The sequence below is a fragment of the Talpa occidentalis genome, unplaced genomic scaffold (genome assembly GCF_014898055.3).
Source record: "Talpa occidentalis isolate TD23 unplaced genomic scaffold, MPIMG_talOcc4v2.1 talOcc4.7, whole genome shotgun sequence".
NCBI lineage: Eukaryota > Metazoa > Chordata > Mammalia > Eulipotyphla > Talpidae > Talpa > Talpa occidentalis.
Window position 1 is genome coordinate 89,311,844 of NW_023605083.1, and position 71,153 is coordinate 89,382,996.

Genomic DNA, 71,153 nt, shown 5'->3' on the forward strand with positions numbered 1-71,153 from the left:
GTGTGTTGTGTGATGACATTTTTGCAAAAACAAATGATGGCTCCCCAAATAGATAAATAGGTAGATTAGCTATAGAGATAGATACAGGCATGTGGGTGTACAGATGCACACACACTTTTCTCTAGAGAGTGGTATGAATGGATCATTAGCTTGTTACCATTGGGTCTAAATCAGAGGGACAGGAAAGGGAGAAAAGGAGAGGAATGGGTGAAAGTAAAATAGAAAAAGACTAACAAAATGGGCAAATATTCATGATATAATGCTAAATGAAAAAGAAGAAAGCAAAAGTCTATGTATTGCATTTGCTCATGTACAGAACAAGTGGCTTAGCCTATGAAAAGGGACTAGAAAACAGCTCAGACAAATGAAGCTACTGATTTGATTAGGTGCACAGTGTTTATCTTGGGTTTTGGTTGTCAGTTGAACATTAATATTAACAGCTACCAACTCAGTCTCCTTCTGAGCACTCTTGGGGCCTGCAAAACTAGGATTGGGATCAACCCTGGCCAGGGTTCTGAGGGGCACGAGACCACAGCAGGCCTAGGACGCCTCCTCGATCAGAACCCAGTGCTGTCAGAGATCATCTCACTGCCCTTGGTACTGGGCCATTTAAAGGGAAAATTGAATTATAATCCTAACATCCTTTGTACATCTGGAAATTTGTCATAGTAATTAAATGCTAATAAGGCGAGGGAGATTAAATGGACAGTTTCCTTAAAGATTACACTCTACCACCCAAGGTCAGGTAGAAATTATAAGTAATGTAGTGGTGTAGTCAGATCACTCCGGCTGAATAAATGTCAGGACGAAAGCAAGGAGTCGTTCAGTTTTCTATATTTGAACATCTCATTAGAGGCTGTGTCATTCAAAGACGTATTGGGTGGGAGAAAGGTGACATTTAAGGTCTCACAAGAAAAGCCAAGCCCTTTATTATCTGATGGAGGTTAATTCAGCTATGGAACAGGGGAAGCCTGGGCGGAATGGGGAATAATGCGTTTTGCTCAGAGCTGGATTTAATGGGGAGCCCATGGAGAGAGTCATCCCAACAGGAGGTCTGGCCAGGGTTTCCCTGCCTTGGTGGCGTCAGGCTGAATGTGGGGACCAGAGCAGTTCTCATTTGAGCAAAGAAGAGATGACCACAGTTGAAAGGGAGGAAAATGAAGGAAACAAGTCCCAGCTCCTAAAAAGATAAAGACAGGAGCCAGCAAGCCTTTGGGTCTGGAAAACATCACTGAGGAAGCTGAAGGCTGTGATGTGACTCCATGCAGGGGAGAGGGCTGTTGGGAACAGACACAGGGTGGATGGCGAGGGACTCATTCAACTCTAGATGCTCTGTAAAAGCCCTTTCCAAGATATGGGCTGGATCTAATGATTTGTTTCTAACAAATGCAGTAAATAAAGGTGATTGGATTTACCTCCAAGATAGGTTACAGAGCACAGTGACTCCTATCTTGCTCATGCTTCTCCAGCTCTTTGAAATTTCCCTCCCTGATGAGACAAGCTAACCTGAGATACCCACATAGCAAGGAGCCACGGGCAGCCTCTGGCCAATGAGAAGCAAGAAACTAGGTCCTCAGTCCAAGAACCCACAAAGAACTAAATCATGCCCATGATGATGACTTCCAGTGAACCTTCTTATGAAACTACTTAATTGCTGCCTCATCAGAGTCCATGAGCTGGAAGACTCAGTTAAACTGTACCTGCATTCCTGATACACAGAAACTCTGAGTTAATGAACGTTTTAAATTGTGAATTTAATTTATGCCCAAGTTTGGGGTGACTTGCTGTGCAGTGATAGAAAATGAATACAGTGAGCTTTAGGCTCTATGATGCTATCGGGGTAGGGTTGGTGGTCCAGGCTGTCTAGTTAGTAGACCCTCCTTACTCCATCTCTGCATTTTTCACCCTTACCCCATCCCAAGGAGAGGGGGACTTCACTTGCCCTTAACCTGAGGAGTGGGGCTGAGAGAGAAATTATTGTCCTCTCCTGCCTGGCCACAGTACAAAGGAGGTCCAGGAGAGGAAATCTTCCATCCTTCCTCTCCTTGCCACTTATTCAAACACTCTCCCTCCTCTATTGTTCTCAGGAGAATAAAGTGGGGGGAGGTCTCTGTGTTATACCATGGGGGTTGAAATACAAAACAAAAAGGAGGTTTCCATGCAGAAGAAAAAAGATTTATCAGTTCTAGATAACGTCTAGAATAGAACCCAGTTCTCGTTACACATCAGTATGTCTGTTGCCTGTAGGTCACCTGAGGTCATTGAGGATTTGGGCTGTGTAAGGGCAGGTTAAGGAGGAGGCACTAACTCCATTCTCCTCACTCTGAATCAAACCCATGCAATAACATAGTCATGTCTGAAAAGAGAAGATCTGAACAAACTCTGAAAAACAGAAATGTGGGTGTTTCCCACCAAGAGTTGGAACTTGAGATCAGGAGGTGGCCTGATCCCAAAAGTTTAATGATAACAGAACTCCAAAAGAGACATGAAACTCAATATATGGAAAAACTCAATATAATAAAGCAATCAGTAAAGAATATTTACATACCTATTTTTAATATATGGGGATTTATGGGGGTGTATCAAACATGAAACAAATTAAGGTTGTTATAGAATAAGGAATAAAAGGCAGAAGAAATGTACACATTTGTGAAGAAATGTACACAGTGAAAAGCAAATGATAATTCTTGACAGTCAAAGTGAAGAATTTGAGGCTGCCTGGTGGCCTAGGGCTTAAGTCTCAGAGTTATTACCACAATGGCCTGAGGTTGATCCCTGACCAGGGAGCTACCCACATATGGTGCAGCAGACCTCTCCTGTCTTGCCTGCTGCTCCCCTCAGCAGTGTATTTCGGTAGACCCAGCTGTTCTGTTCCCCACCGTCTCTGGTGAATTCTCTCACCCCCACCCCTCTGGCCTACACCCCAGTTCTTCTATGCATAAATATATAAATCTTTTTTTTTTTAAAGTGAAGATATGGCGCACAGGTGAATCGGTAATGGGAATTTTGCAGGCACTACACCTGCGAGGAGAAACCATGCAGAGTACAAAAAGGAAGAATGATGTAAAATATATATACTAAAATTAAAAAAAAGTGAAGAATTTGCCCAGAACCCAGAACAATGGGAGTGAGACATTAAAATATGGAAAAAGTACTGACATGTCGAAACTAGACTTTTGAGTTCCAACATCAATATGAAGGAACGCCAGGATGAGGAATTACAGAAGGAAAGAGGTGGCAACATTCAAATCAATGATACTTTATAATATCCTAAAATTAAAGAATCCAAATAGTGAAAGGCAAGGCTGAATGGGATAAATTAAAGAGTAGAGATGTGGCCAATATGAATTGGCAATGTTCCTAATGATGCTGTTAATGTCAACACAGTGGATTGGGGACATTAGCCCTAAACTCATTATTATGACATGGATATAACCTGATGCCACTGGATGATTCTTCAAAACATCCACTGTATTCAGTGGACTCTATAGACCATAAAGAATGTACAGATTTCTGGACTTGTTCTTTACTGGCGTTATGATAGACAGACCCCAAGTGGTCCCCGATGCCTCCGCACCTCCTGGGGTTCATGCCTTTATGTAATGAACTTACTCTTGAATGCCTTACTCTTGAATGTGGATAGGGCCTGTGACTTTCTTCTAAGCAGTAGAATATGATAAAGGTGAAAGGATGGCCTTCCTGTGATAATGATAAGACTGTCTCACTCTCCAACCAGCCTGAAGAAACCAATGGCAGCACTGTGAATGGCCTAGGAGAGGCCGAAAAGAAACTGTGGATGAACTGGAGAACTGGGGACATCAGTCCTATAATCACAAGCAACGTGATTCTGCTCACAATATGAGTGAGTGTAGATGTGGACACTTCCCCAGTCGAGCTTCCAGATGAGAACAGGGCCTGGCTGCCAAACTCATTGCAGCCTAGAGAGATCCTGAAGCAGCAGAACCAGTGGAGCAGGGCCCAGACTCCTGAGCTACAGAAGCAGTGGGATGTACGTGTGTGTTATTTTTGACTGCTTGATTTGTGCAATTAGTTATGTAGCAATAGAAAGCTCACCCAGGTGATTCTGGTGAGGTATAATCTCACCTTTGGGCATGTCTCATGATATGCTTTTGATGGCTGAAGCCTGGGTAGGGAGGGATGCATCTGTGCCTAGCATCCCTGCTCTGCTCTTCCAGGCTTCCTCCCTGACTTCCAAGGGGGGACTGGACTACTGTCATCTGGATGTGGAAGCTCTAACTGTGGGGGCAGAGTTATCCATGTGAGTTAAGCTGAACTCATCACTGGCAATGCTCAGGATGGCCGGCAGGGCACCCGAGGGGCAGTTGTGCGTGTGCAGGTGTGAGCTCTCAGCTGCATGCACACATACTCACAGACATGTGCATACTTCTGGACTCAGGCCCACCAAAGATGCTTGGCTGTAATATTTTAGAGAAACGGGGCCTTTCTGCTGCCTGGGATGCTTGTGACTTATGAGGAAAACTCTGGGCTTCTATCTTATAGCAAGTTATGATTCATCTCTCTAACTCATCATGCCTTTGCAAAGGCCTGCTCCCTCTGAGCAGGTTTTCAAGTATTGGGGATGTTTGATAAATGGCCCTTGATATTGAACTCAGGTGCCCACCAAAAAGCATTCTGGCAAAGAATTAGCAGTGAAATTTATGGGGTCACTTCCAAATGAACTGAATGTGCACACTTGCCTCATTTCCAGCAATTCCTTAAAGAGTTATAGGGATGCAGTGTGGGGCAATCAGGTGGTTTAGTGGAAAGATCCCACGTGCTGACCCTAGCGCCTCCACTCATTCTCCCAGCATGACCTCGTTGGGAACCCATCCCCATTCCTACTCTCATTTTTCTCCTCTGTAAAATAAAGGGACTGAAATTTTGGCAACTCAGTCTCACTAGATTTCTCTTCCCCCCAAATGAAAATGATAGTGACTACCTCCCTGCAGCACATATGGGGTGATGTCTATGGAACCCTGTGACCTGTAAGAACACTGTTTACTGCCATTAATCCCCAATGGCCCCACCCAGAGCTGTGGATCTGTTGCTGCTGATGCCGGAAACGGAAAAGAACGTTTCAAGAACTGAAGACACCTTCGAAAGTTAACTCGTTTAGCTCATGCTCACCTGACAACATCGACTGCACTTTTTTCTACTTTTTGTTGAGATCAAGATCCTTCATGATATGCAAGTAATTATGCTTGTTATTTAGGGTGGATCTGCTCCTCTTTCCCATGGCAAGAATCCCAATTTCTGCAATGTTTTTGCACAGAAGTTCTCAGCGAGGGGCCCCAGATCTATCTGCCATAGCAAAAGCAAGCACTATGTACAAGTGTGCTCACCTCAGTTTCTGGGGATCCTTGGCTTTCTCCACACAGGCCATCATCCTGGTGCACTGCAAACTGGTCAGACAACCAAGGAGAGTTTGGAGACAGGGCCCGCATAAAACCCCTTGTGTCCCTCCACTTTCTAGCACACAGTAGGTTAAAGGGGGAAGCTCAGAGGAGGGGAACTCGCAGTGGCATCACCCCAGCTCACCTTCAATGGTGGGAATTCTGCTTCACCCCAAACTCGCATGTGCCACTTGGCAGAAGCAAAGCTGTGCGATTAACCACACCTGCGCCCTTGCAAGGCAGCTCACTGACTGTCAGCTGTTAGCCACACATGTCCCTTGAAGGGGGTCTCATTCCTGTCTGAGTAGCTTACAAAGCATTCCTCCCAGCGCCACATCCTAGTCTCCGTGAAAGGGGTTGTGATAAACAGAATCCGGCCATACTTGTAGTCATTACACAAATGACTGGCATCCCAGGCCTCTCATTTGTCAAGCAGAAAGAAAAAAAACAAAGTGGTTGTGAAGGATTAAATGGGACAATTGACAGTCCAGTCTGGGCAATCAAGAGGAATTATTTTCTGAGGATATATGTATGACCTCACTATGTACTAACTTAAAAATGCTACTGGTTCTGGCAGACTGAACACAATGTCCTATTAAGCATTTCACACCCAGCCCCATTCCTATAAAAATCAACTTCCCGATCCTACCAGCTTATATTGGTCTGAATTTTTTTGATCTTTATCTATACTAGACAGAGGCAGAGAATGTCAGAGCCCCAGGGCCTTTCAACCCCAGCTCTTTATACACTGCTCTGGGCTATAAGTAACAAAAACTCAACTCAACCCTCTTTGGGCAATAAAGGGAATTTATTGGCTCATGTAACAAAAGTGTCCAGAGGTAGAGCCAGTCGCAGGCAAAGCTTTGCCCTGGACCAAAGTCACAAGGACCTGGTATCTTCCTTTCTTTTCACACTCCCTTCAGTAGGGTTGGCTTCATGCTGAGAGTGGCCCCCCTGCATGTCCAAGACGGCCACCACCAGGACCCAGGACAACCTGCTTCCACTTTGACATGCAGCAGGCGGAATAAAGACATTCCCAGAAAGACTGTTGAAATTGCCTCCGGCTGCACTGCCTTGGCTCGCATCGCCACATCTGACCGGAGATGGAATGTGCTGTTGACTTAATCCAGATCGTGTGTTCACTCCTGGAAGTGTTAGAATCAGCTCTGCCACATCATGAAACCCCCAAACAAAAATCAAGGTCTGCTGGGAAAGGAAATGGGGGATTGCGCATTGGGGACACAATCAACAATATCTCTACCCCATCCCTCCTGGTGTGGATGAAAAGCTGAGACCAGAGAGAGCAAAGGCTTTGTTCAAGGTCGTAGTAGACCAGAGCTGGGACCATCATGAAGCCCTTCATCTGTAGCCCCTATTCTACTTCTACCTTGCTCAGGTGAACTCTTCCCATATTGAGTGGTAATGAGTGGGGGTTCAGAATAATTTCTCCCTAAATAGGAAGGGACCACTTTGGAGGCATCACATTCTAAGCGCCTCCAAGGAGTTCCAATCAAAAGAAAACAAGCCTATGCCCCATGAATTCTTGCAGCATAAGGCTCAAGTTCGGCTCTTCCATCTCCCATTTTGGGCCCCCAAGAACCAAATGACTCCTGTCACTTTTAAGGGAAAAATGCATTCTGGTGTGCAAACATTATTGCATATTCATGCACTCAAAATCTAATTTTAGCTGCAAGAGACTTCATAAGATGTTCACATCATTAAGCGGCTTTCTTCCCAGGGTTTGGAAGCCTGTCTATTCTTCTCTCTCATTTACACATCACTGAGATTATCATAGTGTGTTTTAGTTTCTTTAAATTATATATTTTGGTTTTTCCAAATTGATCCATAACGGGAGATGAAATCCATGAAAATTACATGTTCAAACACAGGTCTGTGTAACTCTGCAGCCTTGCTAGCAAAGTTGGAGTCTGTAGACAGTCAGGGTTTTACTGTTCTGTTTTGATTGGTTCCTGATGCATTGGCCATGCTTCTCCCCATCCACAGATTTACTCCCTGGATGCTTGGAACAGTATTCCCTTTAAGGAAAAGCTGACAGCTATAGATGAGACCTAGCTTGAGGAGGGACAAATGAGCTCTCCCCAAAGGACAGACAGACTCCCTCCTGTGCTTCTGAGATCCCCCACAGAGACAGGAGTCACCTGGGTGATGTCAGCCCCATGGCCTTTGCATCTCCTTGTTGGGTACCAGGTGTCTGACTATATGGACTAACTTGATGTACGAGTTAGGCAACTTGACCCTGTCACACTACTCACCAGCATGCCTGGCTAAGCTGCACAGGGAGCTGCAAGGCCAAGCTGCAAGGTGGCACTCCACCTGGGAGGAGAGGAGTTCTCCAGGTAACCGGCAGTAGGGAATGTCCCCACCCATCTACCAGGAGGAGCCAGCTGGTGGGTTGCCCTCCTGGTAGGAGGAGCCCAGGGGATGGTGCCCCAGCTTCAGTCCCAGTCAATTCTCCAGGCACGCCTCCGCTCTCCCCAGCCTATATGTTTCTGTGCCTTCTCCCCAAGGGCTGTCTGGGTGGTCAGAAGAGTGAGGACCAGAAATAGGGAGCCAGAATCCGGGAGGCCAGCCTCCCTATACCCCATCACTCGGTGCCATGAGCTCCTTTGAGACTACAGGTCTGCTCTGGGATGCCGGCATCCCCTGCACCCCCTTCCATGCGGCGTGGAAGCACCTCCTGGGTCTCAACTGCAGCTGCAGCTCAGGAGAAATGGCCTCATCAGGGCATTGACCCCGGAGCCTTGCTGCACCAATAAATGTTGACAAAGAACCTGGAGTATCTGGCTTGGAGCTGAGCCAAGCGATGCCATGGGAGCTGAGCCAAGCGATGCCATGGGAGCTGAGCCAAGCAATGTCCGAGACAGCGGTGATGGTAGTTTGGGCTTGGGGGAAACTTAGGAAGGACGTGGAGGTCTCCAGGGCCACAGATGCTCAAGTCCATTCATTGTGAGAACCGAAGGCTGAGGAGGCATCTCTCTGGGGTAGGACATCCCCGCCGGCCTTCAAGCCCTGTCTGCCCTCACAGGGGTGGTGCTCAGCTCCCCATTGCTGGCCAGGGAGCAAGGGTCAGGGAACCCCTTGCTGAGTTTTCCCAACTCTCACCTTGTTTTCTCCTTTTGAAGCAGCTTGGCAGGAGCCAAGGACCCAGCAGGGTCACCCAGACCTACAGCAACTGCAGAAGGGCCCAGAGGCGTCCAAGTCCTGCCCCACCACCCTCCTCCCACTTGAAGGTCATGGGACAACTGAGTGCTTGGCCGCCTCCCTACATCTTGGTCACCCTGGGCTGTGCTCCCAGAGCCACCTCCATGTCCAGATCAGAGCCCCTGGTCTTGTTTCACTCTGAGCCTAAGACAGGTAGTGAAGGTAGACCTAAGAAGGTCATTGGGACCAGCATCTCTGTAACCTCCCAGGCTGACGAATCACTAAGTGACCGTATGGACAGGGACAGCATTCCCTTGTGTGTCCTGGCCCACCCATGCCCCTGCTCCCGCTGCAGACTCAGAGACACACGCCCCATTTACCTGTTCTGCAACACCACCTCAGGGCTTCCCAAGCTCTGAGCTTTTGCACATGTTGTTCTCTCTGCCTCAGTTGTCATCACCTCCCCCTCCACCTCGCACCAGAATCCTCCCTGGCTTTGCTGTAATTCCTGTAACTTCTCAATTTCCCCTGGCCCAGGGGCGACCCCCTGTGAATTCACCCAGCACTGGGGCAACCCCTAGACTGTGAGCTGGGGGTGGGAGAGTGGGGAGTGGGGGGGTCTTCCCTATCTGTCTTGTCCTCACAGCCTGCACACAGCAGGCAGGACATCTGTGAGGGCCCTTCTCCTTTAGCTGAGGAAATGGGTGAAGAGTAGTGAAGATGTCAGTCTCGCGGAAATAGAGCAGGGTGTGGTAAAGACGCTGGTGACAGGAAGTGACAAGGGGACACAGAGGCAGGGCATCGGGCAAAAGCCCAGGCCACAGTCTCTCTTTCAAGGGTCACATTAATGGGCCATGCAGTCCCCCGTCCTCATGACCCCAGAGCAGAACCCATGGAGAACAGGGACCTGTTGAGATGGGTGGTGTAAGGAGCCACAGCAACCCCCAAACCCCCTTCCTCCTGGGACCTCCACACCGTCCCCAGGCCAGCCCACGCCTTCTGGCATATGTACCCCTCACATCTCAGGCATCCCTGGTGGCCTACCCCATCGCTGTCCTCTGTCCCACACACCCTGGTTTGGGGCATGTTGTGAAGCCCCAGCTTTCCTGGGGACAGAAGAAGCCAGGCAAGGAAGCCCCACTCCAAGAAGCGCTCATGTTAGAAGGGGTGACAGGGGGTTCACAGAACTGTGGCAGGTCCTGGGGTTGGTGTGTTTAAGTGGGGGCACATTACCCTCAGTGCCGCTGGTCTATCAGCAAAGAAGTGGGCCAGGGCTGCAGTTAGTGGTGCCTGGTGGTCACACCACACACATTTATGAGGTGTCAGACACTCGGCTGGGCTACAGGGCCCAGCAGCAGTGGTCCATGGTCCCACCCCATGCTGACGTCCTCGCCCCTCACAGCACCAACACCCGCCCAGCCCATCCTCTGTAGTCAAGGACCTGATGAGCAAGTGGCAGCGGGCTGCAGGCAGGAGAGGAGGCCCCCGTGAGCCCGGGGTGCACGTGTGCCTGTGTGTGCCAGCCGCAGCGGCGCCCACCCGGCATCTGCGTGCCTGCTTCCACGTGAAATGCCTTTGCCAGCCTGGGAGCGCCTGGTACACCCTGCGCAGTGACTCAGGTGTGTCGATACGGGCACTGTGAGTGTGGAGTCTCTGTGAGAGCTCGCAGTTGTCTGTCCTACAACACTGTGTCCGCCTGGGTGGACTGACGGCTCGTGTCCGGGTCTCCCTGAAAGTGAGGGAAGCAGCTTCCCAGCAGCCTCCCTGTTGTCCAGCCCAGGTGTGGCCTCCAGCTTGGCCTGAGTGTGGGCGCAGCCTGGTGGGGTGCCCTGCTCTCAGTGGGAGGGCAGAGGGCCAGGCCTATCATCTGGGCACATACTCCCTAGGCAGCCCGGCCCAGTTGTGGTCACGCAGGGCCTTGTCTACTGTCCGGATGTAGCCATTGATCAAGTCCTTCATCTCTGGGGTAAAGGGCTCGGGGTCGTGCGGGTGCCGGCCACGCCGCCGGAAGCTGCCCTCCTTGTTGTTCTCCACACACAGCAGCCGCTCCTCGCTCACCGACACGTTGAGGAAGGCGGCCATCTCCCGCAGCGTGGGCACCAGGCTGCGCCGCAGCTCCTCATAGTGCACCACCAGCAGCCGCTTCCCGTACTTGAGCCAGTCCAGCACGTGTGAGGACCACCAGGACGCGTAGCTGTTGACGAAGTCCGGCCACTCTGGAGTGGGGAGAGCAGCACAGTGTTAGGGCCTGCTGGTGCAAGAAAGGGGAGTCCCGGGAGCTTCTACGACCCACTCACAGGGCCAGCTGTCCGATCCCAGGGGCAGAGGGACCTTCCTGGTGACCCAGTGCAAGCAAAGGGTTCATATCTGGTTGTGCTCCCAGGCGGGAAACGTGGCCTGCCCTCCCCCAGCGGTTTCTTTGGAAACCCAGTGAGTCAAGACAAACATGCACCAGGAATGGGTCATCTCTTTTGTGCACAATATTTCCTTCACCTTTGGGGTAGCACCTAGATGGGCAGGGCTGGGTGGGCCCACAAGCCTCAGGTCCACATGATTCAATGGTGTCAAAGACCAAGGAAACCAAGGCAGAAGTCTCTGTCCAGGTGTCCTGGCCACTGTGCACACTGAGGGTGGGTGCTGGCTAAGCAGTGTTGGGGGCAGATCCTGGGATGCTGGGCAGCCCCAGTCTCCTGCACTGGCTCCTATAAAGCTCGGTGAATGTGGTGCGGCCGATGCTCATGGTGTCTGGTGTTTCTGATGGCCAGTGAGTCACGGCTGGGCAGTGTGGTGGGTGACGAAGCTGAGGACACAGGCAACTACAAATGTTTGCAGGCTTCTCTACTCTATGAGACTTGTGGCAAATTTAATAACTGGGTTTTTGCTGAGGGGCAGGCTGCACATATCAAGAGTAATCCCATCAAAAATGACTCCCATGATTGGGCTATAGAGATATCTCAAATGTGCAGGGAGGGTTCACTTTCTGAAATCAACACAACGACCCTAGGAGATAGGGACCACCCAGGAACCTTGTTCTTAAGATGAGAAACCGAGGCTCAGAAGACAAGGCATGCAGACTGCCCAGGGTCGCTGGGCAAGAAGGGAAGGGCCAGAGCTCAGCCTGCCTGAGTCCTGTAGGGATGTCAGCGAAGGGTGCAGGTGTGTCTCTAGGGTCTAGTCTAGAGGGTGATGGGGACAGGAAAGATCCCCATCATCCTTAGCAGACCCAGAGACATGCAGGGAGAGAAGCACAAGTCTTTATGGTCTCTGGTCCCAAGTGGCATCATGCCATCCACCCTGCTGGACAGTTTTCTGAGTTAATTTTATATCATTCATTATCCAGACTTATAGCTCTTCAATTCATTGTCCAAAGCCTAAACCGGGTGCCTTACGGGCAGAGACTGTGACCCCTTTAACCTGGACCTACTATGTGCTTGGCACATAGTGGGACTCCAGTAAGTACATGTCACCAGACTGACTCCATAAATAGAGCTGCAGTGGGGAACAAGCCAATGTGACCCAGAATAGAAATTCAGGCATTATAGATGAAAAATATTCACATGTTGAGGTCTTAACCCACAATGTGTTGTATTTGGAGATGTAGTCCTAGGGGGTAGAGGGGCATGAGGTCATGAGGTTAGGAGGTTGAGGTCCTTATAATGGGGGAAGGGCCCTTGAAAGAAGAGACACGAAAGCTCACTTCTGCTCTCTCCATGCACCTGCCCCCAGGAAAGGCCAGATGAGGACAATGTGAGATGGCAGCAGTCTGCAAGCCAGAAGAGTGCCCACCAGAACCAAACTGGCTGGCACCTTAATCTCGACTATCCAGTCCAGAGATATGAGAAATATGTTTCTGTTGTTATTTCACAGGTTGGCATTTTGTTATTGCTGCCCCAGCTGACTAGTGCATTGGGTTTGAGTCCTGGCTCGGCTACCCACCACCTCGGCAGCCGGGACAAGTCACACAGTCAAGCTCTTGGGTTCATCAGGAAAGCAGGGCTGCTGTGGTTCCCTACTGGATGCTGTTAAGAGTCAGTGAGAGGCAGCTTAGGGTGGGCCTGATGAGCTCTGACACGGACTGATCTCATCGGGTGATCTCATGTGTGATCTCATTGATCCCGACTCCCTTGAGGTTTATAAAGGAGTCTGGTCCTGGAGGCAGAGGAGGTGCAAAACTAGGGCTTTCTGCATTCAGAGCCAGTGATCTTCCTCCAGCCCCTCCTAGGTAGGAGCAGGGGTAGGAAAGAGGGGCAGATTACCTCACCCTAAATGGGGGTAGAAAGGATTTGTGGCAACATGCTGGGAATCCCACCTAAACCCCCATGGCTTGAGGACATGTGCAGCGGGAGGGGATTAGGAAGAGGCAGAGTGGAGCCCAGCAGTAAGGCCCTGGGAAGGTGGGGCAGCGCCACGAGGGGGCGCTGGTCCTACATCCTAATGGATGTCCTGCCCACAGGAACGGGGCCCCTTGTGTTCACCTTTACTCTTCCAGTTGCGGTCAGCTGCGTAGCCCAGGTGTCCGGCACACTTTCTGTTGAACTCGGCCACCAGGGATCTGTAGGGGTTCCGGATCAGCAGGATGGCGGAGTCAAACATCTCAATCTCCTTCCTGCCACTCTCATGGGTCTTCACACAGATGGTGCGGCGGCTCCGCCAGTGGTCCTTCTCGCCCTTAAACCCTGGGGAGGAGACAGGGGTCTTGAGGCGGCAGACAGGGCTGAATGTGGAAGTGTATCTCTGGGTGAAAATGGGACTGGGGGCGTAAGACAGGCCCAAGGATGGCACAGTATGGGGTGCCAGGAAGGCCTAGGGAGGGCGATGGGTGTGGCCATCACATGACTCACTCCTACCCCAGAGAAAGAGCAGGAGGTATCCAGGACGGCTGGTGTCTCCATGAGAAAGGAGGAGAGTCACCACCTCCAGACTCCAAAAATCAGGAGGTAAAGGGTCTTACCAGGCCCAGTCTCTGGACACTCCATATACAAGTGTGTGGGTGTTTTCACGGTGATTTCACACAAGCATTGCAAATAACCCTGTAAGTTAACCATGTTGATTGCCGGATGGGGAAACTGAAGCTGAGAGTGGGTATGGGACTTATTTAAGATCACACAGCAACACAGCAACCAAGCCAGGACTTTCTCATGACTTTTTGCATCCCTATGAGGCTCTGGCTTCTACCCACCTCCCTGCAGTGAGGGAGGGATCCCCACCTCCAGCACAACTGTAAATAAGCAGCTATAGCCCTACCCTCTAACTTATGCCATAGTCCTAACAGCCCCCGGGTCTTGCATCTATGGAAACCCACCCATCCACACAGTCACACACTTCTCAACAGACATCATTGTATGCTCATTCTGTGTTGGGCTTTATATTGGGAAAGAAGGGGTGAGACAGACAGACCCCCATTTTAAACTTATACTCTAGTAGTGGACTGCCCTAATATAATACAGAACTAAGAGATTTATGGGAACAAAGAAGAAGGGGACCAAGCACGAGCACAGAGTGGGATGTCAGAAAAAGACGTCACCTGAACCTAGTCTCTGTCCACTCCCCATGTTGCCAACGCCGTCCAGCTCTGGGGACACATTGCCTACAAGCTCACAAGTTTATCATGCGCTCTTGGAAGCAAAAATGATTCCCACCACCCACCCCCATTCATGATGGCTGGGAATGATTTATATCTACAGCAAGCTGCGGGGGGATTCTTTGATGCCTGGAAAATGCAAGTCTCTTTTGAATCTGGAAGTCTGGGTTTACCCACTGAAACTCAACGTGTTTCAAACTCTTCTCTGCCATGGGCCAAAAGTCTGCTTTGATTAATTTTGTCACACAGCTGGGAATTCCAGGAGAGGAAGAGTCAAGCCACTGCTGAGTCAACTTGAGATCTGGTCTTTGACAAGCTGGAGGCCCAGGGTACCTTTCATACTATCCCAGGCAAGTTCAATAGCAGCCACTTTTCTGCGTAACCTGGGCCATATTTGCCCATGGCAGGTTTGGCATTTCAGCATGGCGGCTGCCTTGTGGATTTTGCACATGCGTGTCACTGATCTGAGGCCAGTGGCTACATCTAACCAGCCCTAGAAGGCTCCAAGCTGCCCTGGGTGAGGCAGTGTCACCCCTTATACCCACCTCGACATATATAGTTGCCTGAAAATGGCCTTTAAGAGGGACAAGGTTGGTAACCACAGCCTGGCCTCAGTGGGTACAAGGCTGGAGTGGACAGGACCACTTCACCTGGAGGTGCCCATGGCACTCTGGCCTCCCAGGGACCATGGACTGGGTTATGCGGGCAAGCCTGGCTTTTTTCCAACTGGGCCAAGGTTGCTGTGGGTGATTCCAGAACCCACTGCCAAGCTCAGAAAGTCCCTAATTCCCCTAAGACATTATTGATAGTATCATCTTCTTCTAAAAGAGACTTTAGTTAAGAAATCCAGAGAAAATGCTATAATACTTGACAAGGGAGAAACGCATTTTGCCAAATTTAGATTCCCACTTGACTTGTCTGAGGTTCTTCATTCTTAAACATCACCCAGACTCGAGTCATTTAAGTTCATTTACTTGGCATAATGAAGCTTCTTATTTCTACAAGGGAAAGATTAGAAATCATAAAATTCTTGAAGAGTTTTGTACCTATTTAAAAAAAATAACATTTTTATAAGATTAAGGCAGTCTCACCTAATTATTATGGTCTCAAGAAATTCAAGTAAAGTTTGTGGAGAGGGATTCCAAACTGCTAGGCTCTCTCTTTAAAGCAGGCAATATTGGGCCTCCCTGGTGGCACAGGGGTTAAAGTCTCAGTGCTATCAAGCTGTCACCAGTCACTGCAACATGAGTTCGATCCCCAGCCAAGGAGCTAACCCACATGCTGCAGCAGACCTCTATCTAGCCCGCTGCTCCCCTCAGCAGTGTATTTCAGTAGATCTGCCTGTTCTGCTCCCCACTCTGTCTCTGGTGAATCCTCTCACCCCCCACACCTCTGGTCTATACCCCAGCTCTTGTATGCATAAAGAAATAAATCTTTTTTAAAAAGGCACTATTTCATGAATGGTGTGCTTGGGGTTGGTGGCATTGGCACCAACAGGTACTTGTTAGAAATGTCCGTTCCCAGGCCAGTCCCTTTGACAAGCCCTCTCGGTGATTCCTGGTGCACACCTTGAGGTGCACTGCTCCAGGCTGGCAGCCCCAGCCTCACTCACCTTTGTTGTAGAGCGTCCCGTCAAAATAGTAGCTCCCGGTATAGAAGCCAGTGGCGTGCTCAATGAGGTGGCGTGCCCAGGTGTTCCCGGCTCCAGGGAAGCTTGACAATGCCACAAACACTTTGGATTTGGTGGGCAGAAACCTCCTGTCTATGCACCGAGTATCTGAAAGTTCAGAATTCGTCTCAGGATTACTCATTCTGACTTTGATTCCTGGACCACCACTGGAATCCCCTCCATGGGAACTGCTGATCCCAGATGCCCACTTAATAGATGGGGAAACTGAGGCCCAAAGAAGGAAAGGGATTTGCCACCTGTCACTTGGCGCAGTTCTATGGCTGAAGCCCTGCTGCCGAGGAGGCTTCCCACACCAGCCTGAGAGTGGGGTTGGGATTGACATTTCGCTGACCCTAGGCCCCACTTTGTCTCCATGGCCTCAGTGGAACCCCAACTTCCAGCACAGCACAGAGAACTCCAGATTCTGCAGGGGAGGGGACTGGAGGCTGGAGCTGGGCTGACCCAAGCCACGGCAAGTCTCCAGGGCTGGGCTAATGCCAGCCACGTAACCTCTTCATGCCGCATCTTGTCTCTCCAGGGCTGCTGCAAGGGGTGCTGCTGGGCAGGGTCATGGCAGCGCTAGATAAAGGTGGCAATGTTCCTCTGCTTCTGCTATTCCCGTCACTGCTTCCTAGGATCAGCTGGGGCAGATGCTCATACAAAGAAGAGGGTGGGGCCTGGGCATAGTCTAGGAGCCTTACTGGTCCCCAAGTCCTGGACTGGCTTAGGGCTTCCGCGCCTCCCAAGTCCACCACCTTGCCAAAATAGCCCTCTGGACCCTGCCTCTCTGCTCTCTCCCTCTTCCTCCAACCAGATCGAACCCCATACCTGGCAGTGGAGGCAGGGAGAAGACCGTACACCCCACCACCACTAGGTGAGCTCACCTTGCACGGGCGTCTGGTAGACCTCACAGTACTCCGCCAGCCTCTGAGCTTCCGGCTCCTGGCTGCACAGCGAGCCGTCCACAGCATCTTGCAGGTTGAACTGGGGAGTGGGGTAAGCACAGTAGCACTCCCAGCCCCTGAGGACAGCCAAGGGGAACTCCTGCCAGGGAGGGAGAGGAAAAGAAGTATCTCAGGCAGGTGCGAGGGCCATGCCTCCCACAGCCCAGGTACCAGATGCAAACTTGGACTCAAGAAGGTGACGTCATCCTCCCATCTCTGGGCTCTGTGCCCAAACTCAGGGAACACCAGGGGACATGGCATCCCAGGGGTTGGTGACAAGTCGACAGTCAGTCACGGCAGTGTGAGCAGTGCTCTGAAAGGGTGAGCCAAGCAGAGAAGGGAGGAAGCAGGGCCTAGGTTTTGCAGGGACATCAGGAGGGGGTCAGAGTGCCAGGAGGAACAGGCACTGTAGGCCGGGGATGTGCATCAGCAAACGTGCTCGTGGATCCGAGGGGGACAGAGCAGTCCACATGAGGCAGCTGGGGGTCAACGTGTTACATCTTTATCCAGCAGACCAAGGAGTCCTAACTGAGGCCTGGGGCCCCTGGCCAGCCATCTCCCTGCAAAGAGATCCAGCCAAACCCTTGTGCCAAACGTCTCACGGCAGGTTGGGGTGAGGGGCCAGAGATAGACCTCTCTGATATGGGAGGGGTGAGTAAGAGCAGACTCGGGTCCCAAAAGTGCTCCGTCTGACAGGGACTTCCTGTCCAGGTGGGGTGAGGGAAACACTCATAGCTCAGCAGTCTCTCATGTGATTTCTCACTCCCCTCAGGGGAGGCCCCACCTTACTCTGGAGAGGTCTGGGTCACCAGAGGGCCTGCATGCTACTCTGGGTTCTCCGGCTGGGTAAGCCTGGGCAAGACACTGAGCCACTCTGACTGACCACTGAACAAAGGTAATAAAATCCTCCTTGCATGTTTGGTCTGAGGACTGGATAGGACATGGCCAAATGGTCCAGCCCTGGGCCTGGCACACAGTAGGTGCTTTCACAGAAGAGCGGGCCTTCCCAACTTCCTTACCCATGGACACCAAACATCAGTACAGGATGCTCAATGAGCCCTCCACCTACCTTACCCACACATGCTTCTTGAGCACCTACTATGTACAGGCATTAGACAGGACATTTAGCCCCACCTCACCTCTGTCCCTCCCTGCATCTGCCAAACAGGAGATGCAAGGAGCTTAGAGAGAGGAGGAGTCGTCTCCTCTGGAGAGTGTTGAGGGAGGGAGGTGGTAGGTTCAGAGAACTTCTCATAGCTCAGAGAAATGTGCCCAAACCTCTACATTTTCTGCCCATAGCAAAATCTCATAAATAAGCAAATAAACAAAAGACAATAAATAGAGCTGCTTGATCATGGTTTGGCCAAGCCAAGGTTCTGAGCACTCAGAACAGAGGTTAGATCAGGGCCCAGTGGCCCAGCCATGGAGGGGATGCAGACCTGTGGGGGTGCCACGGAGGGAGCGGAGGGACAGTGCTGAACACTGCTGGGATAGGGCTCCCTGGCAGCACAGGCTGGGCCCCTCCCACCCAGCAGCCCCTCGGAGCCCCTTCCATTTCCTGTGTCCTCCTTCAAGGCTTAGAGGCCTCTTTACCTCTGCCAGGAATTTCTCCAGGGCCCATGCCCACTGCCCTCCCAGGGCTGAGCTCACACAGGACAGGATGAGGATGCTTTCATGATGTTCATACTGCACACCCCTATAAACACCTACCCACCCCCCTACACACTCCTACATACATCCCTATACACCCCCCCACTCCTAACATGTCCCCCACATCCTTACACAAGGCCCTACACACACTCCCACATGGACCCCATGCCCCTATACATCCCCCCCACACTCCTACATACATCCCTACATACCCCTACATATACCCAGACATACCTAACACATCCCTGTACATACACCCCAATATGCACACACACACATACCCCTCCACACACACCATCCCACTGCATTCTTGGCTTCAACATCTCAGAACTCCCTTCTGAATTGAAACTCTCTTAAACAGTCTATGGAACCATAAGCAAGTCACTTCCCCTTCTGGAACCTCAGTGCCTCCCTCTGTAACATGGACACGCCCTATGAGTCGGCCTGCCTAGAGGAGTCAGGGTATCTCGTTCGAGTTCTCTTGCTGGCCTCCCTCAGTCTACCCTGAGGGGCGGTGAGGCTAGAACATCTGGCCCCTCTGCCTTTCCTGGGAGAGGCCTGACTTGAGAATCTCTCCAAGGAGAGATTTGGGGAGGCAGCTGCTCTGGGAGTCCCTGGGTTTCATGTCCAGAGAGACTGGGAGGAAGCACCATGTAGGAGAGGAAGCACCATGTAGGAGATAAAGCACCAGCTTGATTATCCAGAAGATCTGGACTCAAATCCCAGTGCAGATCCTCGATATTGGTGAGAACTCGCCAAGTAACTGCCCGCTCTGAGCCTCGACTTCCTTATGTGGGACACGGAGGCAAAACCCACCTCATGGAGCATCAGAACAAAGGGAGAAAGAGAATGCAAGAAAAGGCCCAGCCTGGTGCCTGAACACAGCAGGGACTCCTCTCTTTTCTCATCTCTTAAGACCTTTAATTGCAACAGAGGCTGACATGCAGAGTTTGTACCTGAGACATTATTTCCTAAACTTCCTCACCTTGGCTATTCTCACAGGCCCCAGAAGCTCAGGGTCAAGCAAAGGGCTGAAGCCCTTCCCCCTAATTAGTGCTTGTGACGCCTTAGTCTTGATCAGTCACAGAAAGAAAAGAACTGCTCTGAAGACCCAGTGGCCACAATGAGGCCCTGGCCTTGGAAGCACCTACACCCACAGCTGCCTGTCAGAGCTGCAGTGACATCCAGCACTGGCCACTACCCACCCTCCACCAGGTGCAGAGCCCAGGCCACTGGACGTGGGAGTGAGGGGATGGGGGGGGGGGCAACCAGCTCATCAACATCCAGCCACCCAGGGTCCCCATGTCGTTTCTCAATAGCAAGCAAAATCTGCGTCCTGACCCTTGATCAGGACACTGCCAGCTTTCTGGAAGCAAGTTCTCCTGCTGACGTGAGTTAGTGAAAAGACATCACGAGAATTGCAACCTCCGGCCTCTACCAAGGCCATCCATTCTCTGCCAAAGGCCCTCATCCTAGATCCACACCTATATCACAGCAGGCAGTGGAGATAAGCAGACTGCATCCACAGCGGGAGCACCAGGCCAAAGCCATCTGTTGGTGTCCACACCACTGTGATGGACTGAGCCGTGTCCCCTCAGATCCATATGCCCCAACCCTCATACCTCAGAATGTGTCTGTATGTGGACACAGGGTCTTCAAAGAAGTAAGTTAAAATGGGGCCACCAGGGTGGGCTCTAATCTAACATGACTGGTGTCCTTATAAGAAGATACTAGGACACAGAGACACACAGAGCAAGGAAGGGCCACCATGGAGAAGGTCGGTGTCTGCAAAGACACGGAGAGGCCTCAGAAGAAGCCAACCCTTCTGACACCTTGCTCTCCAGATCTGTGAGAAAACGAATCTCTGCTGTTTAAGACCCCCCAGTCTGTGGTACTTTGTTATGTATAGGTCATATATACCTGTGCAGCCTGGGTAAACTAATACATCAGCTTTCTTACTGGTTTTTGGCCACTGTAGTCACATTTCTACCTCAGGACCTTTGCACATGTTGCTCCCCCTGCTTGGAATGCTCTTCCCTCAGACACCCTCACTCACTTTCCTCAAGTTATCTCCTCCATGAGGCCTGCCCATTTCAGGTTACAACATCACTCTCACCTTCACCAATACACTCTATTCCCTTACTGCGCTTTCTAATTTTGTTTGACTGAGGTAATACTCATTGCCATGAAATGTTCAGACCCTAGTACTACACTCAGTGGGTTGAGATGAATGCGGAAGAGAACACACAACATTTCTCTCACATCAGAAATTAGTCCTTTCCCCGGCTTCCCTCTTGCTCTCCAAACAAAAGATATTGTCATTTCTCTTACCACAGATTAGTTTATTATTCTAGAATGACCTATAAAGAGAATCATTCAGCATATATTTTTTGTCCTGGATCTCTTTCATTCAAGAAAATATTTGTTAAATCCATCCCTGTTGTTTCACATGTACACAGGCTGTTCCTTTCTATGGCTGCATAGTAGTTCATGAGTGAATTGGCAGATTTACTGTCTTTATGGATATCGGGGCTATTTCGGCTTTTTAGCTATGACAAACAAGCAAAGCTGCTGTGAAATTCTTGTACAAATAGATAAATATTTTCACTTCTTGTGGACAAATACCTAAGGTTCCCCCTTCATTTTACTCCACTGCACTTACCACCATTCAGCATACTATCTATTTTAATTATTTACCTGGTTTATTGTCTGCCTCTTTCCATGAGAATTTATAAGCAGAGATCTGGGGTGCTTTACTGCATTCCCAGTACCTAAAACAGTATCTAGAATGTGGTGGATGCTTAAGGAATATTTGATGGAAGAACCAGTGAACAAATGAATGACTGAATAAACATTCTTTCCAGATTCCAATTCCCCCAAAAGTCAATGGAATGACTTGGGTATGAGTCATCTGTGGGTCACATGAGTCATCTGGGCATCTACATCTAAGCAACCCTACCTGACATCAGGAACCCCAGGGAGTCAGCTCTCCTGGGAATCCTGTTGAGAGGAAAAAATTTCACCAATGTGATAATTCTGCTAAGGGCGGCTGGCTCCGCATGCCTCCTGCTGTGACAGCGCCACAGACTTTGATGGCTCACAATCCTGTATCCCAGGGCTGGGGATGGGCTGCCCCCGCCAAGTGACAATGCGAACCTTTCTGCTGCCTTGAGTGGATTAAACTGTCAAGTTTCTGGGTGTTTGCAGAGCAACAGGAGAGCTGCAGACAGTAATGTGGTTTTATTTACAATGTAACCGCTTCAGCGACATCACTGGCTTCTGAAAACACAGAACAATTTTCAGCCCCTTGGGGATTTCTAGGACATGATTTCCATAAAAATTAAATATTGATGAATCTTATCTCTCTGCCAACTTACTCGTTTCCCCCCACCCCCATTCCAAGCTAGAAAGAGAGAGAGAGAGAGAAAGAGAGAGAGAAAAGAGCAGAGAAATCAAGTCAGAATAAACAAGTGAGAACACAGCTTCAGGACTATTGCAATCGCTGATGAGGGCTTAAAAACAGAGCGGCTCAGCCTGTGTCCAGAGCAGGATGGAAACACGTCCTCATCCTAACACTTCGCTGGTGGCAGCTCAGATCTGGGGTGGGTGGGCACTCATCCTAGAGCCAAGTGATGGATCAGCAAAGGCTGGGCTTTCTGGTGAATGGGGAGCCACAAGCAAAAGCTTAGTGGTGACCAAGTGGGCAGGGAGTGGACATTCTAATGGACAAGGAGTGAGACCTCAGGAAAGACCTGTCTGAAAAACCAGCCTATCTTGGGCACATCACCTCTATCTTTGTTCCGCCTCAAGCAACTTTCTCGGGATCTCCAGGATTACCCAGAATTACAGAGACTTCATAGATGAGAACTTCATTGTTGGGAAGGGAAACTGAGGCTTGGAGGCAGGATGTAAGCAGCCCACGGTCCCAGGCCATCATGGTGAGTGGGAACAGAAGTCGGCTTTCTGGACTTCCGCTGCGGGATGAGCCACATGCCACACTCTACTCTTTGGAACCTAACTCACGAATGTAATGGATTTTCCATGAAATCCGACAACCTGCATGGAGGTTAGCTGTGACCAGTCTCTTGCCTCCAGGGCAGTTCCCTTCACTCTGGAGACAGATCTGTACATTCAAGACACAAAAAGGAAGGAAGGTACTCTCTGAGGTGGCTGCGGGGGTGGGGGATGCAGGAAATGACTTTGTTTGGGGGCAGATGTCAGATGGAATGAAAACCCATTTGCTGAGACTGTAGCTGAGAGCGTGTGCCTGTGCTCTCATGCCCCTGGAGTCTGAGCACAGAACAGAGGCTGTGTGGCTTGGAGAGGCAGCTCCAGGGAGCTGGAACCAGGAATCCCTAGCTTTGAATCCTATTTGTGTGATTGCCAACAAGCTTCGGGGCATCTTTGAGTCTTGGTTTTATCATCTAATAAAAGGGGTCTGGCTAAATTATTAAGGGCTCTGGAGCTAGGCAGGTGTGTGTTTACATTTATGTGGATTGAGTCTTGATTTCCCCTTTAGTAAGAGGATTTGTGGGTGGAATGAAATACTGGTGAGGTGCCTTTTGAAGAGCAGGCATGAGGCATCTTGCTTGGTTTGAGCCAGAGAGACTAAGTGCATACACATAACAGGGGCCCTTTGGGCCTTCCCTCGGTGCCTGCTTTACTCCACAGACACACTGACTCACCAGACCCCTTCCACGTGCCCAGCCTCAAAGGTGCTGCCTCTAGATTGTTTGAGGCAAATGTCAGCCTGTCTCCAGGGTCCTTATAAATGCCCCCCAAGGTAATGGCTCTCTGCAGTCCAGAGGCCCCAGATAGCAGACCCTCTTACCCCACTCTATCAATACCTCCTCCATCAAAGCCAAACATCCAAGGGAAAGAAGAGTCTGAGAAATGCCACATGGCTCAGAACCACCAAGCCCTTGGGACCCCAAGGTGCCTTGGTTTCTGCCCACATAGGAGTGGGCCAAGCTTTATCTTAGACAGATTCCCAAACATCCCACCCCCTACTCACAGCAAAGGAACCAGGGGGAGCGGCATAATAATGACCATCATAACCATCATCTGGAATGTTGGATACTCAGGGAGTCACGCAAATCATAAAACCCTTTCATGTCCAGAGTCATTGAATCCCCCTCACAGTCCGGTGAGCCATGATGCCTCCCCTGATCCCACATGAGAAAGCAACACAGCAGGGACATCTGTCCACATCACTTGGACCCTAAAATCGTCTCTCAACCATCTCCAGAATGATGGGACTAGGTGACTCTCTTCCAGAAATGTACCAAAAGTCTCAAACGTGCACCTATTAAATGCACATATTCTTTGTGCTGGCTAGTCCCCATATGACAACATAGCCCAAGGAAATAATTATGAGCACTTTTAAGGGTTTACCTGCAAAGATATTCGTGGCAGTATTGTTTAAAATACTGCCTAAATGGGAAAAACCAGCCTAAATGTCCAGCCATAGAGGATGGATAGCTTGGCAAAAGATAAGTTCAAGTCATTTTAAATGAGAACGGGGTATAAATGGAAAGAAAGCTTCAATCTTTTAATATTTAAAAAAAATTCATGTATTGTGTGCAGATTTATATTATATTATATTATATTATATTATATTATATTATATTATTATATTGCATATAATAGACCAAAAGGATACAAAATGTCAGTTGTTTTCACTGAAGTGCTTAAGTTACAGATGAATTTTAATTTTATTTTTGCATTTCTAAATTTTCTAAAATAGATATACATTGTCTTTGTAACCCCCTCCCTTCAAAAAACATATGTTCCTTAAAGACACACACACAGCTCTTGGCAGGCTTGACACAGAATTTTTATAAGAGACTCAAAGTTGCTGTATCAGTCACCCACTAGAATAACTGTACAGCATTCTGGCAAAGGGAAAAATTCTCACTATCTAGATAGTAAGTCACAAAACCAGACTCTTGTCAGTGTGATCCGTGTCAAAGATGTGAACCTGCATGCACTGTGATGGCAAAGAGTCCACCAGGATGAACTGCAGCTGCTGGAATCCAAGTGGATTTAGCCGGGGGAGACACCTAGCAGAGAAAGCCAACGGCCCCCACACAAACAAACGCCTTCCCGTTTCACAAGGGGCTCGGTTAGCATCACGGTTCAATGGCCAAAGAAAAAGCCTTGCAGGAGGGTAAAGGGCAAGAAGAAACGGGAATACCTCTTCATGCTCTCAGTAGGACTGCTAGCAGCTCCAAGGATTACAAGACAGAGGAACTGGAGAAGCATCAGTTAGTAACCCATTTGCATATGGTGCGAGAGAGATTTCACCAGGAGCCTCTCGGCCAGGAAGCACACTCCCACTTAGGGTCTATCACTGTGCATGGATGTCAGGCTTCAGAGTTAATTACCCCACACCAAACTGGGAGCAACGCAAATACCTCAGCTCCCCCTCTGTTCATTCTCACCTTCCCTCCAAATGAAGGAGGTGATAGCATCTTGAGACCTGAGAATGAGCAGTTTTTCTTCCATCTCCAATACCATTGCAGAAAATTAGACAGATCATTTTACTGTGTTTAAAAACACATTACATTGGTCAAGTCCCACTTGCTGGCAGACAGTCAGTTCATTAAGATGCTATTGCCCCAAATGTTCTTTTTCTGTCAAACTATATTTCTGAATTTCCCCAAATCTATTGTCACTAACTAGCAAAAACAGTAGAGAGATTTTTATCTGGGGCCACAAATAAATGTCAGAGTGTGCTCAAAACTGGGGCACCACAAGTTAGGTTCCCCCTCCTTCCCTGCTTCCAAGCCTCACCTCTCAAGTCTGCAGCTCCTGCCTCACCACCCAGGCAGCCCTAATTAGGCCGCACCCCGCCCCCCCACCCTAGGTTTAGCTCTGCCCCATTTAACACACTGTTGTGATGCTGTCTCGTCATAAAGATCTTAGAAAACATCAATGACTGTATCATAGGCCACTGCAAGTCCCTGGCATAAGTAACCTGCTCACGTCACAGGACACTCGGGCTTGTGTTTCAGCCAAACTGCAGCCCTGCAGCCTCAGTGCCACAGCCTTTCCAGAGTGGACACGTGTGGCATCTCAGAGAGGAAAGTACAGCCATCCCCCGATTCATCTCTTACCCACACTCAACGCTCAGGAGGCAGAGACAAAAACCACCTTGCACAGGTCCCTGAACAACATGGCCTGGGTCAGCTGAAGTTCCATTTGATCTGGTGTCTGAGGTGGACATCAGATCTGGAGGCAGAATTCACTTCATTCTCACCAAAGAGCAGGAAAAGTTCACCAGTATCCAGACCTGTGGGGCGTGTGAGCCAGGCCTGGGCATTGCCAAGTCAACACACTGAAGCGAGCCCTTAGGGCACGGGTTCTCCGTGGGCCTGCTTCTATCCTGGAGGGGCAGCTGGCCTGTTCTGCAACCATCTAGGTCTTCACACATCTGGGTATTAGGGACAGGCTAAGGATGCTGCTAAATATCCCACAGTGCACAGACAGGTCCTAAAGCAAAGAATCATCCCACCCGAAATGTCAGTCGTTGCCAGGTGGAGAAATCTTTCTCTCCAGGGAAGTCAGAATTCCAAGGAGGTCCCCAGCAGGAACTGCAGAGCTGACAGCTGATGGCGACAGAGGCGTGAGTCCAAGCCACACCGATATCCCCAGGGCAAGAGAGGGAGAGGGCACAGATAGCCTGGGGCACAGAGGTGCACTGTTGGGTGAAACGGGGGTTCCACTTGGATGCACGACATCTGGGGCATCATCTTTGCCCTACCTGGATTCCCTAACTCCACAGTCAAGTCACAGGTCAACTTCTGTTACAGCTTTGCCAAGGCATCTCTGAGGGCAACTGACTCCGAGAGGGATCCACAGAGAACACCCCACCCCCATGCAGAGCATCCTACCACAGCTATGAAGTGCCAGATCACCTCCCTGCCACACCATCAATGGCTCCTTCTTACCCACTGAGAAAGATCTGTACTTAGAGGTAGGCATTTGTAGAGCTGATGGGAAAACAGTTTTATCAGTTTTCTCACAATATCTCTGACTGTTTTTCACTGTGACCTTCCAGCACAGGTGACCTAATAGATAACATGTGGCCTAGAGATGTAGTCCTCATGTGCGGAGAGCAGTACCTGGTGGCGTACATAAGACACAAAACTATGAAGCTGTCCACAGCCACTGAAGCACGAGTTTGATCCCCGGTCAGGGAGCTACCCACATGGCACAGCAGACCTCTCCTGTCTCACCCGCTGCTCCCCTCAGCAGTGTACTTCAGTCAGTCTGCCTGTTCTGTTCCCTACTCTATTTCTGGTGAATCCTCTTACCCCCCATACCTCTGGCCTGTACCCCAGCTCTTGCATACATAAATAATCTTTAAAAAAAAATAATATGTAACCTTTATGTACAGTTTGCATGCATGATAAACTAGGTTTAACCTTGGCCCTGTGACAGCTTTGTTTATAAATCATATAAAAGCTAATAGGGATCCTCTGGAGGGTGCCATTTGTAGCGCACAGGGTCACTGCTGCAGCCGGGACCCGGGGTGCTGCCATTGCTGGACGCTGCTGCTGTTGCTCCCTGTGACTGTAATAAAGACTTGTTCCTGCTTCCCGAGTATGGGCTTCATGACCTGTTTTCTCATCTGCCGCCATCAAGAACCAGGCAAGCTTGTAGCTAAGGCCCGAGAGCATTCAGGGCCATGTGCAATGTGACCCCTTCCTAAGTGTCATATCATGCCACGCAGCCCTCCCCTGGGCAAGCTGAGCTGCTTTCCTACCACCCGGTGCCTGCTCAGCAGTTACCGCTTTCTGTAATGAATATGCTCCTCACCCCACACCTGCCAGCCGACAGTGCCCCATGCCCTCCAGCACCGATGTGCCCAAATGGCTATAATGCTTCTCCTTTTAAACCTCCCTCCAAGCCTCCTTCATCCCCATCAAGCTGACTGCTCTGTCACGAGTCAGAGTCACCTGGGCCCCAGGGCTCAGTTGTGAGCTGGACCTCATGAGTGGGGGCTGGGCGTCCCCCACAGCTGGCCCCTGCTGGCCACCGCCCCCCTCAATGTTGGTGTAGGTGTCTGGCCACATCCCACGACATATGTCTTGCTAAGACCCGCTTTCAACTTTAAAGCTGGAAATGATGACTCTGCTCCTCACAGCTGCAAAATTCTGGGAATCTAAACAATGGATTGGAGGAAACACCCACCCACCCAGCCCCATCCGACAATACAAGGGAGGCCGGATGAGAGACAATCTTTGCACACAGATGCTTGAGAGTGTCGAGGGCAGGGCTGTTTCTGGTGGCCCTGGGTGCCTTTTCAATGTCATCCTGACCTGGGCAACTCACAACAGCACAAGCCAGAGCTAAGCAGGCAGCGTCTCCTGAAACATGTGGCAAGAGGAGGCATATGGGCGTTAGGTGCAAAATGGCATGAGACACCAGGTAGTTTTTGGCACACGTTCCAGTGTGAAAGTGTAGTGACCCGTATTTGGGCCCCTTTATATGAAGAAGGTTGAAGACAGACACTGAAGACTTTCACATGTTTAAATTATCAGCCTATAACCACAAGGCTTAATTCTCTGGGCCCTGACCAGCTGCCCGAGAGGAGCTCCCTCCAGAATACCAGGGCATCTACCAAGGATGCTGGCTTGAGCCACCCTCCCCAAAAGAGGAGTCACAGGGTGCCTTGTTTTCATCCCACGCTTCACATCTCCTGCGGGGGTGTAACTTTCAGGTCACCTTGCCAAGGACAAGTTGACAACATTTACCAAAAAGAGAAAGACACACAGCTTCTGACCTAGGAATTTCATCTTGCAAATCCGCCAACACAAAGTGACCCCTGGAAGGATGATCATCCAAATGGTGTTGTTTGTAAAAGCAGAAGACTGGAAACAACCTAAATGCTTAACAGCAGGAACTGGTTAAATAAATTATAGGACAACGGAATGCAGTTCCTATGCCGATATGGAACAATCTGTCCAGGCAGGGCAGTCTGTGCACTCATCACTCTCTGTGGTGTCTGCAAAGGAGCAACTGCTTGAATATTCACAGAATTCACCGAACATTCACAGAATCTGACAGTGGACAGGGAAGTTGGAGCTATCCATTGCCCCCAAGGAAGGATACTGGGTAGGAGATACAGGGAGGAAAGAAAGACTTGCCCCTCTCCATTTGGAGTCTTTTTATTATAGTCCATGTGTGCATATTATCTCTTTAAAAAGAATTAAGCTGAGGACACACTGCCCACCTGGCCCGCCTCCTCCCTGCCCCACTCACCCATCCCCCCATGCCACAGCAACCAGCAGGATAAAAAGCACAGGGTGTGGTGTCAGGAGTTGGTTGTTAAAGCCAGTCACTTTGTGTCAGTGCTCTCACTTCTGGGAAGCTTCAGCATCAGAACACGGCCCCCTATGAAGCACTGGGAGGATCAAAGCAGATTGCCAGAGCAAAGACCCTTTGCAGAGTGCCCAGCACTGGGGGGGTGGCAGCCTGCCTGCAGCCTGTGCTGGGGGCCTCTGCAGGGGACTGCTCTGAACTGCATGGAAGAAGCCCCAAGTCACTTGTTTCCATGCCTGAGCAAGCAGGGCAGACAGCTGAGTGGTGTCCTGCTGTTCCCACAATGGGGAAAGAGAGGGGTCCTCAGGCCAGATGCCTGTGAATCACAAACTGTCTTCCTGGCAGGCTACATTGTGTCTTGTGAGCCCTGATACCCAACACGTGGTTGGTAGTGGCTTCGGAAATGCTGGTGATGCAAGAGAGTTGCTTCAAAGGTTGTGCTTGCACAAGAGGAAAGCACTCAGGAAAGGCTTTGTTCTCCACCTGCCTTTCCAGGGAGGCAGTGGGAGAGCAACTCTAGGGTAGGCGTGCGGCCCAGCACATCTGCTTTCACTGAAGCCAACCTATTGTGCCCTTCAAACCACCAGCAGGCTATGGAGCTGGAGTGAATTCAAATCCTGGCTCCCCACACACTGGCTGTGTCACCTCAAGCAGGATGCTCAAACCCTGCTTCAGATTCCTCACCTGCACAGTGCAGGTGATCACACCTATCCTGTTGGGTTATTCTGGGGATTAAGTGAGTTAACATGTGTAAAATGCTTGAAACAATACCCAACATAAAAGAAAAAGACCGATAAATGTTAGCTGCTATTGAGAATGAGTGTCGCTGTCATCGTCACCATCATCACTCTCTCTTCCAGCCTCATGCACTAAACTGCCAAGTACCACAGTCCCACCAAAGCTACTGGCCCCCAGCACATGTGGAGCAGCCCCAAGCCCCAGCACCTAGGGCCAGCTCGACAGCCAGAGTGTGCAGCCCAGCCTGGAGACCACCGGACTCCGACCCAGGATCTCAATACTCTGCACAGATAGCTGGGTCTTGCCAGCATCACTTAACACTCCCGAGTCTGCCTTTGGGGACTTGACCAACTTTTTCCAGAATGAAACAGGACACATGGACAGTGGCCCTTGGCGCCCAACACTGTTACACTCCACCCTCGGCCCAGGCTGATCCAAAGGAGAAGTCAGATGCATGGCCCAAGAGTCACAGCAAATCACAGAAAATCCACCAGCTCTCCCCAGATCCTGAGCCAGCATCTTCATGCTTCCATACCAAGTCAGGTGAACATCTGACACTTGTTTCAAGAGCTCACATTGGGAAAAGCATCATCTTCTCAGCTTTACAACCTCTGCTGACAATTCCCTACCTGGCCTCGGATGACTGGCCTTAGCAACTGGCTCCCTGTCGGCACCCATGGTGCAGTCTGCAGCATGGCCTGGGGCCCTCCAGGCCTTTCTCAGCCCCCACCTGGCTCCCAGAATGGACATCTGCAGCCTAGCATGGCCCCCACCCCTCTGGGAGACCGCCGCACATGTGGGCTGTTAAGAGAGGGTTGTGACATTGTAGTGGCCTTACCTTCTGGGAACAAAACCTGGAGCACACCTCCACTGTCACGTTGGCCTGTATCAGGGCATCGGGGAAGGTGTGCGTGGTGTTCTCTGGCAGCCTGAAGCACCCGCGGTATGTGACGGTCCTCCCTGCAGGGAAGGAAATGGGTTTCTGGTGAGAAATGGTGCCTAGGGCTGTTGGTGCTGGTCACAAGGGAAAATAATGGCTTCAGGTGCTAAAACAGGTGTAAATATACTCCAGAAGGGCTGATTTCAAATCAGAGAAGGCAAACTGCCTGGATGAGGTGCAATGGAGTCAGGTTCCTGAGGGTAAGCAGGCACCAGAGCCGTGGTCCCTGAGGGGACTGTCAGAGTTTCTGCTTGGCTGAAGCTCACTTTGGGGAAACTGTCCAGTCACCTAGCCATACAGCTTTCCTTCAACAAACCTGGAAGGGGTGTCCATGATGTGCCAGATTCTGCACTAGGTGACTCCATTCTGGAAAATTCTATATCCTCTCAGCTCATGCATTAAAAGTAGATTTGCAAGTCTGAAATCCTACCGTGTTCCTTCACTGTGCCATGGAGTTACACTGCTGCTTTGCTTTCTCTCTGATCTTGGACTCCCACCCAAATTCTAGGAATACTCAAGCCCATGTTACGAAGGAACCCTCCTGCCAAGTTTTCTCCAGACCTTCTGGTGGAAAAGTCCAGTTCCCTAATTGGATTCCTTGGTGCTGAACAAGCCTTCTGGAATGATCTAGCACCAACTGCTAGTATTTCTTCCAAATGCATCAGAGTTTCTTAGATCGCATCCCAACTCACATTCTGTGCTCCCTTCAACACCAGCTCTCCGGGGTTCAGCGTGTCCCCAGCTCTCCCTGCCTGCCACAGCCTTGCCCAGCAGCAGGAACCCTCTTGGCAGACAGACCGTGTCCTGGTGGCCTGAGCCAAGCCCTATGCAGCCTGTGACTCCCTCTGTAGCCTGGGCTTGTGGTGGATTCAACTGCTTCCTCCCCCACATGGCACCTGCTCCTAGTGTTGCTTTGAGGAGCATTGTGCACCCACATGCCAGCCCCTGATGGGGCTGCATCTCCAAACAACTACAGTTTTGCCCTACCTCTTGATATGCTGGATGGGGTCATGGTCCTCAGCCAGCTGCACTAGGGTGGACTGACCCTGGGGACACAGGCTCCCAGGGATGTGGCAAGGGAGGACAGGCAGGACACAGGAAGAGCTGGGTGACTGGCATCCTGGCAAGGGACCTGAAGGGAGGTACAAACCAGGGTTCCTTGGGGGAGGCTGCATCTGGGTCACCTCCATGCTATCTGCACACAGCCTTGATCCTGACACACAGCAGGCACCCAGTAAGTGTAGAGTGAATGAACAAACTGTACAGGATAGTTGAAGGTATAGACTGCAATAGGTTAGCAACAGGGAGCTGCTAGAGGTGGCAGCATCAGCCGGAGGGGGCTGTGTCAATGTGACCGATTTCTAGTGCCAGCTATTCCCCATGCTTATCCCTCAGTCACTAGGTGAGAGCCCAAGGGCTACTCAGGGCAGGACACCTCCAAAGTGAAGCCACAGATGAACTGTTCAGGACTGACCACTGATCCCAATGCAGGGGCATGTGCACTGGGCTTGTTCCTCTGTGTGCTCCCTGCTGGGGAGACACTGGGATTTAAGATGTGTGGTTACCTGGTCACCTCTTGACAGAGATGCTGTTAACTTATCCCCTGGAAAAAGAAGTGGCAGGCAAAGGTCAAGCATGGGCCTTCACAGTCTGCCTGGTGGGGGGAGGGGGTTATCACTGCCTTTTCGACATTAACCATGCCATCCATGCCATCAGACCCAGTTGGCTTGAGATCTGAGCCTGGCTTGAGTGGCTGAGCCATCTGTCCCTTGACCAATGGGCAAACTGAAGCAAAACAACAGTCTCCTAGAGCCAATGGCTGAGCAGGCAGGAGGGCTGGCAGGGAAGAGCCATTTATAGACTTCATCCAGGTAGGAGGCAAGCAAGGAGAGTGGGGATTACGCTGTTTGAACTCAGGAAATCCAAGATCCAAGAAGTTAGCACGGAGCAGTCTGTAAGGCCACTTGGATGACCAGGTGACAGGGCAGGACTATCTGTGTACCACAGCACAGAGGAGGTACCAATGAATATCTGTTAAGTTAATGGTCTTATTATTGAATCCACAAGCTAAAGAGCATGTTGGCAGGGTCTCTAACCCCCTCCCTCTTCCCCCACCCAAATCCCCTGGTTCCCATCCTCTCTGAAAACAAGAAGCGTATGAGCAGCCCTAATTAGCTGGGTTTGTCATTTGGAGCCACACACAGTGGTCAGGGTTGGCCTTTGCATTCACCTGTAGTTTCTCATTGGCTTCCATACTGCTTGGCGAAATGCGCCCATTACTAAAAGAGCTCTCCCAGAAACCCTTCTGTGGCCTTAGCCTCTGATCTGACACCTCTTCTCTGAGTTCTGCTCTAGTCTTAAATGAATGCATCAGCTCTCCTGGAGCCCTGAGGTAGGACCTTGGCTTGAAGGGGCTGTGCCTGAGTCAGGAGCCTGGGTGCCCAGTCTGCACCCTCATAGTGCACTGTCCTACCTTTGCCAGTGGTAGGGGCGGGCCTCCCAGGCTCTGACTTCTCAGCCTGCCTGCCCCCCCCCACCCCAGTCATGCAAGCGTGGCCTCCAACATGTGCAAATGTGCACAACTGTATTACTTTATAAAAGACTTTTTAATAATCAGATTAGCAGATGTAGGATTCATCATCTTGCAGTGAGGATAAGCCTGAGTTTCAAATGAAAGTAGTTGGCCCCCCTGGTGCTCATCTCTATTTGATAGTATTTTTGGTTGAAATTCTTGGGGGCTCAATCTCGCTCTCTGAGGCAGCAGCTTACTCTCCCCCATGGTTGCTTATTTCCTCCTGAGTTCTATAATTTTGAATTGCAAGCTCATCTTCAGGGAGAACCTGTTTATGGGAACTTTTTACACTTGGCTTGATGGCACAGCTCTCATGAGATCTTGATCTGCCTCTGCCATTACCTCCAGATGGCCCAGAGCCAGCTTATATGTTGGGGCTTTCAGGACCAGGCAGGCCATGTAAATTTGAACCTCAGAACTCATATAAATGCAAACCTGCCATTATAAATTCTTAGGTCACAAATCCTTAGGGAGATTTTTTTTTTTCACTTGAAACTCAGGTCAAAGCAGACAAGCTTTCTTTTCATCTCCCTGACCTGGTAGGTGGTATTTTCTTTTTTAATCTAAAATGTCATTGATTTATACTGCAGTGAAATTGAATGCCACTTTAGGTAGAGGTTTCAATGCAATTCCCCGAAAGACCCAAAGCCTCCTTTTCTGTCCTACTTGGACAGTGAAACCTAAGGCCTGTGGTCACCAGGACCAGCAACTTCCCTTCATGGAGACCTGAAGCTGTGCAGCATCTGTCCACGCTGTCACTGTGGTTCTGAGAGCCGGGTCTTCCTTATTGTCTTGCTAGTTCAGCTATACGTTTAAAACGTCGCTTATTCCATTTTACCAAGCATTTCTAGGTGTTTCATAGCCAGGAAATGTTCTGATTATTTGGTATGCCCCATTACAGGAAATGTAGGTCTGTCTCTGCACTTTACCAAATAGACTGGAGTCCAGAGAGGGGAAGCAAGGTGCCTGAGGTCACGCAGCACATCGCAGACATACCTAGGCCTAGGCCTCAGGCCTCCTGATCAGTTTTTTTTCTCCTGCAGGAGACCAGGAAGAGATGCCTCAGCCATGAACTCAAGCACCTCTGGCAGGCCCTAACCCTGCCACAAGCTTGTCCAGTGAAGGAGACAAGGAAAAGAAGACACAGGTTCTCTTCCATGCAGTTTGGGCGAGAAGCCGTGGGGAGAGGGCAGTTGGGGAGCAGGGAACAGACAGCTCCTGGAGAGGCTGGCACACTCACGCTGCCTGGAGCCCGGCTGCAGCTCCTCCACGCGGTACACAGAGAGCCGGCTCACTCCCCCACACAAGGAGCCCTTCTCCCCTTTGCACTCCTGGTTACACTCCTGTGGCCCGACGCTCATCACCGGGAGTCGGTTCCCGCAGTAGCACTCAGCACCGGCCTCCAAGCCAGCATAGAGGTAGGACCTGCGGGGAGAGCGGGGTCTGGGGTGAGTCCCCACCTTGGCCCAGAGTTAGGGCTGGGGTCCTACTAGTCCTGAGGTCTGGATCAAGGCAGGGCAGGTGGTTCTGGGCCAGGATGAGGGTCAGGATTGAAGCTGAGGTCAGTTGTGGGCAGAGGCAGGGGCCACAGCCATCAACACATAGCTGGCTTGGGGGGGTCAGGGCTAAGTCAGACTAAAGGGTCATCTGGCTACACTTAGGAAACAGTTTTTCCTCAGCGATGAACTAATTTAACCAGCCCCACCGGTCTCAGGTCGTCCTGCGCTTTATCCCCGAAGGTGCCATCCAGGGTAAAGATTACAGCCAACTGGCCGTCAAGCACCATCCATCCTGGGACTGCCTCTTGCCTTTATTTCCAGGGGAGTTGGCAGTCGGGGGCCCATACTTACCGCTCAGCACAGGCATCCAGGCAGTGGGACACGGTCATCTTTCTCAGGTCATAGAAAACAGTGGCCCTCAGAGTCCTCTCCCGGCCATCGTCACTGAAGCATCCGAGGTAGGTGCCTGCAGGGCGGGAAGCACAGTGGAGACTCAGAGGCACGGACAGAGAGGGAGGGACTCTAAGTGTGGGCCCACTCTGAGAAAAGGTCAAGGCCCCTATCAGAGGGCCCTGGGGCAGAGGCTACAGCCAAACCTTCCCTGCAGCGTTTCTGGATGCTTCACCTGCTCCCTTTCTGCCCTTTTCTTAGGTAGAGGCCCGCAGGCAGATGCACTGGCAGGGCAGTAGACTGGCAACTGCCCGAATACATGTTCTCCCACCACCCCCAAATCCCCAAGTCTGGTTGGCTGAATGGCCTCCCCTGCACCCCTCTCCTTTCCATTACACCCCTTCCCAGGCTTGAAGAGGCCTCTGCCTCCACAGATGTCCTGACTGTCACCTCCTTGTGACCCAAGGCAAGAAATTAGTTAAGGAAAGACTGACTGCTGCCAATGTAAAGATGATCCTGGACACAGACAGACCTATTTCAAGGAAAAATCTGCCATCCTAGAAGGGAGTAAGGGGTGTGTAAGCAGCATCTGTTGGAGTGTCACAAATGTCCTGTGTGGGAGGCAACAGGACAAGGGACTGCTGAGCTGTCACTTGTTGGGACCTCTCTGGCATATACCTGGCAGTGGACCCCAAGGACTCTAGGAAGCAGCAACAGTGCTGACTAACCATGAGCATGGCTGTGGGCATCTGTGACAGCCTTGCCCTGCCACTCCAAGGCAGGGCGGTGTCTCCCAGGGATGCACCTAGGAGTCTGAAGAACAATGCAAGCACAAAGCAAATATGTACGGGGAGTAAATGTCATGTGCACCAGATATTTGTGCACCAGATTTTGGGGGAATAGCATTGTGAGTTTGCAAACATGGCATCACAGGGTCCCAAGCCATGATGCACGCCCACCATAACTGTGGTGGGGCATCAGGACAAAGTGCTGCACACGTCTCCAAAAACCGCATCCGCGGCATCCTGCCTCTGGACTTTAGGTTGGCTCCGAGAAGGAATACACCAAGGCCTCTCAACAGTCTGAGGCCCCACATGCCTTGGGGCGAGGAGTAACATCCAGGTCTGCCCTTGTCTAAATCACTTCAACATTCTGCTCCTTGGTTTTCACATGTGTGAAATGGATAAATGCCCACCAGCCTCACCCCGCCCATGCTGATTTCTCCACCCACATTTGGACCTGTCCCTGCTCCCTCCCTCACATCCATCTTCTGCTTCCTATGTGTCCTTGACAGTTTATATCCCTGACCACACCAAGCCCCTACAACCTCTCCTTTCTCTAGGTTCTTTTGATTTTGTATCTAGAAAACTTGCCATCAGCCAAATCCTTGTCATTAACTTGTTAAAAGCCTTTATGCCTGTGTGCTATGTGCCCTGTCTCTGCAACACAACTTGAGGCCCTCTGAAGGCAGGGCCACCCCTTCACAAAGCTGTGACCCCCAGGGACTCACTGGGGTCACACACAATGTCGACATCAACACCTACTTGGCAATGGTGGTGACAGCTGTTAAACCCATACTGCTGTCTTCTAAGGGTCCTGAGGGGGAGCAGAGAGCCCAGATGCTGGGAGGGGTACAGCCCCACAGACCACACCAGGGTGCATTCTCAAGGCCCTCATTTAAGAAGGGAAAGCAGGGGGAGGAGACCAAGATGGCGGGAGCCAGGCCAGGTAGGGTCAAAGGACCTGGGGCTCTCAGGCTGGAGAACACCAGGGCTGCAGCGGGCCACCTTGTTGAATGTCTGCCTAAAGGTCTCCCCCTTCCAGGCAACGAACTGCTCAAGGTCACCTTCATGTTGGGGGTACCCATCAGCACACCCCTGACTGGACCCTGTTGTCCATCGGTGGGCACGTGCCACCCCCTCTACTGAGGACCCCTGCCCGGACCGCCGGGCTGCGAGCTTCCTTCTCTCTGAGTGGAAGGCTTAGGGCTGCGGACACCGGCTGGAGCGCTGCTGCAAGGCTTCCCCAGGTCCGCGAGAATAAATTGTTCTCCGTCTGCCTACTTAGTAAATGAAAACTAATATTTGAGAATTTTCTGATGTGTTGCTCAACAAAGAAGAAATTCTATTACAGTTTTCAATTAAACATCTAAAACACAAGCTCAGGGATTGTTAAACATTTATCAGTGTTGATGGGAAATTAACCGCAAGGCTCTAAAATTGCCTGGCTCAGGACCCTCGAAGGCTGAGACCGGCAGGTGTCATGTCTAGGGAGCAGCCTTCGGGAAGCAGCTGACTTAGATTCAAGTCCAGGCTCCACTACCACGTGGTCGTGGGACCTGCGGATGCAGCCTCACCTCCCCAAGCCTCAACTTCCCCATCTGCAAGGTGAAATTCAGAGGGCTGTCCTGGGGAGAATTCTAGGAGCTCACAGGTATAAAGTGTCCTATGCAAGTCAATAGTTGAGTGTTCAGTGGTGACAGCTTTTATGGTTAATGCATCATTATTACTAATAAACATATTTAGATTACCATACTCGCCCGAGACACAAATTCTTCATCATTAAAATAGCGATGGCAGCACTTACATCACAAGGCCGCTGGAAGATGGAATGAAGGGAAACAACAGATGTGCCTCCATGCAGGACAATGCTTGGCACATGATAGATGTCTCTGTAAGTAACAGCTATTATTATTCTGATGCCACAGCTAACCTGGGACCTCGTGTGACGATGGATCAGTAAATATTAGCTGGATAATTAACACATTAATAAAAGAGAGAAGGGAAAGGTCTCTAACAGTCAGCCTCTGGGTCTTTGGAAAACAAGGAGTGGCCAGTTACCAGCAGGCCGCTTGATGGAACTGACCAGCCGAAGGGAAGCACAGGCCTGGCTGGCCCCCACTCAGTTGGTGTAGCCAGGGCCGGAGATGCAGATGGCGCCCCCTCCGCTTGCAAGAAGGAGGTGAGCCCTTTATCCCCTAGATAACGAATGGCTTTTCTAACTCCCTGACAGAGGCGAGAATGTGCAGAAAAGAAAGGACTTCCGAGGGAGACACTGGGATGCTTTCTGAGGCGGATTTATTACTTTCAGCTGAAATGGAGGCCATGCATTATTGTCTGTGACTCGCATCTGTTCATTTGCACATCAAAATGGACATGCCGTGAGGCTATTAGCGATGGCTTTGGAGATATTGGAATGTCTTTGGAAATTACTATCAATAAAAAACAAACTGGCTATGGAGAAGTTACTATTTTTCCCCTAGTAAACTTACTGACATTTTATTCCATTATGGATGTTGTCCAAGGTATAATGAAATGCTCGGTGATTGATGGAGCCTCCTGCAGTTTCCACGGTTGCAGGATCCCCTTTCAGGAGGATGGCGGGCTGCCCGGGCCCGCAAAGAGACACCCTCTTTGTCTGCAGCCCTAGCAGCTGTCCCAGGGGTTGGCCTGCCAGCTACTCTCCTCCAGTGAGGCCCACCTGGATGGAAAGGGCCCAGGAGCCCCAGAGGTGAGGGGACTCATGGATTCTCAGGCCAGTGTCCCGCTTCCCTCTGTCCTCTGAGGAACTCCAGCCGTGTGACACCAGAGCTCGTCCCAGACTGGAAGATTTTCCTTAAATACTTGGGGAGATTCAAAACAGTGAATAATGCATGGGGACACCCAGGATGCCACCATTCAACACTGGATCCTGAAGCTCTGGCTGTGCAGGGCATTAACTCTTCACTTGCTGGGTGATGTGGAGTTTGGGCGGGTCCACGATGGAGGGCAGCCAGAGTGTAGAGGACTCAGGGCAGTTGCCTCGCCAACGTTTTAAACAACTGATACCCATGCTGGAGCACGATGGTTGACGTGTTTCCCGCTCACATCTTACTAGAGTTTTCAGCTCTCAGCGGTATGCTCTCCACCATTTCTTGCAGTCACCAGAGAGGACTTAAAGTGAAATGCTGGGAGCCACTGGGTCTCCTGCACATTACTCACGGGTATTACATCGAGCCTTGTCCCGAAGTCGGGTTCCAGAGAACGAGGTGCTGGTGTCTAAGGACCCAAAGCCTGGAGCAAGAGATTGCGCCAAGCCTGTCTTACTGAGTAATGAACATCAGGGGTGTATTGGTCCTGCCCCCAGACTGAGTTCCTTATACACACGTGACTGACACATAGATCCTCGATTCCACACACAGAGAGAGAAATAAAGGAAGGAATCACAACTAACTTGTGCAAGATCACAAGAGCCAACTTCTAGAGCTACTAAGATGGGAACCCGGGTGTGTTTCTCACACTTGTGCTCTTTCTGTGGATTCCTCTCAAGAAATCCATGCTGACTTTTGTCAGTCATTTATACTTCAGTCTACTGGAGTTGCACCAACATAATCTGCACAGAAAACCACCTTGTGGGGCCTCCCTGGTGGCACAGGGGTTAAAGTCTCAGCCCTATCAAGCTATCAAGTGGCCCTATCAGCCCCTACGGCAGGAGTTCGATCCCCAGGCAAGGGAGCTACCCACATGGTGTAGCAGACCTCTCCTGTCTCACCTGCTGCTCCCCTCAGCAGTGTATTTCAGTAGATCCGCCTGTTCGGCTCCGCACTCTGTCTCTGTGAGTCCTCTCATCCTCCCCGCCTGCACCTTTGGCCTACACCCAGGTTCTTGTATGCATAAATAAATAAAAATAAATCTTTAAAAGAAAACCACTTTGTGGCTGTGTTGGAGAGTTTACAGAAATCATACCCATGTGAACTGAGCAGCAGAATCAGCTCCTCATTTCCCTCCTACTTCTGACGCAGAAGCCTTGCTGAGGAACCCCACAGCAAGGGTGTGAACCTTGATTTCATGGAGACAAAAGTGGACAGTCTTCCAGCCCATTTTACCAGGCCTTTTGTGGCAGGGGCAGCTTGGGCTCCTTTCTCTGCCTGGAACCTTCTCGTCTTCCTAGGCCTGACACTCCTATCCCTCTTTGACCCAAGCCTGCAGAAGCTCTTACTTCTTCTCTGTCCATATCCTGCCACCGAGTGTACCAACCACACTTCTGACAGCAAAAGAGCAGTTTCACTGTGAGTTAAGGTACAGGACCAGACAAGATGGTAACAGGGATGCTGAGACAGTGACTGAGCTCACCCACCACCTCACAACAGCACGGCACTCTGGGGGCTCGTCTGCTCAGGCTCAGTACTGGGCCCTGCACAGATCTGTAAGACCCAGTAGAAAGCCCAGACCCAGCAATGTGGCTATGGCAGCTCTGGTCAGTACCCCATCATGCCCCCAGGGCCTTGCTTTGTGCAACATGAACCCCAAGATGTGTGTTCTACCCTTACTCTGAATCCAGCTCCCTTTATTGGCTGCCTTCTCTTTCCTTCTCAGGCTCCCACTCCCTACCAGTGTTCCTGGTATCTTCTTTTCAGCCTTGATTTCAGGGTTTGCTTCCAAAGAAGCAAAAACAAGAAATGGCCTGGGGAATTTAATTTCTCCATGCCTCAATTTCTTCACCTGTAAAACTAGGCTACAATAATAATAGTATTGTGAACAGTACATTCACAGTGTGCATAGTAAACTGTATGAGTTAGCTATTCTTGTGTAATAGTAATAGCTACCAGTTACTGGGCACTAAATAATACACTGGGCCCTCTAGTTTGGGGATTCTCAGCTCACACATGATTCAGGGTCACCTGGGGAGACTGTTGCTAGCAGATTGCTGGCCCCTGCCCCAAAGTTCAGGATCTGGTTCCAGTCTGAAAGAACCTGAGGCTCTGCATCTATGACTGGCCCCATGTGGTGCTGATGCTGCAGGTTGGGACCCCACTTCTAGAAGCCTTGCTCTACATCATCACATTTAATCTTCACTGCTACCCCGGGTTGGTATTTCTATCTCCCTTTCAGAGTGACCGAGAGAGGTAAAGTGACAAGTCCTAGGTCACCCAGTAAGTTTGTGGCTTGCTGTGTCCTGAGCTAAGATTCCAGGTGAGAACCCTTTGTGAACCCAAAGCCGAAGCTCCAGGAGAGCTGCTCACACACCTCGGCTTGAGCCCCGTCGGGTTCCAGCTGTTGAGTGAGCAAAATTCCAAAGGACTTTACATCCCAGCCCTTGCCAGTCTCCTGCAGAGCGGGAGGGACGTGCCAGAGGAGGGACACGCAGGGACGCCCTGGGTCTGCAGAGCCCACTTCTCAGGTGATGGGGAGGACCAGAGAAAGGGGACACCAATCCCAAGGCTGCGAGTCGGGCTCCTGGGAGCAGCTGTCAAACATGCTGAACACCTACCTCGGCTGCTGGCGGCTGTCCTGGGGGCCTCTGGGCCCAGGGCGGGCGGTCCCTGGGGATCACCGGTGAAGTGGTGGAACCAGTGGCGCCGCAGCTGACGCAGCTCCGAGTTGCGGCTCCGGAGCCAGCGGGGTCCAGACCGGGTCCGGGTCAGGGGGCTCCGCAGCATGTCCACGCCAAGCAGGAGCTCTGGGCTAACATGGGGGTTGTGCAGGGCTCTGCTGTCCAGAAGGCCCACCCCCAGCGCCATGGCGGCCACAGGTAAGGCCTGCAGGGGGCCGGGCGCCCGTGGGCCCTGCGGGAGGGCCACTCGGGCCCGCTGCAGCAGCAGCAGGCTGCCTGTCATCAAGTAGGCGGCCGTGAGGAAGAAGAGTAGGAACTGTGTTCTGCGGAGAAACTTCTGGAGTCGGAAGAAAGGTTTGGCCATGCCCCTGGGCAGCAGGGCTCCTGGCTGGAGCCCGGGGACGGCTCCTAGCACCCAGGTGGGAAGGAGGCCAGGGCCTCCAGAGGCATCATCTCCGCATCCTGGCTCCCGCTCTGGCCCGAGCTCTCCTGGGGTTACTGTTCCTGCCCCGACAGGTGCTCGACTGGCACCATCACTGATCACTCACGTGGCTGTAGCTTCTGTCCTGGTGGCACACACTTCACCATTCCTGAACAATACTGACCCTCATCTTCTGGATCAGAAATCTGCAGAGCAGAGAAAGAACACTTAGATGCAAGAGGAGGGGCTGCCACACCCGCCACTCCAGGGTCAAGAGCCCCACTCTCCTGGACTCTGTATCAAAGGGGCAGCTGTGTTCAGGACCACTTGACAGAAAACTGGGTTCAAATCCCAGCTCTGTCACTAGTTGCGTGACATCCATTGAGTCACTTAACCTGGCATGGGCCTCAGATGCTTCATCTATAAAATGCCCAAAATGGCAGCAATAGGTATGGGCTAAATGTTCTAAGCAATCTTTCATCTAATCCTCACACCAATCCAGTGAGGGAGACGCTGTAACATCCCCATTTTACAGATGAGCAAACCATGGCACAAGGAGGCAATGGCACGATCCCAGGTCACACAGCTAACAGAGGAGCTGAGGTTTGAAACTACTACATGGGCCAGCCTATAAGGAGAACACAGCATAATTGAGTGCTTCCAGCTCAGGGCATGAGTATACAGCAGGTGCTTAATACATGCACACAACCTGCTAGCTATGTTTTAGAAATTGCTTCAGTTGAGATTGGTGGGCTCTAACACAGGAGAGGGTCCTGGAGAGGGTCGGGCTGGCGGACAGGGCCTCAGGGAGCAGGCGAGCACCAGAGCCACGTACCTGCACAGAGGCCATGCACCTGGCGTGGGCAGGCAGGAGGGCTCTCTGTTCCCTCAGTCCTGCTCCCCCACTCCCAGGACTCATCTCTCCTGCTGGGCTTGGTTCTCATTGGCGGTGCCTCTGAAGTGTATTGTGAAGGATTGGCAGAGGTTTCTGCAGCTGCCGGGCGCAGGGCTGCTGTGTGAGTACTGCCCTTAGCACAAGGACAGGCTTGTCCCAGGAAGAAAGGCTCCTAGAAGCGTGACTAAGCCACTGCCCATAACTAATGTGCCCTGGGACCCCCGCCAGGCTGCACAGCCCCTCAATGGCTGCTCTGTGCACAGGGCCAGCCGGCTGGCCGGGTGTGAGAGGAAAGACAATGTTTGGGCTCTGGTGGCATGGCACTCTAGGGACAGAGATCCAAAGGGGCCCAGACCAGCCTGACCCTCTGATTCAAGACTAAGGGCTGCCAGGTTCTGAGGTTACCGGGGAGGTCAAGGTTCTGGGAATATGGGTCGGCAAGTGCTTGAGCCTGGGGTGGGGATGGCAGGCTGGTTAATCAGCAACGGAAGGTGGAATTAAACTGAGTCGGGAAGCTATTTCAGATGAGTCTCCAGAGCTTTTATCTTCGCTCTAAGCTGGTGCGTGCCAAGCCCACCCCAGCCAGCATCGCCAGATTTGAAAAACCACAGTGAAAATCCTAAGAAATCCTGACTGATCTCCCTGCTTCCAGCTTTGGCCCCTCCAATCCATCCTCTACGAGGCTGCCAGGGTGATCTCCCTAACACGCAAATCTGATCATGGCGCTCTCCTGCTTAAAACCCCTTTCAATAGCACCCCGTGGCTTTTGGGATAAGCTCCAAGCTCCTTAGCACGACATGCTAGGCCCCTTCAAGATCCAGCCCATCCAACCTCAGTCTTGCCAGGCTTCCCCAGCACACACGCACGCATCTATCTGCTTTGGTGCCTTTGCCCCACAGCCTTTTACATCTTTTCCTTCCTCTGTCTGGTGAATCCCTGCCTATCTGCAAGGCTCAGCCCAGGTGTTACCTCCTCCAAGAAGCTTTCCCTGACTACCACCCACACACACTGATATAGAGTCCTCTGACTTCCCACAGCCCATGTTGACCCTTGTCCCAGTACTTGGTGCAAGGATGATTTGTTCATCTACTTATCAATCATCCTCACAGGACTGTGACTGACTTAGCAATCATACCCTATTAATTTTCCTAGTTGCAGCCCCCAGCCCGACACCTCTGGGTGTATGCTCAGCCATCTTTGCTTCTGAATGTATTCTATGAATAAGAGGGCAAATTGATGGGTGAATCCTGGCATCAGAAACCTTCTCCTATGGGTCTTAGGGCAATGAAATCTCAAGTTCTATTTATCCAGACTTGTGGGAGCTTAGCCCAAAACTTGGAAGTAGAGCAATGCATGAGCACAAGGATGTAGTTTAACCAAGTTGAGGTCTTTTAGACACATGGAAATTGACAAGGTCTCCTGAAGCTTAGATGCTACCCTTTCTGAGTTGTACTTATGTGAAGGGGAATGATTCCAGATCTGCCCACAAAGGGCTTCTGTTTTCACAATTGGGATTCTATCTGTGAAAAATCCTCTACTACTAAAATTAAAGGGGAGCAGGAAGGACTTCTGCTATGGAGAGATAGGTTCTGATGAGACAGAGCAGAAAGGTGAGCAATGGATTGAAGAATTTTGAAGGCAAGATGTGTGTGAATCCCACACATTTTATACATGGGACTTGGAAAAAAGTTGCAAGTAGGGATGGATGGGATGCAGGGGGGTGGGGATCATCAGGGCTAAGCAACCAGGATTTGGTTTCTCACACCCCGGTTCCCCAAGACCTCCAAACTCTTCTCTGGAGCACCTCCTACCAAGGGGCCTCCCCAGGTCCCAGGAGGTGAGCACTGGGTGTGGAAGCAGGTGACAGCCCTTACCTCCAGGCCAGACTGCCAGGACCCAGGCCTCCTGTAAGACAGGCTGCCACGCCAAACATTTAACATCGCAAAGCTGATTCCCAGCCCAGAACACCTGTCATAGGCTGGATGATGGGTGGGGATGGAGGGGCCTGCTGGCCAAATTGTGCATATATTTTGTCAATTGTCCCCCAGCTTTCTACCATGCTCACCTCTCGAGGCTGGCAGCCACTCCTGGGCACAGATTGTACCTGACTTACAGCCGTACCTCCAGATCCCAGGTGCAGTCCATGGGGCAGTGACAGTAAATGTTTGTGTGACTGAATCTGACAGAGGCTGAGAGGTGGGCTGATCTCACAGTCAAACCATGAGGTCAGTTGGACAGAACTGGCCATCACCTGGGGGACATCGAGCCATTGCCTGTTTGCACAGGGCCTGGCATTCCTTCAGCTGTCCCCACCGGCAGCCTCAGTCAGGAGGCCCTTCAATATAGCAAGTCCACCTTGGGCAAAACACTGCACAGGGGCAAAGTCTCAGGGTCCTCGCCTGTTAAATGGGAAGCAATCAGCATTGCTGTGGGAATGAATCAGAGACTTAAACCTCTGTTACCTGCAGACTGTGGCAAGCACTGGTCATGGATGCAAAAGAGGCAAACAAGGAAATGTTAGAGGAGAGGCCTGTAGCAGCTGTGCCAAAGGGGAAGTCTCTCAAGCGGCTCCCTCACCTTCTCTTAGCCCCCACTCTCTAGGGAGGGCCTCACCTCCTTTCTAGTTTGAAGCTGATGGATGCTGAAATGGCTGCTAACAACTGCTTTAATTTGCAATGGCCCCGTTCATTAAGTACTTGCTGCATTAATGGGCTAGGTTGGGTTGTGTGCTTTACCAGTACCATCTCATTTACTCCACCCCATCCCAGAGGAGCAAGGTCTCTGAGGCTCGGCTGGTCAGAAAACTAGGGTCAGCATGCAGACCCAGGCCCGCCGCTCCAGAGCTCCCCTGGGGCCCACAAAGCTGCCTGTACCTCTCTTCCCGTACTAGTGCCAGTTCCATGGAGGGCAAGACTTATCCTTGAGAGGAGCTTGGTGCGCCTGTGTCAGCACCTACCTGAAACATGCCGGGCGGGAGCTCCCAGAATGTTGCTGCACAGGAGTGCCCAGGAGCCAGAGTTCCCCTCACTGCCATGGGGTAAGTTCTGGCCTCCTGGGGGCCCTTACCTCCTTGGTAAATACGGGTCACTTTCCCCAAGACTTGATGCCCACATGGCACCTCCCATTTTGGACAATGCAAAGTGCTTGTGGGGAGCAGGGGGATGATGAGGGCTCCATCCTTCCTGAGGTTTGGATTTTGTCATGAGGGCTGCCAGGGCTGAGCATGGAGCCTCAAGCTGGACAAAGGTGAACACCCGCCAAAGGTGTCCATGCCCAGCAGCCTTCTAGAGGCCAAAGCATCACTCCAGAACAGAGGAGTGTTTGGAGAGGGAAACCCTGAGCTCCCTCCCAGGAAGGAGAGGAAAAGGAGGACAGAGGGGCTACTAGGGCCTCAGGGAGGAATCAGGAGCCCAGCACAGGTGGGAACTCAGAAAACCTGAGCCTCAGTCTGTGACTCTGTTGCCATCTGGCCCCCCAGGCAGCAGCTGCTGATCCTGAACAGGGGGAGGGCTGGACAGATGGCACTTACCTCTCAGCTAGGCTGGGGGGCCAAGGGACTGAGCATGTGAGTGTGGCAGCAGCAGGAGAGGGGAGGGGAGAGGATGTCCTTGGGGCCTTAGGGTTGGAGAAAGAGTTCAAAGTGGCCCAGGCCTGACCAGTGGCCACTGGGATTCAGTCATCTGGTTCTGCTTCCCCACCAGCCCCACCCAGTTTAGAGAGGACAGGCAATGACAGATAAGGCGGAAATGACTGCAAACACCCCCGAAGCATCTCAGCTACTTGGTCATCACAGCCAGAGCTGTGACTCTTTTGGGATTCAAAGCTGTGCATTCTCAGTGGGGTAAGAACCCTGAAAACAAAGGAACAGGGGCCCAGCAGGTGGCTCTCAGACTAGAATGGGCACTCTTGATGCCAGCAGCGTAGAGCTCCAGTCTCAGTGACTGGCAGCTGGTGGTTCTCGGCCTGGGACCTCAATGATGAAGCGGCAAGGGATCTAATTCTGAATATCCCTTCCCTGTCTTTTCCTGCCCCTCCAACCCCCGCCTCTCCCCCATCAGGCTCAGCACCTGTCACCTGTCCTCTGGAACCTATCCCCTCCCTCCCAGCATGTTTAGAGAGGGATCTCACTGCCACCAAGAATGAATGATGTTGCAGCCTGCAATGGCTCTCCAGAACTCAGTAGCCAAGTTCAAGTGCCTCAGACTAGCTTTCAAAAGCCCTTGTTAGTACATCTCCCCACACCTTCCTTTCACTATTCCTTCTAGAATGCTAAGTCTCAAAGGGAGTGTTCCCAGGCCAGCATCAGATGCTTCATGTCCCCACACATGCTTTTCCACCATTTGCAGGGATGCCTGTGCCCCATCTTGTGGCACAGGCATGAAATGCTTGGAGGCCATCAAGGCTCAGCTTAAGCCACCTCTTCCATGAAGTCCTCCCAGTGCCGGGAGCAGAGTGGCTCTGTAGCACTAGGCGAGGAGGTTAGCTGCACTGTGACTTGTGTCTGGGTGATCCTGATGAGTCAGGGCTCCCTGCTACCCTGCCCCCCAGGAAAGCTGTGCTCACTGGTCACCCTCCAATGCCATGATGCCCTCATATCAGAAACCCATATCACAAGAGTCTGAAAGAGAGCAAAGGTCCCACTAAACACTGGGCCCCTGGGTGGGACAAGGTCTGGAAAATAGAAATTAGGTAGGGTCCCTACCTTTGAACTTCAGAACTTCAGAGAAAAATTTCCAAATTAGAAACATGGCTAAAATGCTATAAAATATAATAACAAAGTCAAAACTTCATTCAATGCAAATGAGTGGGGTGGGGAAATCCATCAAATCCACTGCTGAAATTCAGATAAATAAGAATAAATTTTTATGTACCACACACTATCATGTGTGCTGAATGAATGAGCAGATGAACAAACGAATGAGTGGTTTTCCCATAAACTAATGGGGGCAAGATCATTACCATCCCATTATACAGATGCAGAATGTGTTTCAGGGGAGGGACTATTAATTTGAAGGAAGACAGCTATTGTTAGACCAAACTCCAGCTTTCTGATTCCAAGTTTGTGATGTCAGCTATCAGATCACATGGCCTTCATTTTCAGCACCTTGGGTAGAGGTTGTTCCAGGCACCCAGCTAGATGCTGGGCTGCAAAGAAAGAGAGGACACCATCCCAGGGCCTGGTGTTTCCCTCTTGACTGTTCATCTGGAGTCCAACCTACTCTTTAAGCGGCCAGTCATGACTCTCGCGGGCATCCTCTGGCCACCTCTTTTATATAGAACCTTATTTTGTTCATTTGTTCACATGTTTCTGCTACTCAGTGGTAGATCCTTGAGGGTTGTCCAAATCCCTCTGAGTGATTTGAATAAATCTGGGCAAGTCTGGCTCTCTGCACGCTGTGCCTGCAGTCACTGGGGTGGGGGTTTCATGCCATGGGTGGGGGCGCAAGACCCCTTAGGTATTCCTGTTTCAGAATCCTCCTGGCTCGCTCATGCCAAGCCACCAGAAAGGGCTCACATCCTCAAGGGTTTCCAGCAGCAGAAAGAGAAGCAAGGTGGCGGGGAGAGGCTGTCACAAATACCCATAGGCACTGCATTTTATAGCTTACAAAATTAATCCAGCCTATTCTTCCATCTATTTCTCACATCTATACTGGGAGGCAGAGTTCCTCCCTAACCACATTCTCCAAAAGCTGCATATTTCCGATAATTTTGTAGATGAAATGTCAACATGGCGATTATTAAAGCCACAGTGAGGAGAGATTAGAAGAAGCAGTGTGGAAACAGGCCCGTGAGGCCTGGGGAGAAGGAAGTTAAAGGCCATGTTCACGCACTCACGCCCCACAGGAACAGGGCCTGTTTCCAGCCCAGCCTTGCCCTGCTGGTGGGTGTGATCACCTTACAGAAGAAAAAAGTCTAGACACTAAGCCACCCCAAAGTCCTTGGCCTTGACCTCAGCACAGCCCAGAAGGAGAGTAGGGAGAGCTGATCTTATCAAGGCTGAACTGGGTCTGGGCCAAATGGGAATGCAAGCTGGGAGTATCTACAAAAAGAAACATCCCTTCCCAAGAGGCTCTGCTCAGATTCTATTCTATGGGGCCCTGAGGCTCTCTGCTGCCTCTTCAGGCTGACTCTACATGAACCAGTTTGGACTCACTCCCCAGTGCTCAGTCTGCAGTGACCTGGCAGGAGACTCAGGCTTCAGCTGTGGACCAACTAGTGGACACAATCTACTTCTGCCTGGTTAGGCTGACAGGAAGGAAGGGACAGGAGTCTGGTCTTCTGCCTAATTCAGGTTTTCTTTATTTTCAGCTAGATACGCTGCAGGTCAGAGGACAGCACCCCACAGGGCTCTAACAGCCTCTAAAAAGAGGCATTCTTCCAGAGGAGCTGTGGAAATGGTGCTGATGTGAGGCCAGGGGGATGTAGCCACAGGTGGGGGCCAGAGGGCGTCTCCTGGGAAAGATGAGCTGCCAGGCTCTGCCCACCAGTCCCACTGCTGGCCAAGCTTCCTTTGTAGAACAACACACCTGCTCACAGACCAACACAGCTGCTCCTCTGCAGAGCTCCGGGGACCCAGGGGGCACCTTTTACAAGCCATGTGTGAGGGCCAAGCTAATGTTTGGGATTGGGGAAGAGGGCCCCCCTTGCCGCCCTCCAGAATTTGTAGCCATCAGGTAGGGGCTGCTGCAGACAGGGTGGGGAAACCAGCTTTCCCCTGCGCTAAGCACTTCACTCCCCACCAGTCCTCTCACATCTAGCTTGGTCACCTCGCAATTCAGAGGTTTGAAAAGAAAAGTCCTCCATCTCCTGATCCCAGCCGTGGTTTCCCAACTTGGGACAACCCAGCGCTCCAATAAAAGACATTACGCTGTTCCCGTGACAAGAGGATGAAGGCATCTAATATAGGAAAAGTACAGTGCCATCCCAAGTCTGTCCATCTTGGGAGCAGCCGGTCACCAGCGAATGTGGGCAGCAGCTGGATCCCAGGGTACACCGCGTTCCCCCTACTCAACAGAAGGACAGAGGTCCCCCTCTCCAGCCCTGCCTCCCCTTGAGCAAGTTAACATCTAGCAGGTGCTGAGGCTCAGGGGGAGAGGAAAAACAAAACCCAAAAAACAAACAAACAAACAAACAAAAAAAAAAAAAAAACAAGGCAAAGAGAGAGGCTACCCAGAGGCAGGGAGCCCCCAAGGCTTCTCAGTATAAAAGAAAAACGCAATTAGCAGCCTCCAGTCCTGAGTCTCCATCCACGTCCACATCTAGAAAATGCAAAGCTCGATTTGGGGTAATTTTCCGGAAAAATAAATACATTTCGTTTTTGCCTCTGTTCAAGTTCACTCAGAGACCGAGAAAACCCTTCGCTGACCGGAAGCCTGGCTTGGTAGCGGAACGAGAGGGAGCTGCTTCTGGGTAAACGTCTCCTCCTAAGAGAGGCAGTGCGCACCCCAAAATCCTTTCCTCGCCCTCTCCCCCGGGTCGCCACCGCGGCTCCCTCCCGGGAAAAGGACGGTCTCCTCGGATTCTAGAAAGGGGACGCGGCTTCCGAAACTGCCTTCCGCACCCCCGCGCCATCCCGATCATTTTGAAGCGCTCCCCTCCACGCGCACACGCTCGCGCTCCCCTTCCGCGGCAAATCCGCCCCAGTCCCACGAAAAGCGCCCCCCGTAAGCCCTCCCCGCAGCCGGAGTAAGTGCAGCCCCACCGCGCACCTGGCCGCATCTACACAAACTTGTTCGCCCGCGGCGAGGGAAATCCTGCGCGCGCCCGCGCGGGGGTCCTGCCTAGGGGACCCGGAGACAGGACTCACCGGCGATCGCGGCCGGCTGGGGCGCCCGCACCAGCAGCCACGCGCGCGCTCCCCGGGGCGCAGAGCCCGCAGCCCCGCAGTGCCCGGAGCCAGGCGCCCTCCGCGCCCGCACGCCCCCGGGTGACCCGCGGCCAGCGTCCCGACGCGCCCCGGGCACCCGGCGCAGCCGCCTGGCTCCCTGGGGCCGCGGACGTCCGGGCTGAGCCACGGCGGCGGAGCGAGCGAACGCGGAGCCGGGCGGCGGGCGCCGAGCGGGCGGCGGGCGGGCGGCGGGCGAGCGGGCACCCAGCTCTGCACATGCTCACTGGCGCGGCCCGGGGACAGCGGCCGGCCGCCGCCGGGTCCTAGCGGCGCCGGTGCGCGCCGCCCTGCTCCTGCCCGCAGCCCCGGGAGGGGTCGCGGCTGGAGGACAGGGGCCCACACCCAGTCCTGGCGCAGGAGATAAGCGCGCCGGGCCCTGCCGCACGCGCCACTGCCGAGCAGACATGCCGACACCCACTCTACACACATACACACACGCACACACTCTCACACACACACAAACCCAGCCTCACCCCAATGCACATTCTAGGCAAAGGCATTGGCACTCACCACTGACAGGCATATACACAAACACACTGGGCACTGCCACATCAGGCACAGACACACAGGGACAGGAGCACACACTCTGACATCAACACTTGGAACCACTGCTTCACAAACACGCTGACACCCATACTCTCTCCCCCTCACCCATGGCTCTGTTCCACTCAGAAACAACCTGGGACACTGTGGCATGCACACACGGGGCCACACAATTTGCAGCACAACACCGTCAGATACACTGGATCACTGTCCCATGCAAAGTAGGCAGTGACACTTAGGTCCTTGTGCGTGTGTGCGCGTGCGCGTACACACACACACACACACACACACACACACACACACACACACACACACTGAGACAGTCATACATGGACTCACTACTCCATGGACAAATACACTGACACCATTTCCCATGCCTCCATACTCAGGACTCCACCACCAGCAACTACACTGCCCCACACCTATACAGGGTGACAGACACACACCTTGATTTAGTCACCCACAGAAGATGTGCCGCACACTAGAATCCAGTACAGACAGACACACTTGCCTATAGAGTCACTCTGTCTGTTGACTCAGGTGCGCGCGCACACACACAGGCAGACAGGCTCTAATACAGACGCACAGGTATGCACACTGCTATCCACAGGATCCTTCTTATATAGGGCTACATCCAACCCTAAGGATTTTCCCTCCACACCCCGCTCCAGCTCCTCAGCAGCCCCCAAGACACAGAGTCACTCCTGCCCAGCCAGCTGCTCATGTTGGCCCTGTCCTCACCCAGGACTGGCTGCTAAGATGCTCCAGGAGACTGAGGACCAGCAGAGGCTGCAGGAGCAGGTGGTGGCGGTGGCGTGCCTCTAACCCTGTCTTCCTGAAAGGGAGTTTTATGCCTTCGACTCCCACTAGGGGCAGAGCTGATTGGCAAGGCTCAGAGGAGCTGGTTTTCAACAGGTGCAAGGCTAGCAGGGTGGGCATGGAAAAGATTAATCTAGGGACCAATCGGAATTCCACTTTTTGTAGGTTCACAGGAGAGAGGACTTGATTAAAGTTCAGACAGCTGGTCAAAGCAGGTGTCAGAATTAGGACAGTCTCTTGGGAGGAAGGTTGGGAGCTAGGAAGCCCTTGGGGGAAATGGATGAGAGACACTTCCTCTGGTTCCTGGACATTGCTAACTTGCAGAAAAGCCCCTATAGACATCCCTTACAGAATGTGGATATTTGCATTGCTATTATTATCAGAAATAACCCAGCGTACATGTTTACAGTGCATTTTGATGTTTAAAACCCTTTCCAGGACCAGCTATATAATTTATGGGGCCCAATGCAAAATGAAAATATGGGTCCCTTGTTTAAGAATTATTAAGAATATCAGGCCTTCCTGGTGGCCCAAGGGGTTAAGCACCGCACTATGAAGCAATCCGCAACCTCTGCAGCATGAGTTCGATCCCCGGCCAGCCAGGGAGCTACCCACATAGCTTAGCAGACCTCTCCTGTGTCCTCTGCTGCTCCCCTCAGCAGTGTATTTCAGTCAGTCTGCCTGCTCTGTTCCCCACTCTGTCTCTGGTGAATCCTCTCACCCTCAGCATCTCTAGCCTGTACCCCAGCTCTTGTATGCATAAATAAATAAATCATTAAAAAAAGAATTATTAAGAATATCAAGAGATGAGACAGCAGAATATTAAACCAACTGTGGCCCCCTGCAGAGGTCTCATCCTTGTGAAGCCAGTCCTGCCCTTCTCATGCCCATTGTCACACAACTCACAGTAAGGCTCAGGGTGCCTTCATGGGCCCGCTTCACAGATGGAGCTCCTGACACCCAAAGGTGGGTGAAGGTCAAGGTTCACAGCAAGTAGAGCCGAGGGGCACTTAAGCCCAGCTCCTCTGGGAGACCAGGCACTGCCCTGCACTGCCCCCTGGGAAGTGAGGCTGCCTTGAGCAGCAGCCACTTGGAACAGAGGACCCAACAGAAGTCCAAGTGGCAGCCCCCAGGGCAAGAGGTGATACAAAGAAAGAGGAGAAAAGGCTGCCAGTATCAGTGCCATTGTTGTGCCCAAGGCCACACCACACCTGTTTGCAAGGTCCACGGGTGTGCCATGACCTCTGTGTGGGAGACAGGGAAGGCATCTGCTCAACCAGGGGAGAGATGTTGAGAAGGGAGGTACATAAAGAAAGCTGGAAATAGTTGAGAAGGGCTTGGGGCCTGCAGCTTGGGCCACCTATAGGGTGTCAGAACAACCAGGCATATGTGGGAGTTGACCCTCCCTTCTTGCAATGGTCACTATAGGAAGGGATGAGGAGGCCCCTGGACTAGGCTTGACAACAGTCACCCTCAACCCCAATCGGACTGTCTGCCTCCCATTTCTTCTCTCGACATTGCTGAGACTGTTTGATAGGCATTTGCATTTCATCTTTCTTCAGATCCCAGAAACAGTTTGGGAGCTATCTTAATCTCCAGGGCGTCTGTGGTGGTCCCACAATAGTGCGACACATGTCCACTTACTGCTGAGCTGTGCCCTCCTTCTACCTCCTCTGCAAGCCTGGGGCTTCAGTCCCATCGCTCTGTCTTCAGCTCTTGACTCCATCTGCTTCTCTCTTTGTGTTTCCCAATGATTGGATCACAGTAACTCACATTGCCCCCTGATCTCTTGTTCATCTGCTGGCTTATCCTTCTATCCATCTATTCATCTATCCATCCATCCTTCCACCTATCCATCGGTCTGTGTACCCATCCATCCATCCACCCTTTTGTATATTCACTGAACAAGGCACCCATGGTGTGGGAGGTTTTCATGTTAAATACTGGAAACTCTTTGAAGAGAAGAACCAGGCTTCTCAAGAGTTTTCAGTGTGGAGAGCTGGACAAGGAAATAGATCCAAAGTGATAATGTACCACAAAGGGGGGGTGTTCTGCTTTATCAGTTAGGATACATGCAGCTTCAAGACACCATTACTTGGTTGAAATTGTTGCTCGATGAACAGTAATAAGGAGAGTGTTGGCTTTGGGAACAACTAGCTGTGTGGGCCACCCATGTGCATGGTGCATTGGAAACCATAGCATCATTTGGAAGAATTCAGATAAGACTTCCTAAAGGAGGTGACATTTCAGCTGACTCTTGAAGATGTGGGCATCACCTGGGTCATAGGAAGCAAGGGCCATTCCAGACAAGAGAGGCCTCCCACCTGTCCAAAGGCAAAGGCCTGGAAGCACACCATATGTTAGGGGAGTAGCCAGGAACTTGGTAGAGCTAGTGCCAGGTCAGGGTGGCTGGAGAGGGAACTGAACCGTGAGTTCTCATTCAGATCATTGACACCCAGGAATGGCAACTCTGAGCCTCCACAGAATGCTTCTCAAAGGCTTCACCCTCTGGAAACGGTCATTCAAGAGGTGACAAGTCATCAATCCCACATTTCTACAAAAGACAGCCTGAGTCATCATTGGCATCAGGATGACAAGCCCAGGCAGGGGGTCTATTCCCAGCACCACGGTCTCTCATACTTGGGCAAGTCATAATCTTACCGAGCCTCAATGTCTTCACCTGCAAGAGAAAACGCACCCATTATTGGGTGCTTGTGAGAATCAAATGAGATGCCCGTGGCATGCACAGCACACTGTTTGCCACAGAACAAGCACCCTGTGCATCTTAGTAAATACCGTATGAAGAGCTTTCTCCCAAGGCTTTGCCGCAAGCCAGAGATGCCACCTGTGCAATGCTCCTGCTCCTCAGGCTCCTGGTGACTTCTCGTTCTCCAAATGCCTCTCCCTGGGGACACCTGCCCTGACAACCCAGCTGAAGCACCCACCTCGCTGTCCAGTCTCCAGGTTGTATAAAACATATCACTGTGTGTATTTATTGTTTATCGTCTGTCTTCTCCTGAACCCTCAGGGACCCCACAGCTAGAATTTCAGCTTCCACTAAGTAGAGGGACTTTCTGTCTCCTTTAGAACTGTATCCTTTGTCTCTAGGTTAATTCTTGGCACATTGGCATGCCTGCTAAATATTTATTAAATAAATTATTGATTGATTTTTTTTAAGTGCAATGTGCAATGTATCTAGCATGACATGTTTTTAATGAACCCAAGTGGGTTCCCAGTGGTGGCTGTTTCTCCCCAAGAATTCAGACTGCTCCTCCTGATCAGCTCCCTGGCTGGTCCCTAGCTGTATCCAGACATCTTCCAATTGTCAGGGGGATCTACTGGCCAATGGGGAGACCAGTGGCTGCTCCCTGCATTCTGTCCCCACGCAGAGACCGGTGGCAGGCTGAGAAAGCCCCAGTCACACCCATACCTGGGGCACCTGCTTCTGAGTACCCTCTCTTTGTCCACATGGGCTTGGTGGCTGCTTTGCAAGTGCCTGCCCACAGGGTGACCTGGCCTGATGCCCCCAGAGTAGCTGTGTGGAGCACTGCACCATTAGGGGCAGCATCCTTCATTCAGGGATCAAGAGAACCTTTGGCAAGCTCTCAGAAGGAGGGGAATGCAGTTGCTCCCTCTGCCTTTGCATGTTTCTGTAGCGCTGTGAACTATTTGGGGCCCCTCGGTGCACTCAGACCTGAGACTGGGTTCAGCACTTTGTAGGGCTGCCTATTTACTTGCTCTCTCCTGTGAGTGCTGCAGCGACTTAAATATGCCTCTGTAAAGATGCCAGCGACACAGATGGTAATTGTACCCCCTGCTGAGCTGTGCCTGCAGACACCAAGAGGGGGTGGGGAGGGCAGGAGCTCTACCTGCCTGCCCAGGGAGAGCCCCTCTGAGGAGGGGTCTGTTCTGGGAGCAGGTAGACTTCCCAGGCATGGGTCAAAGACACCTCAAAGAGTTCAGAAATTCTGAGGCAATGGAGAGAGCATTGGGCTTAGAACCCAAAAGCTGGCCCCCCCACTTTTCTGGCAGACATGAATAGGCTGTGTGGCCTTGTGTACCCAGTGTTCTGGTTTGCCTTTCTGTCAAATGGGCAGGTTGTCTACTTGATATTGAAGGATTTTTTTTTTTCCTTAATGGAGGAAGGGGATAAAATGAGAGTGTTTCAGGGTCTGTTCTGCTTCTCTAATAGGAAAGATGACATTGCTTCTCCCGGATGTAGTTTTTTAATCTGCGAATTGAGAGCGCAAGGCACTAAGGCCCTCTGGGTTGCGGCTGAGCAGGCTACGCAGGCGTGCTACCCAGCCCGAGGGACCCCTGTCCTCCGACTTGCTGGAGCAGCACCGAGTCGCTAGGCCCTCCAGAATGTCCTGGGCTCCGCAGCCTGAGTCTGCCCTAAATGGAGTGGGCTTTATATTGATTCTGCCTGGAGGGTGCTCACACACTGAACAAGCGCCTCTCCTCTGCCCAGCAGGCTTCTGCCTCAATCCTTCCTTCCTGTGCCCCTACCCTGAAGGGCCTCCCCTGGAAGCTCCTCCATGTGACTCCCTCCCCCACCCACATGCCCAGGTCACCCTCTCCTGTCTCCATTCCACCCTCAAGCCTCCTCCCAGTCATCTCTTCACCTTCCGCATCTGCATCTCTTCCACCACACTGACTAGGTCCTTGAGGACTGGCCCCCACCCATACCACTCCCCTGAAGAAGCTCCCCTGGAGTAAGACACACCCCCCCCCAACAGCCAGGGGAGGGGCTGCTTCTCCACTCCCCACAGCACAGCCCTGGAGGCTGCCATCCCCTTGACTCACCCCCTCTCTCTGCTCTCTGGCTCACTCTCACTCTCCTGCTCACCCCTTAAACAAAGACATTCCCAGGAGTTCTGTCCTCAGGTCTCCCCTCTGCTTGTCCTTCTCTAAACCCCGCTTTTGCTCTGCGGAACTCTCTACCCTCAGTCCCCACGCTCTGCTGGGCATCTCCTGTGGAGGCGTCTTCTGCTGGTGAGCCCCACTGGCTCCCTACCCCGACATCACCTCCCTCCCTCTCTTAGGTGTCTCCTGCCCCTTATCTCCTCCCTTGGTGAATGGTACCACCACCCACCCACAGACAGAGCTAGAAATCTGGGGTCAGCCTCAGGAGTTCTGACTCTCTCACCCCACCCCACTGCATTGCTAACCTGCCTAGTGCGTATTCCTAAATCCTGATTGAATGGCTCTCCTCTGCTCCTCCGTCCTGGCCATGTGCTTTCTGCTCCAGACCCCCTGCCCCGGTTCCCCCCCCCAACCCTGCCCGAGCACCCGAACCCTGGTACTCTGACGTGATCTTTACTGGTCCGATGTTCCCAGACCCCACAGAGTGAGCTCAAGCTCCAGAGCCTGTGGCCCAAGCCCTTCATGGCCTTACCCTCCTCCTTCACCCCTCCTGGGGCTCCGAGTCAGCCTGGCTCATCTTATCTCTGGAGTTTGCCCACTCTGTTCCCTCTGCCTAGAACACCCCTCTCCTCACTATTTGTCATCAAAGGCTGGCATCTTCCAGGACCTGGGGCAAATTCTGCTTCCTGGAAGCCTTCCCAGCTTTCCTATCAGAATTTAATGTCCCCATCAGTGTTCCCACAGCCTCATTCTTGGGATAAAAGCCAGGATGAAGAAATAGGACCAACACAGGAGGAAAGGAGGGGTGTGTGTGTGTGTGTGTGTGTGTAATTTTTCGTAGCTTCACTGCCCCAGAAAGTATGTGTGTCACCCATCTGCCCCAGGTGAGCGTGGGAGGAGATGGTGCTATCACTTAGGAAGGACACAGAATTTGTTAGGCATGTGTTTACATGTGTTGCCTTATGTAGTCCTCACAACACTATATGGATTTTAGTCTCATTTTATGAGAGAAAACCAAGCTCAGAAGTGTTGAGTAACTAAGCCAAGATCACACCACTAGAAAGTGGGAAAGCTGGGGTTAGAGCTCAGGTCTGTTGACTTCCAAAGGTCACCCCAACCATGCCCACTTCTACCCTGGCCATGAACTCTCGCCTTGTCCCCCAGGTCCACCCACTCATCCATCCCCCCATCCTAGCACGCGGCAACTAGGGACAGCTGCTTCTCCTCTATCTAAAGAAACCTCTGGCTCCTTCTGCGAAGTCATCTCATGGCCCCATGCATGCACATGCTGGCCTTGCTCTCAGATTATGAGGGGATTCCATGAAAAGGAGGCCGCTGAGTCCTCATTATCAGAGGATGTGCCAGAGTCCAGGGGCTGGGGGTCCTGGAAGAGCGGCTGCTCTCGAAAGGTCCTGGAGCTGGGTGTGGGGGATCCTCTGGGGATAGGGAGAGAAAATGCTGCCAGAGAAGGCATCTCCAGCCCTGCTCTGTATCCACCCAGCATCGGAGCCCTGGAGCGCAGGTGTCCCGGGAGTGGAGACCTACAGAAGAGCCAAGGGCTAAGTTTCTTAGATGAAGTGCTCCTCTATGTTCTTCTAGTTCCTTCTGTTCCTTTCATATGTATTCCCCCAGGTAGAGGTGCTGAGAATGGGCAGAAATGCAGTGTGACAAGAATTCTCTGGTCTCTGGGAGCTCAGCAAAGCAGACTGACTCTGTCTTGGTTAATGGAAAGTTAATGGAGTGGCTAATGGACAGCCCTCCCCTTGTCTCCATGCCCACCCACCTGTGCTGCACACCTCACCTCCACGATGCTTATTTCTTTTCTGTGGGATGTGTTGTCACAATGTGCAGTTGTATGTTCCTGTCTGTACCCAGTGGGTTAATTAGTCTGCCTTGGATACTGTGAAACCCATAGGCAGGAGCCAGGCTAAAGTTCATTTACACTGTTTCTGCAGAGCCTAGGACAGCACCTGCCAAAGGGCAGGGACCATAGGTCCAGAGGTGTGCAGTGAAAGCTGCAGGCTTTCCCCACCCCTCTTGGACTGTGAGAGAGGCAGGCCGGCACTGGGTGTCTGGGAAGGTGGCAGACTGGAAGACTGTGTGTGAAAACTGAGAGCCGGCAGGGACTTGGGGACACAGGTGTCTGTATAATTCAGATAGGCCCCCCCAACCCTGTTTTCATCAGTTTGGGTGGCTCAGAAGAAAAGGAATACATTTTGGAGGAATAGGAGGAGAGGTTGAGGAGAATACTGCAAAGAGGAAATGTTAGGTGGATGGGAGAGAGGGGTATTTTAGGATGAGAGGACGGCGCAAGTTGGCCAATTCAGGGTGGTAAATAGACCTGCAATGCTCAGGGGAAGGTGAGAAATCCTCTGTGGCTGGCAAGCAGGCAGGGCTGACATCTGCAAGTGTATTAGGAAAACCTAAGGAACTCGGTCCTTGTCCTGGAGCTAGGTGCAAGAAGGCTAGGGAAAGTGTTCCCCAGTGGCAGAAAGAGTGATATGGTGGTGGGTCCTAACCATCCAGACCACTCTCCCCAGGCCTACCTGTTACTATGGCAACCAGTGGAGTGGCCAGTGGAGAAAGAGCTTTTTGTGTCAGCATGAGTTTCACCCTCACAGTCTTGGGCTGAGATGAGAGCAAATAGCAGGGAGCACCTAGTCCCTTAAGAGTCCCCAGCTGCATAAGTAGTTTCAGTGCTGTCCCAGCAAAGGCCAGTGTCCTTCCTAGTCCCCCCAAGTCACCAGAGGAGTGCCAGGCTCAGGTGCACTCCTAGCTCTCTGACCAGCCTCCAGCCAGTTCCTACCAAGTTCTGAGAAGCAGGGAAATGGAAAGTGACAGCCAATGCCAGGAGCCACTAAGTCTCTGTCACCTCGATTTCCAGGCAGATGGAGCTGACTCCAAGTGAATGTGGCACTTCAGAGACACCCTTGTCCCTGCAGCAGCCACTTGAGACAAGCTGAGGCCTTGTTCCAGGCCACCCCTCAACACCCATAGACCCACGGACATCTACCCCTCCTTCAGCGGTGCCTCCCTCCACCCTCCCATCAGACTCAGCCATCTCCTGGCCCCTGCACCCCTGTGGCCACCCACAGCCCCTCCCCTGTCCCCAAACATCTTTTATATAGACAGAGGTGGCCCCTCCAAGCCAGTTCCAGTTCTTTCCCATCATTTGGACACAGGTCCATCTTCTTGAGCGAAATGTTCTTTAACGCTTTTTAAAGATAACCTTTTAAAGGTTTGCTTACAATAACACCCAGTAACTCTGGGTGCAGACTCCCAGAAATAACTAATTATTCCATCTGTGTTCAATTTCTTGGTGTCCTTTTATTTTTATGGACAGATTGAGGGTTTTAGGCTATCACGTCTTTTCCCAAACAGCCTTGCTTTTCAAAACGACTTAGACAGTGTTCTGTTTGTTACATGACAGACTCGGGGAGGAACATCTTCTGAGGGAAGAAGTGGAGAAAAATCATCTCGTGTTATTTTTGGGCATTTGCAGCCTCTAAAATGCAGATCTGGCCAATTCACTCCCCTCCTTTTGATCCATCCAAACCTACTTGATCCAGATAAACTCACGTTCCACATTTTTCTAGCATTGCCCAAAACTTGACCCCAGGGGTGGAATTAAATTCTCTGACTCCCCCAAGTCAGTTTAGATGACACCCAATCCCAACACAGACACACATACCATGCATGCCCGTGTGTATATAGACATGTGCACACACATACACAGCGTGCTCACGCACAGATAGGCACATACCTGCATATACAGAGGCATACACACAAGCACAGGCACACACAGATATGTGTGTAACATGTATACATGCACATAAGTGTATATTCGGATGAGTCACTTTTGTGTGCCTTTTTAAAAAAACCTAGGCCTTGTATTTACCAGTGAGAGCCATCTCTCACTGTGTGCATGCTACGCAGCCTGGCCTCACAGCCCTGGGCTGGCTCTGCCCCTGGCTCTGCTTCCTGTCTGGGATGGTGGGTGGGTCCCTGTCTTTCCCTGAGGCTTAGTCTCCTGGGAAGATGAGAGGCGTGGGCTGCCTAGGGTAGGGCCCACATGGCCCCCAGCAGGGTCAGGCCTCAGTGGGAGCAGCTGGACTACCAGTCTATAATTCCCTCTGCTGCCAGCACAGCCGCCCAATTCACTTATTTACGATGCTTTTAGCTCCAAGCGGACCCATTTCCGAACTCCTCTCCAAGATATAAATTATCTTAAAGGGCTGATTTGTATCACTGTAGTTGGACAATGCCTAACCAGAAAGCACTCCTGCCTTTCAGCAATTTCAATCCAACGAGAGCTATGGATTTTTTTTCCACCCTAATTGAGCACTTCAGAAAGGGGGGTTGGAAACCTTCAATAGGTCTCATTTTTAGGGAGAGCAATTTTGACTTATTAGGCGCTGCTGGCTTCAGAAATATGCTCGCTAATGACTTCTATTTAAATATTTTCCTCCAGCTGAGAGGTTTTTTTTTTTTTTTTTAATATTCTGTTAATGGATTCAACATTCCCCAAACGAGTATTTTCCCACTGTGGCCTCTGAACTTTCTTGGCCAGATCTTTTCTAGCAGACAAGAGGTCCCAAACAGGCCATGCTAAGAAACCCATCTGAGCTATCTCAGGAAGTGATGGTGGTGCCTACCTGCTTTGTGGCATGTACAGTGATCTGCTCTGTGTAAGCACAAACTTAGGTGGAATCATGAGTTTCTCAAAACTTTTCACCGACTCCCAACCCTTACCAGATGCAAAGCCTCTAGTCTTGCTTTAAAAGTCCCTCCTTGCTCTCGTCTGGCCTGTGATAGCCACTGTGCTCCCCCTTGTACCCCAGGCAGGAAACAGCAGTGATGTTTGCCCAAAGGCCTGTGAGCATGTGACCTGCATGGGTACCTAGCAACGGGCTTCCAGAAGGGCCCTTGCCCGTTTTGCTACTCTGCTCTTACTGTCTTGAAATTCTTCATCATTTTGCAACAAGGGTCCCACATGTTCATTTTGTGCTGGGTTCTGCAAATAATGTAGTCAATCATGTCTAGATTCACCATCCTCTCCTCAGCTTCTGTCCCTTGCTAGGCAAGAGCTGTTTCCTCTACACAAGACATCAGCCTTCACCGGGCCCCACCTGCTCCTGGACCATGTATAAGCCTGGAGAGCGGTGCAGTGAGCAGGGAAGATGGGGAGCCCAGATCAAAGCCAGAGGCCGGGGCACAAACCTCAGATCTACTGCTTCCCAGTTATATACCTTGGGCAAGCCAGAAACTAGGCTCTCTGGCCTTAGTTTTTCAGTCTGAAAAATGGGGTCACCATCATCCCTATGCCCTAGGTTCCTGCAAGGACTGATTTAGAGATAATCGAGAGGGTCTGGCACAGAGCTATTATTGAATGGTGTTCCTCATTGCTTTTATTCCTTTGTGGCTGTGATTTAATACCACCCCTTGCACGAAACCTTCCCTAGTGGGCCCTGCTCCTGCACCTACAATGGAGTTCCGTTTCCCGAGTTCCTGCCGCCTCCTCTCTTCTCTGCATGACATCTGTGCCAATATATAGCAATTGTCTGTCAACAGTTTAAGAATTATTTTGTTTGCAAGTGTCACGAATTCACTCATGAAAGAATGAAAGAATGAGGCCTTAATTTCTGGTTTAGGTGACTGGGTGGACAAAGGTGCTGTTAGTTAGAAGCGAACCCCTCTTCCCCACTTTGGTTTTCTAGAGGAGGGTTTTTCCCTGAGCACACATGGGCTTTTCTACCTTTTCTGTCACTGACTCATCTGACAGATGAATTTGAAAAGAATAGCTGTGCAGTTTTCTAGACTTTGTTCTTTTTTCTTCTTGGGATCCAGTTTAACTTCAAAGGACCAAAGGTCTTCTCTGATTAGAACGTTCCAAATTGGGCCTCCCTGGTGGCGCAGCGGTTGAGCGCTGGGTTGCGAAGCTGTCCGCAGCGTCTGCAGCGCCAGTTTGATCCCAGCCTCCGGGCGAAGGTCCCACATGGCACACAGACCTCTCCTGCGGCCCGCTGCTCCCCTCAGCAGTGTATTTCTTCAGTCTGCCTGTTCTGTTCCCTGCTCTGGCTCTGGTGAATTCTCTCACCCGCCTGTGCTTCTGACTGTACCCAGTGCTTATATAAATAAATAAGTCTTAAAAAAAAAAAAAAAGAACATTCTAAATTGAGACCAGCACTGAATACTGATAATGAGAACTCTTGTTCATTGCTGGTGGGGAGGCAGGAAGGTACAGCCACCGTGGAAGGAAGTTTGGAGACTCCTTACACAACTAGACACACTCTTGCCATGCAACCCAGCAATTGTGCTCCCTGATGTTTGCCCAAAGGAGTGGAAAACTTATGTTCACACAAAAATCTCTGCCCAGATATTTACCCCAGCTTTATTATTCACAATTGCCAAATTTGGGGAAACAACCAAGATGTCCTTCAGTGGGCAAATGGATAAACTGTGCCAATCTAGACAATGAGAAATTTAGCACAAAAGAAAATAGAATATATTACTGAACTACAAAAAGACAGGGAGGAATATTCCTAACTGAGATATTCCTCAGGCCAATCAGAAAAAGCCACCTGTTGCATGATTCCAACTATATGACACTCTGGAAAAGATCAAACTATGGAGACAATAAAAAAACTCAGTGATTGTCAAAGGGTTTGGGTGAGGGAGGGATGAGTAGACAGAAGACAGGATTTTTAGAACAATGAAACTACTCAGTAGGATGCAATAATAGTGGACACAAGTCATTGTCCAAGCCCATTGAATGTCCAACACCAAGATGAATCCTGCTGGAAGCTATGGACTCTGGTTAAGACACGTCAGTGTAGGTTGATCAGTTGTGACAAGTGCCTCCCTCTCATGAGAGGTGTTGACACTGGGCAGGGTGTGTATGGGGCCTCTGTACCTTCTGCTCAGTTTTGCTGTGAACTTAAAACTGTTTTTTAAAAAATAAACCTATTTGTTTTTTGAAAGATCTCTTGTGCTCCTCCAACCCGAGCGTCACTTGAGCAGGCCTCTCCATGTGAGGAGCCAGCTCCAGTCTGAGTGCCTGATGCTGGGTGGATGCGTTTGCAGGATTTGGATGATGAGTCCAAGTAAGCCACTTGCTCATAGACCTAATCCCATATTTCCCACCTGTTTCAAACAGTGATAAACCTGGTGTTTTGATAGCTTTGCTTTTTATACTACTTCACAAATTGTTCAAAAGTAGGGAGATACACCTTTTATTAGGGGTTTCCTCAAAGACCCCTCAATATTTTGTGCATTGGGGAACTAAACAAACAAAGCAAAAAAGACTGGGATCCAAGGAGCCAGATACAAACAATGGTTTGGGTGCAGCCAGATGTCATGTCTGTGACCCTATGCTTCTGTGTATGGGTAAGGCATTTTGACCTTGGTGTTTTCTAGAAGCTAGGATTAGAACAATTTTTTAATATATATAGTTATGTGGTTGTCTTTGAACAGATCTGGTGTGGGCATGGAGGCTGTGCCCTTGGCCAGGTGGTAGATTGACTTTGATGGGTGACTTTTGATGCATTTAGCAAAGTTTGGGGCCTCCGAGCACCCCTTAAGAGCACCACTATCCCCCACCTGAGTTTTGATCAAGTTGAACAAACAAAAAATAAAGATGAAGACCCAGGGCCTCCCCGGTGGCGCAGCGGTTGAGCGCTGGGTTGCGAAGCTGCCCGCGGCCTCTGCGGCGCCGGTTCAATCCCCGGTTGCTCCCCGGCCTCCCGAAGAGGGTCCCACATGGCGCGCAGACCTCTCCTGCCGCCCGCTGCTCCCCTCAGCAGTGTCCTTCGGTCCTTCTGCCTGCTCTGCTCCCCGCTCTGGCTCTGGTGAATTCTCTCACCCTCCCGCGCTTCTGACTGTACCCAGTGCATGTATAAACAAAACAAACAAACAAACAAATAAATAAATAAATAACATGCCTCTATAAAAAAAAAAAAAAAAAGAAAAGAATCATAGGTCCTCAAAAGGGACCAGCACAAAAAAAAAAAAAAGATGAAGACCCATACATCTTTCATCATTGCATCCGGTCAGGCTGAAGAATGTAGCTCTGGGTCTGCAGGCTGTCCCTACAGAGGCTGAGCAGAGTGTCCCCACTTTCTCTGGCCACTCCCAAGAGGACAAAGGGACAGGGAGAAACCAGAAGGGAGTTTTGGAAAAGTCTTCCACCTTTGGAAATCAGACTAGGGGCAAAGGCATTCCGTTCTGATACCATCCTTGGAGGTGGGGACCTAGGAAGAGAAGCATGAGCTAGATTTATAAAGGGAACCTACACACAGCACTTTGTGAGATCCAGAAGCTCAGCAGTCCATGCTGGGTTTCCTTAGTCTGGGGGAGCTTGCTCAGGCACACCCTTTGCTTTTTTTCACAACTTCACCAGGATTGCTTTTCTTCACTACTTCACCGGTATGAGTGCCTGTGCTGGTAACACCTTAGCTGCTGAGGCTCCCTGACCACAGCAGCCTGAGCTCACAGGGTCACCAGTGTGGAGCGGGTTCCCTGATTCCGCCTTTGGTATTAGGACCCCAGCAAATGATTCGGCAGCATTTCTGCTCCTGCAGCATGTTTGGCTGTAGCAATTAGCTAAGGTTCTGCAGGGACTACCTTGTTTCCAGTCTTCCCTGACCCCTGACCCAAGTGATTTAATTCTGCCCCTTTAATAATTTCTGGGAATATAAATTTTGTTTAGTGAGCAGGTTCCCTCCTGCAAAAATCAACTTAAATCTTGAAGCCACACACTGCATATTCAGGAACATTGAGCCTGATTTGCTTTGGGGAGGTGGGCAGGAGTTGCTCTGGATGCAGACTGGGGGAACAGGCCTCCTTCTGAAGTTGTGGTGCTTGGCGGTGGGCTGCGGATGAATTGCCTACATGGACAGGCAATTTTTGTTTCTAGGACAGGCTCCTGCCCTGGCTTCCTGCAGGGAACAGAATAGCTGTGCAACAGCATGGTGCTCCAGGTTGAAAATGCAAGACCTTCCTCCATTCTTGCATTTCTTTATTCAACAGTTTATGTTCCAGGCCCTCGTCTAGGTGCTGGACAAGGCAAAGGTGAGCAATGCTGGTTCTTTAGTGGTCTTTTATGACCCATTAGGGAAAGACATATGTGTGGTCCATGGTGCAGAGGGATGAAGCCTCTCTGGAGTGTAAGGTTATTCCATAGTTTGGACTCTGTAAATGAGCATCTGACCTTGGACATGACAGTTGGGCCTCTGTCTGCAGAACTTTGAAAGCAAATCAGGAACTATCCAACCTTTGTGGCTAGAACCAGCTAGAAAAGTCAGAAGACTGTGGGGTAGAACCTTCCTTCATTGTAGCTGAGTTGAAATAGAGCAGAGATAGAGCTAAAGAGAGATGGGACAGAGACAAGATGGCCCTAGAAAGAGGGAAGGAGAGAAACTGGCTAGCATCACATAGAAGCAGAAGTAAATGGGGAGAGGGTACTTCCTGAGTTTCTGGGTTTATATTCCAAGGCTTTACTGAGATATGGGGTTCTTGTCCTTGAGACTCTATGTGATACCACATACTCTTATGGCCAGCTCCTCTTTTTGCCTAAGCAATAAGTGAGAGTTCTTGTTGCTCCATGTCCTTGTCAGTATTGAGTGCTGTTCTGAATTTTGGACATTCTAATCAGAGGAGAACTTTGGTCCTTTGAAGTTAAAGATCCCAAGAAGAAAAAAGGACAAAGTCTAGAAAACTGCACAGCTATTTTTTTTTTTTTCAAATTTATCTGTCAGATGAGTCAGTGAGAGAAAAGGTAGAAAAGCCCATGTGTGCTCAGGGAAAACCCCTACTCCAGAAAACCAAGAGTGGGGAAGAGGGGTTCCCTTCTAACTAACAGCACCTTTGTCCACCCAGCCACCCAAACCAGAAACTAAGGCTTCATTCTCTCACCCTTCCTGTCTATTACTCCTCATGGGCAAACTGTTGCCATGTTCTATTGGTTTCACCTTTTCTTTCTAAACTGATCTCAACTTTTACAAAAAATTTAATTTAATTGTTTATTTTTGGCATAGAAGAACTGGGGTGTTAGCCAGAGATGTGGGGTGGGGCTGCTGAGAGGATTCACCAGAAACAGAATGGGGAGCAGAACAGGCAGACTGACTGAAATACACTGCTGAGGGGAGGTCTGCTGTGCCACATGGGTTAGCTCCCAGGCTTAAAGGTAATAGCACTGACACTTAACACCCATGACACCTGGGAAGCCCCCAGACCTCAACTTTCTGCAAGTCTATCCACTGCCACTGACAGCACACTGGTCTAAGCCATCTCTCCCCTCATCACCAATTATAGCTTCCTTACTTGTCTCCTGACATCTGTTGGTCTTTCTCCCCAAGTCTATTGTTCTCCTATCAGCCACAGTTGTTTTTCCACAATGAAAGTCTGGTCATATTGATTCCCTTAGAATCCTTCATCTCCCTGCAGCCCTGGCTTCATCACCAAACTCATCTCTCCCTCTTTCCTTACCCACTTTCTGTGCCTCCTGTGTCTCCTGCTCTTTCAAGGCCCCGGGTTGACACCTGCGTTTTGCTCTGCTGGTGTGTTCTCTTGCTCCTTCTTCACTTTTCACCTGATAAAGTTTAGTAATATTTGAAAGCCACAAGATGTGGTTAGAAATATATAACATTCATGGATAAGATGTCTTAATATTATAAAGATGTACCGATCCAATAAAATTCAAATCTAATTCCAACATGATCAACTTTTTATGACATTTCCCAAAATGATTCTAAATTTGTAAATGGAAGAGTCAAGTGCCTACAATAGCCAGGAAACTTCTGATACAGAAAATCCTGAGAATTGACTTGTCTTACCAAATTCTAGGGCATATTATAATGTTACCGTAATTAGTCATTTATGGAACTGTATAAGGGCAGACAGATAGACTAATAGACTTCAGAATGAAACTCATACACAAACAGTATTTTATTAAGACAACAGGGTAGAAAGGGTTATACCTTTTGTTTAAATACCTGGTGTCGACTCAATTGACTGTGCAGGTAGAAAACAGTACATCGTGGTGCCTCCACCACACACCCTCCTCCACAAGGAGCTTCCAGCCAGAAGAAGGTTCTAAAGGGGGAAGAGAAGGGGAATTTATTAGTTACAGGTACAGAATTTCAGTTTGAGAAGATAACAAAAGTTTTAGAAATAGAAACTGATGATGGCTGCACAGTATTATAAATGATTTAATGAATGTCACAGAATTTTACACTTAACATTGTTTAAATGACTCATGTTATATATATTTTACCACAATAAAGCCATATCATAGGTTTCCAGAGCAGCCACATGTCCTCTCAACACCCATCTCATAGTCCCTTCTCATTTACCTGACTTCGTGTCTGCCTTGCACACATTAGATGCTCAGTAAATTAACAAATGAGCATTAAATGGTTGGATGAGTGAAAGGCAGGAACCACATGCTGCTGTATCTACAACTCCTCGCAGGGTGGTTGACACAAATATTTGCTGAGTCAATGAAATACAGCAATACGTGAATGAAGCAATCAAGGGTGGGAGTTGTGTCTCTTTTGGGGTTTGTCACTGTACCCTTTGTCCCTAAAAGGCATTTGATACCTAGTGTGGAGTCAGTGAGTTACTTGTTAAGTGAAGGAATATGTGAATGAATGAATAGGCACAGGAGGTGCAAGGGGAGAGCCAGCCCAGAGGCTGTCAGCGCGAATGCAGAGTTAGGGCCACGTGCTAACAGCAAGTCCAGAGGAAGTGAGCGGGAGATAGATTTCTTAAAACGTTGGAGGAAATGGAGATGTGACACTCTGTCTTCAAATGTGTCTTTAAACATCTGCCAGGCTGTCATGGAGAAGAGGAAGCAGACATATTCTGGGATCCCCAAGGGACCAGTGGAAGAAGCTTCAATAAGGCAGTATTTGACATAATTTTAAAATGAAAAGAACCTACATGCTTTGCGCACCAACCTTATTTGAACCATTCTGCAAGTTGCTGAACATACACTCTTAGATTTCATACCTTCCTGCAATGGCCGTGATTTCCCTACACTTCGGACACAAGACGATACAGCTTGCTCAAGCTACACGGTTATAACAGCAGAAGCCACCATGCACATCCAGGGCCAGCTGAGCCTATAGCCTACACTGTTTAGAGATGACCTAGAAAAGATCGAGGCTGCCTTGTTAGGAAGTGAGTTCCCCATCATTACCGGAGCTGATCAAGTAGAGGTTTGTTTGATTACTCGGCTATACCAAGGCAGACCACACAATAGAGCTGGAAAGATAGACTGACCTGGAGTCTGTGGGTCTCTGGCTGAGGGTTACCAGTTCTTACATTGGGTTCATCCTAGCATCATTATATTGAGTTTATTTAAAAGATATACCTGTCCTCTCTGCCACACCTAAGAGGCTTGCAGCACACCTTGTGCACACTGGCCATTGTTATAAGGAGAGCAAATAGATTCGATTTTCTGTTCCAATTGGATTCAATCAGCAGTGACTGCCTGGAGTGCTGCTTGATTCAAAAGCTTTGATTAGCCTCCCATCAAAGTGGTGCATTGATTGATTAGTGATGTCTGTCATGGTACAGAGAAGTAGCAAGCAGACATTTGCCACATTTTTACCATCTTTACTCCAGGACAAACATTTGAATTCTGGAGAACCAATTTGATAACAATGGTAAAGCCACATTCATCTAAGAAAATACCAAAGTACATTGTCTTAGAGCCAGAAAAGGGATTAATTTTCAGCATGGAGTTTTGCAGCAGTGCCGATTCCAATTGCTAAACACTGGACTTGCTTTCTTGTGTCCTTTAATTAGAGGCTCTGCAAACACTTCAAAACTGAGCAGTTCCCCAGGCACCCCCATGCAGTGACTGTGCCTGCCAGGTCCCCAATCCTCCCACCCCCACCCACAGCCACAGTCTCCCTACCCACAGCCACTGCCTCTCCAGAGTACCAGACTGGATTTTGAGTGTGCAAATAGAAATGGATATTTCCCACTGTGCAATAAATAGCCTGTCCCCATGCTCAGCCACATCTTTATCCCTGAAGCCAATTAGAGGCATGCCACCTCCCCAGGTAGAACAAGGAGGATGGCTCTCTGCACTCCCTCCTTGGATGAGGTGGGGAGGTTGTTCTCCCACACCCTGGACAGAAATCTGAACATCTTCCTTGGACAAGTGATCTAAGGAGTTCTCTGCCATCCCCGCCTGTCCAGTGTGCCCATACCTCCTACAAGTGCCCCAGTGGTTAAGAATATGAGGGGTGGAGGCTGATGGTTTGAGGTCTGGGTTCAAATCTTAATTCTGTCATGGACTTGCTGTATTACTTCAGGCAAGTCACTTAACCTCTCTGAGCTTCACTTTCCTCATTTCTAAAATGAAAATAATGCTGTAAACACTGTGAGGTTTTTGTCAGGAGGGTTTTTTTTCCTTTCTTCATTCCACTGTCACTTACTGATATGAATATCCATCAGGCAAACCTTGTCACGGCCAAGGCTACGCTCAGGTCTCATCAGCTCTTCCTTATAAAGGGGTTTGCCCAGTTAGGCAGCACTTAAAATTTAAGGCCAGAGAAGCTGCTGTTTGGATCTGTCAACTTTTCCACTGCCTGTGTGGAGACATTAAGTCATCTGGGAGTGGATTTTCTCCTTTCTGGGAAGAGCCTCTGAAGGGAGCCCTTTTAGTAATGGAGCAAAGGGCAAGGAGCACTCATCGGCCTAGAAGAGAGGAACAAAGGGGCTTTTCCCGACGGTTGAGTACGTCTGCAGCCCCCACCCCCAATATTCCAGAACTGGTGACTGGGAGGGAAATGGGCCTATTAGGGGTCTCTTAGAAGCCTGAAGGAAAAGATTCAAAAGACCGCACTTCTTTTTCACATCTGAGGTTCAGTAAAAGGTTTGAGAAGGTCCCAGTTCAGCCTATGGGCAGAAAGGACACTGAAATCAAGACGTTACCTTGAGAGGAAGTGGAAGCTGGCCTCAGCCTGGGAACATGTATCATGGCTTTGTCTGGTGGTCTGGCCTCGGCCTGTGGCTCCTTGTTCCTCGTCCCCTCTCCCAGAGGATGAGCTCTGGGGAAATCCTGGATGGGCCTCAGAAGCTGAAGAAGAACCACTGCAGCCTGCTTTAGTGGAGAGCTGCCCTGTTCAATGCGGCAGCTATTAGCCACATGTGGCTACTTAAGATTAAATTTAAATTAGTTAAATGGAAATAAAATGGAAACTAGCTCCTCAGTCACAACTAGTCACATTCCAGGGGTTCCATCGCCACATGTGGTTAGCCGTTACATTAGAAGTAGAGAATCACAGGGAGCACCCGGCACTGCCGGACGTTCTGCAGGGCCTTGTCTATGTAAGGCCTTGTCTACATCAGTGTGTGGGGCCTGATCATTCTTGCCTGGAGGGGTCTGTCCTGGGCATTGTAAGATATTTAGCATCATCTTTGACCTCTGCCTACTCTGTGTCAGTACCTACCCCCAGCTGGGTCAACCAAAATATCTCCCCATGTTGCCAAATGTCCCTTGGTGGGG

General features: G+C 50.7%; 1 protein-coding gene across 4 annotated transcripts; it reads right to left on the reverse strand.

Moving 5' to 3' along the window:
- Positions 1–6,164: 6,164 nt before the first annotated feature.
- WSCD1 (WSC domain containing 1) lies at positions 6,165–51,762 on the reverse strand. 4 transcript variants are annotated; one of them, XM_037495481.2, is made up of 9 exons: positions 51,689–51,762; positions 41,138–41,827; positions 34,850–34,964; positions 34,240–34,424; positions 30,326–30,447; positions 16,711–16,870; positions 15,770–15,934; positions 13,052–13,252; positions 6,165–10,792 (listed from the first exon to the last, which is right to left on the reverse strand). In XM_037495481.2, exons 2-9 carry the CDS (start codon positions 41,562–41,564, stop codon positions 10,440–10,442), a joined length of 1,728 nt encoding a protein of 575 aa, XP_037351378.1. In that variant the 5' UTR covers positions 41,565–41,827; positions 51,689–51,762; the 3' UTR covers positions 6,165–10,439. The 4 variants fall into 4 exon arrangements, with proteins under 4 accessions (XP_037351378.1, XP_037351377.1, XP_037351379.1 ...); XM_037495480.2 differs by lacking the exon at positions 51,689–51,762 and adding an exon at positions 50,324–50,363; XM_037495482.2 differs by lacking the exon at positions 51,689–51,762 and adding an exon at positions 50,226–50,275.
- Between the last annotated feature and the right edge of the window lie 19,391 nt (positions 51,763–71,153).

Excerpts from the sequence above, each read along its gene's own strand:
- WSCD1 (XM_037495481.2), bottom strand. The coding sequence starts at position 41,564 with ATGGCCAAACCTTTCTTCCGACTCCAGAAGTTTCTCCGCAGAACACAG. Across the intron at positions 34,965-41,137 it reads GACAGCCGCCAGCAGCCGAG|GCACCTACCTCGGATGCTTC; the intron begins GTAGGTGTTCAG and ends CCCGCCCTGCAG. Across the intron at positions 30,448-34,239 it reads GCAGCCGGGCTCCAGGCAGC|GGAGGACCGTCACATACCGC; the intron begins GTGAGTGTGCCA and ends CCTTCCCTGCAG.